Source organism: Hypanus sabinus, chromosome 3, assembly GCF_030144855.1.
Source record: "Hypanus sabinus isolate sHypSab1 chromosome 3, sHypSab1.hap1, whole genome shotgun sequence".
Taxonomy (NCBI): Eukaryota; Metazoa; Chordata; class Chondrichthyes; order Myliobatiformes; family Dasyatidae; genus Hypanus; species Hypanus sabinus.
Genome location: NC_082708.1, coordinates 171,197,410 through 171,248,468, shown reverse-complemented (window position 1 = coordinate 171,248,468; position 51,059 = coordinate 171,197,410). Strand labels below are relative to the sequence as shown.

The 51,059-nt window shown below is 43.1% G+C and overlaps 1 protein-coding gene across 1 annotated transcript; it reads right to left on the bottom strand.

Moving 5' to 3' along the window:
- Positions 1–21,426: 21,426 nt before the first annotated feature.
- On the bottom strand, positions 21,427–44,046 carry mavs (mitochondrial antiviral signaling protein). Its single transcript, XM_059965674.1, has 5 exons — positions 43,340–44,046; positions 34,288–34,422; positions 31,414–31,591; positions 26,315–27,099; positions 21,427–23,657 (listed from the first exon to the last, which is right to left on the bottom strand). Exons 2-5 carry the CDS (start codon positions 34,402–34,404, stop codon positions 22,254–22,256), a joined length of 2,484 nt encoding a protein of 827 aa, XP_059821657.1. The 5' UTR covers positions 34,405–34,422; positions 43,340–44,046; the 3' UTR covers positions 21,427–22,253.
- Positions 44,047–51,059: the final 7,013 nt, after the last annotated feature.

Sequence of the window (51,059 nt, the reverse complement as noted above, 5' to 3'; positions counted from 1 at the left end):
ATCCACTAGAAAAAGCAGGATCTTCCATGGCCAGCCATTTTAATCCATTTCCCGTTCCCATTCCATCATGTCAGTCCATGCCCTCCTCTACTGACGTGACGAGTCCACACTCAGACTGGAGGAGCAAAACTTCATATTCCGTTTGGGTAGCCTCCAACCTGACAGGCATGAACATCGATTTCTTGAACTTCCGTTAATGCCCCCCCTTCACCACTCCCCATTCGGAGTTGCCCCTCTCACCATATCTACTTAACTGCCCATCACCTCCCTCTGGTGCTCTTCCCTCTCTTCCATAGTCTTCTGTCCTCTCCTATCAGATTCCCTCTTTTCCAGGCCTTTATCTTTCACCAATCAATTTCCCAGCTCTTTACTTCATCCCTCCCCCTCTCCTGGTTCCACCTATCACCTACTACTTTGTATTTCTTTCCCCACTATCTTACTCTGACTTCTCACGTTTTTTTCCTCCAATTCTGATGAAGTGTCTTAGCCTGAAACGTCAACTGTTTACCATTTTCCAGAGATGCTGCCTGGCCTGCTGAGTTCCTCCAGCATTTTGTGAATGTTGCTTGGATTTCCAGCATCTGCAGATTTTTTAATGTTTGTGATCTGATAGTTGGTGTAGACTTGATGGGCTAGAGAGCCTATTTCAATGATGTGGCTCTCTGATCTAGCACTGCTCATCCTCTGAATCTATGAAATTATCTCCGTATATCAGGATGCAGGATCAAAGCACCAATATCTCGGCAACAAAGGGTAGATCCCATCCAGACTGGGTGACAGACTCTTAAAGTGCCAACACCATTTCTGTCTGCTTAATCTCATTCAGAAACATAGCAACCTCCTGACTCACCATAACTTTTGTGATCCTTTGTTTTGATACAGATGAATATTTGAACCAATATGCTTTTAAACAAATAGATTAAAAACCTTTGAAATTAAATAAGTTGATCAGACACAATGAACCACTAATTACCCAGCTTCAGACATAAAAAACCTGAACATCAGTAACTGAATGCCTTTTGCTTTAATGAGGAAGGATTTATCTCTTATTGTTTCAATTTGACGAACTCAGAGCTAACCTATGTGCCTGTTCTGATCCATTCCACAGAATCATAGTCATAGAACACTACAGTACAGAAACAGCCCTTCAGCCTTTCTAATCCATGTCAAATTATTAATCTGTCTTGTCCCATCGACCTGCACCTGGACTGTAGCTTCCATACCCCTCTCATCCATGTACCTATCCACATTTCTCTTAAAAGTTGAAGTTCAATCTGCATATACAACTTCCACTGGCAGCACATTCTACACTGTCACCACTCACTGAATGAAGAGCATCTTCCTCATGTTCCACTTAAACATTTCACCTTTCACCTTTAACCCAAGACCTCTCGTTCTAGTCTCACCCAACCTCAGTGGGAAAAAAGGCTTGCTTGAATTTTCTCTATCTGTACACCTCATTATTTTGTATACCTCTATCAAATCTTCCCACGTTCTCCTATACTGTAAGGAATAAAGTCCTAACCTATTCAATCTTTCCCTGTAACTCAGGTTCTCAAGTCTTCGCAATACTCTTTCGCAATTTTCTCTGCATTCTTTCAGGCTTATTGACATCTTGCCTGTAGACTGGTGACCAGAACTGCACACAATACTCCAAATTTGGTTTCATTTAATGTCTTATACAACTACAACATAATATCCCAGCTCCAGAACTCAATACTTTGGCCTATGTACCAAAGACTTTCTATTAATGTGTATCCAAATCCTCCTGAAATATTTGGTATCCAAACCCTTTATCCAGTCCTGCTGAGGAGGCTCAGCCTGAAATGTTGACTATACTCTTTTCCACAGACATTGACAGGCATCCTGAGTTCCTCTAGCATTTTGTGTGTGTTGCTCTCGATGTGTATTGCCACTGTCAAGGTATTGTGGATCTATATTTCCTGTTCCCTCTGTCCTGCCATACTAATTGTTCAAGCCCCAACATGGTTTGTCTTCCCAAAGTGCAACATTTCACAGTTCTCTGCATTAAATTCCATCCGCCATTTAATAAGCTATGTTTCCAAATGGTCCAGATCCCACTGCCAGCTTTAATAGCCTTCCTCACCCTCAATCTTGGTGCCAATGAGGGAATAAGCTCTACGGAGCCTACAATTTGGAAACATCAGTGCCCAGGAATGGAAAGCCTACAAAAAAGTACTGGATACAGCCCAGTCCATCACAGGAAAAGCCCCTTCATCTATAAGAAATGCTGCCACAAGACAGCAGCATCCATCATCAAGGACTCCCACCATCTAGGTCATGCTGTCTTCTCACTGCTGCAATCAGGAAGGAGGTTCAGGAGCCATGGATCCCACAGCACCAGGTTTGTGAACAGTTATTAGCATTCAAGCTCCTGAACCAGTGTGGATAACTTCACTCAGCACAGCCCTAAACTATTCCACAACCTATGAACTCACTTTCAAGGAATTCACAATGCATGTTCTAAGTATTATTCATGTATTTACTTACTTTTTCATTGTATTTGCACATTGGTTGTTTGTCAGTCTTTGTGTGTAGCTTTTTATTGATTCTTTTGTCTGTCTTTGTTCTATCTTGAATCCCTGTAAGAACATTAATCTCAGGGTAGTATTTGGTGACATACGTACTTTGATAATAAATTTAATTTGAACATTGAGGATTTGAATCTAATCATTTTTTTCTTCAATCTGTTAATGCTGTAACATTATTGTGAGATTACATCTTCAAATAAGAAACTATGAACAATACAAAATGAAGAAAACAAATTACTTAGGTGCAATCATCTCCATTTTACTGGAGAACTGATTGCAAAGTGAGCTCTACCTTGCTTTTGTTGAGCAATTGCGATGGTTTATGCATTTCCAGTTTCCCTGTCAAAAAAGTTGAACAGGTATAGATCAGTTTGTTTCATTTAACTCATGCCTCATGCTGCTGTCTGGCAGGAGTGCAACAAGAAAGCTGCTGTAGGCTAAAATGCTCCTTGCAGAAAGGACGCTGGAAGATGAAGCAGGGAGCTAATGGAATTTGATTGATGACCAGACAGTTTAATGCTTCTTCCAAAAGATGATTCATTGGGCTGAAAGTTACTAGAATTTTCCCGTAATGACACTCATCAGGTCAGGCAGCCACCATGGAAAGGGAAACAATGTTGTAAGGCAGAGACTCTGTTTCCCTGTAACAAAAGATGTTCTGCAGATGCTGGAACTCCCAAGTAACACAAACAAAATGGTGGAGGAATTCAGCAGGTCAGGCAGCATTTATGGCAAGGAATAAAAACATAAAGCATCTGTGGAAAAGAGTCTTAGTGAATGTCTTGGCATGAATTATCAGCTCCTTATTCCTTTCCATAGATGCTGCCCAACCAGTTGAATTCCTGTAGCATCTTGTGTGTGTTGCTGTTTCTCTTTCTACAGGAATCATCTTCTGGCCTGCTGAGAATCTTTTGTTATTATGTCAGATCTGTGGTTGTTTATACTGACTGATTATTAAAATAGTGTGATTATAGTCCGACAAGTTTACATACTTTCCATTGTATAAATCAAAATCTAATAAGCTTATTTAAAATATGGCAAACACAATGCTTGGAGACTGAAAAAGTGGGTTATAGAGTCATACAAAATTACAGCACAGAAACAGACCCTTTGGGCCATCTAGTCCATGCCGAACCATTTAAACGGCCTACTCCCTTCAACCTACACCAGGACGATAGACCTCCATTCCCCTGTATCCAGGTACCTATCCAAACTTCTCCTAAACATTGAAATCGAGCTGACATGCACAACTTGAGCTGACAGCTTGTTCCACTCTCTCACGACCCTCTGTGTGCAGAAGTTTCTCCTCATGTTCCCCTTCAACTTTTTACCTTTCTCCCTTAACCCTTAACCCCGACCTCTGGTTGTAGTCCCACCTAACCTTAGTGGAGAAAAGGCTGCTTACATTTATGCTGTCTGTACCCTTCTGTTGAGGAGTGGGAATGAATTTGAGTTTTGTATCATTGTTCAATAATCACAAATTCTTAGTAATGAAAATCATAAAGTTGCACATAAAAATTAGAAGAATGAAAGATGATCTCATTGAAAGGTGCAGATTCTTAGAGAATCAACAGGTTTGATGCAAGCACTTACCTGCTGACTGAAGAGAATAGAACTGGAGGTAATAGATTTAGAAGGAGGTGTAGGTCATTTTCGACAAATATCAAATATTTTCTTCAATAATAGGGATATGACTCTTTGGAATTCTCCACCTCAGAGGATTATGAAGATTTAAGGAATGAGCTCATTTCCAAATACTGATCAATATACATCCAGTGGCCACTTTATTAGGTACGCATGTACCTAATAACTTGCTCATTAATGTAAGTAACTAATCAGCCAATCATGTGGCAGCCACTCAGTGCATAAAAGCATACAGACATAGTCAAAAGGTTCAGTTGTTGTTCAGACCAAATATTACAATGGGGAAGAAATGTTGTTTAAATGAATTCGACCGTTGAATGATTGTTGGTGCCAGACAGCATGGTTTGATTATCTCAGAAACTGCTGAACTCCTGGGATTTACACGTACAACAATCTCTAGAGTTTACGGAGACTGGTGCAATAAAACAAAAAACATCCAGAGAGTAGCAGTTCTGTGGTAGAAACTGCCTTATTAATGAGAGAAGTCAAAGGCCAGAGTGGTTCAAGCTGACAGGATGGTGACAGTAACTCAAATAAACATGTTACAATACTCATTTGCAAAAGAACATCTCTGAATGCACAACATGTCAAACCTTGAAGATGATGTGCTGCAGCAGCAGAAGAGCACACCGGACCCCACTCCTGCACCTAATAATGTGGGCATTGTGTGTATTTCTGCCTGTAAGAGAAACAAGGTGCATGGTCATGAAGCAGGGAAATTGTGCTTGAGGCAGTTGTTCAGCCATGATCTTGTTGAATAGGGCTACTCAACTTGTTTCTTGTATCGTACAATATCATACGTATTAAATGTAAACATGACAGTAGATAGGCAGCTAAGACATTAACATGGTGCGCTTTGAACAGATATGGTCATCTGGCAAAATCATGGATTAGTGTTGTAATCCTGTTGGCAGTTAATGTGAGGTATGGACGGCCTATGTTATACTAATCATCAAATAAAAATTAAATCTTAATGAAAGGAATATGTAAGTGAAGTAAGTGAATGGTTTATTTATAAAATAATGGAAAGGATGCCTATCGAATGCATCAAGGGTTAAGGAGTATGCTGCGATTCTTGACTCCATCTTTTACTCTGGGTATCCTTTCCCCTTTTCAACACTGATGAATTCGAATACTTGGAACAATCCAAAGAGCATCAAAATACATGACAGATAACAATTGAACATTGTTATAAATTCTTATTCAGGTGAAATCTTCAAAAAAACTTAAATGGGGAATCAAAAAGCTCATTTAAAACCTTTTTAGCCTGGATCACCCCTTCTGATTTTTCTGTTGCCAAAAACACAATGAAGGTAATAGCTCTGAATAATTGTTTTGAAGATTTTTTTCCCAGATATTAAACACATTTTCAGTCAATTGACAAGATCATGTTTAACTCTAGTCAAATAATAGAGCAAGATATAGTTAATTAAATAGATCTATTATATGACGTTAAATGGATCTATTATTTGACGTGTTGTGATATTTTAATATTGCAGCTATTAGTAGACGATGATAAATATAAACAGTGCCCTCCCTTCTTCCTTACATATTACTCCTGAAGATTGCTACTGTCATTTCCATATTCAAGGTCAACTTATCCATTTGGCTTTGAGAATAATAGCATTTGATCATTAGAATTAATGGTGAGCATCAGTATTACCTGCGAGCATTAATGTAAACCATATTGTCTTCTTGTGTGCCACAATGGCTTGCCGGTTTATATAATGAAAGCTGTTGTTACTTTGCAATTCATTACTGAAAGGTTCATATCAAAGACTAAAGTTATTCAGACATTGGCATTACATTATCAGCTACATTGCGAGCAGAGACAATCAAATCGAGAGAGTTACTTACACAAATATGCACAAGGAAGCCATCTCAATCATTACTCTGCTGCGGACTCTCATACTGCCTGAGCAATGTATCCATGACAACCAGATTTGCAGCTCTTTCCACCCGGCACACAGTCTGCCTTCATTCTGATGTGCAGTTTTGGTCTCAGCTCATGTCCCCTCTCTCATATTAGCCCTCAGCCTTCCAAACCACCTCTCACTTGAAGCAAACTCCAAAATGTAGTCGGCACCTTGAACTGCACACAGCCCCCCCCCCCCCAACCCATTATACTTGAGACCATACCTAACTTTCCCTCTTGGTATTGACTACAGCTGGTCATCTGTCATGGGATTAGCTCAAGAAGGAGCAGTAACAGTGTGGAAGGAGACAATCCTGCCTGTTGTGTCCATGTAAGAAGAATCCCGATTGTCTCGGTACCCGGCTCTGCTTCAGATCCTGATGCTGAATCCGATTTATTTACCACATGAACTGTACATTGAAACATATAATGGAACATGTCAGTCACAGCCAACCGACTCAAGGATGGGCTGGAGGCAGCCTGAAGTGTCGCTGCACATTCTGGTGCCAACAGAGCATGCCCACAATGCATGGCAGAACAATACAAAACACAAAAGTCATACCAAGCATAAAATCAGCAAGAGCAAGACAAGAAGCAAGCTCAGTTTCTCTCCACCTCCCCCCCCCACCCATACACACACAGTCCTCTGACCTCCCTCCCACTCATACACACACAGTCCTCTACTCCGACCTCCCTCCCTCCCACTCATACACACACAGTCCTCTACTCTGACCTCCCACTCATACACACACAGTCCTCTACTCTGACCTCCCTCCCTCCCACTCATACACATACAGTCCTCTACTCTGACCTCCCTCCCTCCCACTCATACACACACAGTCCTCTACTCTGACCTCCCTCCCACCCACTCACACACACACACAGTCCTCTACTCTGACCTCCCTCCCTCCCACTCATACACACACAGTCCTCTACTCTGACCTCCCTCCCACCCACTCACACACACACACAGTCCTCTACTCTGACCTCCCTCCCACCCACTCATACACACACAGTCCTCTACTCTGACCTCCCTCCCACCCACTCACACACACACACACAGTCCTCTACTCTGACCTCCCTCCCACCCACTCACACACACACACACAGTCCTCTACTCTGACCTCCCTCCCACCCACTCATACACACACAGTCCTCTACTCTGACCTCCCTCCCTCCCTCCCACCCATACACACACACAGTCCTCTACTCCAGGACAGGACATCCTGTCCCACCTTTGCACATACACAGTTCTTTACTCTAATCTCAGGACAGGACGTCCTGTCCCACCCTTGCACATAAACAGTCCTCTAATGCCAGGCCAGGCCAGGTCATCTTCAGTCTTCAACCTCTTCCCATAGTCCTGCAAAGTCTATTCTTTCAAAAACACATCCAGCTCCTTTTTGAACACTACAAAGGAATCTGCTTTAATTACTACACCTGACAGTGCATTCCAGACCATAATCACTCATAGTATAAAAGCTTTTCCTCTTGTGACTTTGAGTTCTTTTGCCCATCACATTCATTTTACATTCCCTGGTCCTTAATATCTATTTACTTTGCATATATTGTTTATCAGGAGAACTGCCCTAGTGTCTCCAGTCCATTGGCATAACTAATTTTAGGAAATCTCTTCTGCATCTTCTCCAAAGCATTTACACCTTTCCTAAATTTTAGTATCTAGATCTGAGCATAATATTCCATTTGCATCTTAACTGTGTTTATTAAATTTGATCACAATTTCCATGTATTTGTATCCTGAGCTCCTCACTCTAGGCCAGCATTGCATTAGCATATAGAACTGTGCCCAAATTTCACCTGCCATCTATCTGACAATTCCATTGGCCCATCTGTGTCTCCTTGAACTGTTTTACACCTGAAGGTTATTGAATTCTCCACATTTTGTGTCACAATTTGGAAATTGGGCTCTTTTACATCCAAGTTATTAATGTATAATCAAACAGTTTTACAAATCAGTGGCCACTTTATTTGGTACACCTCTATCTAATAACTTAGTCATTAATGCAAGTATCTAATCAGCCAATCATGTGACAGCAACTCAATGCATAAAAGCATGCTGACATGTTCAAGAGTTCAGTTATTGTTCGGAGCAAACATCAGAACGGGGAAGAAATTTAATCTAAGTGACTTTGATCGTGGAATAATTGTTGGTGGCAGAGGGGGTGGTTTGAGTATCTCAGAAACTGCTGATCTCCTAGGAATTTCATGAACAACAGTCTCTAGAGTTTACAGAGAGAGGTGCAAAAACTTTGAAGTGGATGAGCTACAGCAGTAGAAGATCAGGAACATACTCTCCATGACCACTTTATTAGGTAATTTGGATGATGCTGGTATCTTCTGTTCCTACACCTTATGGTCTATGTCTTCAGATTCAGATTGCGAATCATTTATTTATCATATGTACCACAAAACATACAGTGAAAAGCATCATTTTGTGATAACAACCAGCACAGCCTAAGGATGCTCTGAGGCAGACTGCACGTGCTCCGTCACATTTTGGTGCCAACACAGCATGTCCACAATGCTCAGCAGAAAAACACAGAAAACACCAAATTAGAACACAACAAGCAACAAAATAACACCACCAAAAACAAACCCTTTTGATACCTCACACCGACCCACACGCACAGTCCTCCAATACTAGGACAAGCCTCTGGGTCTCCAGTCACCTGTCCACGTTGCTGGCCTTCAAATGCACAGCAGAGGCCTAGACTCTGGCCTGACCTCTAACTCCTCCACATCCTGTCCCTAAGCACTGATCTGATCCAAAACTCCCCCCTCTGTCCCTGTCTTAAGTTTTAAAAAGTATCACTAAAGGAAAGAGGAGAGGTGGAAAAGTTTAGAGAAGGAACAATGAGAGTTCAGGACCTTGACATCTGAAGTGTAGCAGACAATTAAGCCATGACTGAATGAAGGCATCCAGAAATGAAGAATTTCACAATTTGGAGTTGTATTGCAACACATAACTCTATCTAGGCCTTTGAACATTTGATAGGGTTCAATGAGACTGCGTCCTCATCCTTCCAAACTCCAGCAAGTACAGGCCCAGATCCATCTGCCCTGCCACTGCTGTTAAGCATCCTTCATTGTTCACGTTTGGTCTGGAATTCCCCCTTCACCCATGAGCTGTATTTCTGGAGATTGTACCTGGACCTCGTGTAACTTTCTTAATCACCAGATTTGAATGCCTCTGAACTAGCCCATAGCAGATTGTGGATCTCATGGTTCATCCAGAGCTTCTGCTCGGGGGGAGACTCTGAATGAATCGGATGACCCTTTAAGTGTGATCAGTAGTTTTAATCTCACCCAACCTCAGTGGAAAAAGCCTGTCGGTATTTACGTCTATAGCTGTCATCTTTTTATATAGCTCTATCAAATCTCCCCTCAATCTTCAACATTACAGGGAATGAAGTCCTAACCTTTTCAAACTTTCGCTATAAATCAGGTCCTCAAGACTGGCAACATCCTTGTAAAGTTGTAAAAAAAATTGTCCTAAAGCAGGGTGTTGGCCTGAAATGTCAGTTGTTTGATCATTCCATGGATGCTGCCTGACCTGCTGAGTTCCTCCAGCATTTTGTGTGTGTGTGTTTCCTTGTACTTTTCTCTGTACTCTTTTAATCTTATTTACATCTTTCCTGCAGGTACAGTAGGTGACCAAAACTGCACACAATACTTCAAATTAGACCTCAGCAATGTCTTATACAACTTCAATGTAACATCCCAACTCTTGTTCTCAGTACATTGATTTATGAAAGCCAAACACCTCATAGAGAGTGACTGGAGTTGAACCATGATCGTTGGTGCTGTGACGTGTTATGCTAACCACTGTGCTGGCATGCCAGTCACCTCAACATCTCCACATCATGTGCTCTGTTTTTTTTCATTTGCTGCAAGATGTTACTTGTCTTCCCTCTTTTAACTTCATATCACATATGTATGCACAGACACACACACACAGACACAGAGGAAATTGACTCATCTGTTAGCCACTGACCTTCTCAACTCAAATTTTCCTTCCACGAGCATTCCGTTCAGCTGAGAATATCCCGAGAAACCTTTTACAAAGCCGTTTTTTTTTTCCTGTTAATGAAATTCTAGGACAAAAGCCCTCTCAGATATTGTGAAAATAAAAGAAAATGCAGATGATGGAAGTCCGAAATAAAAACAGAAAATGCTGTGGTTTCTCGGCAGCTCAGGCCCGATGGATGGGAAGAGAAAGATGATTAATGCTTCATATCAAAGAACTGAGGGATACGGAAGACTGTTGTCCATAACACAATGGAATAGATGGGACAAAGATCCTGTATCTGCACTGTAGTGCTCTATGATTCTATGACTCATTCCTTGTGGTGTGATCTCCAATGTCCCGCAGGCACACATATTAAAAAGTTATGCTTCGGATATCTTGTCACATCCAATGAATATATTTGTTTTTGAGAACTCAAAAGTAAACCCAAAACTCAAGCCATCTTCCCATGCAGATCCAGAGAATCTGTAACGTCTACTTTCTGTGCCTGGAGTAGTGGGTTCATCAATTCACAAACAAGACAAAATCTGCAGATGTAAATCCAAGCAACACACACAAAATGCTGGAGGAACTCAGCATACCAGGCAGCATCTATGGAAAAGAGCATAGTCCAGGTTTCCGGTCAAGACCTTTCATCTGGACTGAAGAAAAAAGATGAGGAGTCAGGGTTAACAGGTGGGGGAAGCAGAGGATGAAAAACATGGTGATAGGTAAAAGTGCGAGGGGGAGGGGTGAAGTAAAGAGCTGGAAAGTTGATTGGTGAAAGAGATGGAGGGCAGGAGAAGGGGGAATCTGATAGGAGAGGGCAGAAGGTCATGGAAGAAAGAAAAGGGGGAGCAGCACCAAGGGAGGTGATGGGCAGGCAAGGAGATAAGGTGAGAGAGGGAAAAGGGAATGGGGAATGGTGAAGAGGGAGGGGGAGGGTTGCATTACCAGAAGTTGATGCCATCAGGCTGGGGGCTACCCAGACAGAATAGAAAGTTGCTCCTCCAACCTGAGTGTGGCCTCATCATGACAGTAGAGGAGGCCATGGACTGACATGTCAGAATGGGAATGAGAAGTGGAATTAAAATGGGTGGACACGAAGATCGCACTTTTTTCTGGTGGACAGAGTGTAGGTTCTTGGTAAAGTGGTCTCCCAGTCTACGTTGGGTCTCACCAATATACAGGAGGCCACACCAGGAGCACCAGATACAGTATATGACCCCAACAGATTTACAGGTGAAGTGTTGCCTCAACTGAAAGGACTGTTTGTGGCCCTGAATGGAAGTGAGAGAGGAGGTGTAGGGACAGATGTAGCACTTGTTCTGCTTACAAGGATAAGTGCTGTGAGGGAGATTAGTAGGGAGGGACAAATGAATAAGGGAGCCACGTAGGAGGCGATACATGTGGAAAGCAGAAAGTTGGCAGGGAGGGAGAAATTAGGGAGTTTAATGTAAGGGAACCCTTCAGAGGCACTGATCATAATATGATTGAATTCATACTGCATTTGAGAGGGAGAAGAATAGTCAAATGTATCAGTATCAGAATCAAATAAAGGGAATTACAGAGGCATGAGAGAGGAGCTTGCCCAGGTGGACTGGAAGAGGATACTGGTGGGGATGACAGCAGAGTAGAGATGGCTGAAGTTTCTGGGAATAATTTACAGGGCGCATGATAGATATATCCCACAGAGGAAATAGTGCTCAAATTGGAGGGTAGGCAATCATGGCTGATAAAGGAAGTTAAGGATTGCATGAAAGCCAAGGAAAGGGCATATAAGGTAGCAAAAGTGAGTGGAAAGTTGGATGATAGGAAGTTTAAAATCCAACAAGAAAAGCTGTGAGGAGGGAAAAGATGAAATATGAGGGCAGACTAGCCATTAATATAAAGCAGGATACTGAAAGCTTTTTCAGTTATATAAAGGGTAAAAGGGAGATGAGAGTTGATATTGGACCACTGGAAAATGATGCTGGTAAGGTTGTAATGGGGGACAAAGAAATGACAGATGAACTTAAAGGGACTTTGCATTCGTCTTCACTGTGGAAGACACTAGCAGTGTGCCAGAGGTCCGTGAGTGTCAGGGAGCAGGAGTGAGCGCCATTGCTATTACAAAGGAAGAAGTGCTAGGCAAACTCAAAAGTCTTAAAGTGGATAAGTCACCTGGACCAGTTGGACTACGTCCCAGAGTCCTGAGAGAGGTTGCTGAAGAGATAATGGATGCATTGGTCAGGACCTTTTAAGACTCTCTTGATTCTGGCATGGTCCCAGAGGACTAGAAAATTGCACATATTACTCCACTCTTTAAGGAAGGAAGGAAAGCAAAAGAAAGGAAATTATAAGCCAGTTAGCCTATCCTCAGATTTCAGAAGGCATTTGTTAAGGTGCCACACATGAGGCTGCTTAAGAACATTAAATCCTATGGCATTACAGGAAAGATACTGGCACAGATAGTGGAATGGCCAACAGGCAGGAGGCAGAGAGTGGAAATAAAAGGAGCCTTTTCTGGTTGGCTGTCAGTTACTAGTGGTGTTCCTCAGGGGTCAGGGCAGTGGATCAGGGATCCAAATGCAGACCCAGTACTGAGCACACAGGGATATTAATCAAGTAACAAATCCTAAGGTGCAAATAAAGTTGGCATCAAAGTTCAGGCAGAGATCAAAACATACAGAGAAATCCAAAAACCAGAACAGGGAAACAGGCAGAGTCAATATTCAGACAGAGTACATGCTGGAAAGACTCAAGAAAATTCACTGGCACAATCTGGTAACAAACAGGTGAAAACACAGGACTGAAATACACTGAACAATAAACAGAGAGGCAGATGATAGGTGGAGCATAATGAGACACAAGTAGCAGCAAAACAGGTAATAATGAGAAACAGATGAGAGGCAGAGTACTCAGTAATACAGGGGCTGGAGTAGGGCAGGGGCAGGAGCAGGAGCAGAAGCAGATGGCAATACAAAACTACAGACTGACGGCTAGGGGAAAAAAAACACACAAAAAGTCAAAGTTCAACTGGAGGTACTTTTCACAGTTTGTCAGTGATCTAGATAATGGAATTGATGGCTTTGTGACAGTTCCCAGATGATACAAAAATAGGTGGAGAGGTAGGTAGTGCTGAGGAAGAAATGCAATTGCAGTAGGGAATACACAATTTGGAAGAATGGCCAACAATGTGGCAGATGGAATGCAGTGAGGGGAAATGTATGGTTATGCATTTTGGTAAAAGGAACAATAGTATGGATATTATCTAAATGGGGAGGAGTTTCAAACATCAGACGTGTAGAGGGACTTACGAGTCCTTGTGTAAGACTCCCAGAAGGCTAGTTTACAGGTTGAGTCTGTAGTAAAGAATGCATATGTAATGTTGGCATTTATTTCAAGTGGAATAGAATCTAAAAGCAAGGAGATAATGGTGAGCCTTTCTAAGACACTAGTCAGGCCACACTTGGAGTATTATCAACAGTTTTAGTCATTTCATTTTAAAAAAAACAGGACAGAGAATCTGTTGCTTTAGTTGCCTGTACATGTCTCAGCTCACACCCTGCAGGGTTTACCATCTCCCATCAGCAAACGGATGAGCAATAAATGAGGTTCTGACATTCAGATCCGCTGTTAGAATAAAGGAATCCCATCAATCATACAGCTGAAACAGGAGCATCTTGCTTTTGTTGGCTGTTTAGTCAGCTCACTGAAATGGAAGTTATTTCAATTACTGAATCATGTCAGTGCAAGACCGTGAACAAGAAAAAAAACGAGCGGCAAATGGTAGTGCTTTTACTAGATCAGGAGTTTATTCAGCTCTATGTTTATTACAGGCAATAGCTAAGAGGTACTGTAGGTCGCAGCCCGTGGAGTTTCTTTGCCAGAGGTGACATTGTATTCACTTCTCTCTGGTTTCCATGTGGTGTTTGTGTCCTTGCAGATCCTTCTCCTGCATGTTTAGCACTTTCCCCCAAATCCTCAGTAAAATTGATATCCATATATGGTCTTAAATAGAGTCCAGTAGGTTCAATTCACTTCACTGATCAAAATAGATCTCCACTTTTAGGATCCATACAGTCTGGCATCTCATAATAGATTTACTGTTATGTACCATTATCAGAGATACTTTGTCTTCTCAAAGAGCAGGGACTCCTTGATGATCCTACTTTTACCACTTTTAGAGAAGAACTACCCTCACTGTCCCTATTCAATGGTTTCTGCTCTCCCTAAGATACAGCCACTCCAGTTCCAATCCCATTCTTCTTGCAGGCCTCCAGTCTCAGGAACAATTGCTCATATTTTTGCCAATTCAAGATCATGAGGCATAGAAACATGCAGCCAACGACTCTGCTCCACCATTCCATCATGGCTGATTCATTATCCCTCTCAACCCCATTCTCCCTGTAACCTTAGACACCCTTACTAATCATGAATCTGTCAACCTCTGCTTTATACAGTGCCTATAAAAAGTATTCAGCCCACCGCCCTGGAAGGTTTCATGTTTTATTGTTTTATAACATTGAATCACAGTGATTTAATTTTGCTTTTTTGACACTGATCAACAGAAAAAGACTCTTTAGTGTCAAAGTGAAAACAGATTTCCAAAAAGTGATCTAAATTAATTTCAAATATAGAACACAAAATAATTGATTGTATAAATATTCGCCCCCTTTAATATGACACACCAAATTATCACTGGTGCAGCCAATTGGTTTAGAAGTCATTGGTTAATTGGAGATCATCCTGTGCAGTCAAGGTTTTACAATTGATTGTCATTAAAATTCACCCATATCTGGAAGGTCTAACTATTGGTGAATGGGTATCCTGGCAAAAACTACTCCATGAAGACAAAATGACACTTAAAGCAGCTCTGTGAAAAGGGTATTGAAAAGCACAAGTTAGGAGATGGATCCAAGAAAATTTCAAGTCACTGAATATCCCTTGGAGTACAGTTCAGTCAATCAAGAAATGGAAAGAATATGGCACAGCTGTAAATCTCACTAAAGCAGGCTGTCCTCTAAAACTGAATGACAGCGGAAGAAGGAGATTAGTTAGGGAGGTTACCAACTGACCTATGACAACTCCAGAGGGTTTACAGGCTTCAGTGGCTGAGATGGGAGAGACTGTTGCCCAGGTGCTTCAATGGTCTCAGCTTTATGGGAGAGTGACAAAGAGAATGCCACTGTTGAAAAGAAACTCACGTAAATTCTCGGCTAGTTTGCCAAAAGGTATATGAAGTCAGGCGGAAGATGGTTCTAAGGTCTGATGAAACCAAAATTGAGCTTTTTTGCCATCAGACTAAACACTATGTTTGGCGTAAGCCGAACACCGCACTTCATCAAAAGCACACTGTCCTTACTGTGAAGCACGGTGGTAGCTACATCACACTGTGGGGATGCTTCACTGCAGCAGGCCCTGGAAGGCTTCTGAAGGTAGAAGGTAAAATGAATGCAACAAAATAAAGGGAAATCCTGGAGGAAAACCTGATGCAGTCTGCAAGAAAACTGCAAGTTGGGAGAAGATTTGTTTTCCAGCAAGACAATGAACTCAAGCATAAAGCCAAAGTACACAGAAAGGACTTAAAAACAACAGTTAATGTCCTGGAGTGGCTAAGTCAGAGTCCAGAACTCAATCCAATTGAGACTTTGTGGCTGCACATGAAAAGGGCTGTTCCCTCACGATCCCCATGCAACCTGACAGAGCATGAGTGGTTTTGAAAAAGAAGAATGAGGAAAAATTACAGTGTCCAGATGTGCAAAGCTGAATCAGACCTATCCACACAAACTCAAAGCTGTAAGTGCTGCCAAAGGTGCATCTACTAAAATGCTGACTTCAAGGGAGCATCATTAATTTAAATCATTTGTAGAGATCTGCTTTCACTTTGACACAAAAATTAAAAAGCCAAAATTAAATCCACTGTGATTCAAAGTTGTAAAACAATAAAACATGAAAACTTCTGTGGGGGGGGGGGGTGATACCTTTTATTGGCACAATATATACCCAATAACCTGGCCTCCAAACAGCAATGAATTCCACAGATTCACAACCCTCTGGCTAAATAAATTCCTCCTCGTATGTTCTAAATGGGCATCTCTGTATTTTGATGCTGTGCCATCTGGTCCTAGATTCCCCCCTTGACAGGGAACATCCTCTCTAGATCCACTCTATCTAGGCCTTTTAATATTCAAGGTGTTTTTTTCAATGAGATCCACCATTATTCATTTAGTTTGCCTTTATGTTTCTGTATTTTAAAATATGCATCTGATTGAATATTAATCGTTACTTCATAGAAAGGCTACTTATCCCAGAGCTATAGTCTTTTTCCAGGTAATTATAAAACCCATGATCCTTATGACATGACCAGCATTCGTGGACCTTCTACCCAGGAAGAATTCATTGCTTTTCGAAAGCGATAGAAGAAAGCTGAAGTGCAAAATAAACCTGAATTGTTCAGCAAACTATATTAAAATTGATTGCAAAAGAGAACATTGAAAATATTTGATCTCTTCCAAAAAACCTTTAACTTTGTAAAAGTAACTGCTGACTTTAAGTAATGGGCTGAAGGGGAGCACCATTCCCTGGTGAGTTAGGGGGTCAATCCACCGCAGGTTACAGCACTTCACTGAAGAAGCCTCTGTTTAAACAGTTCTACATTTCACATTAGATTAAATATAGAACATAGAATAGTATATACCCTTCAGGAAGTGGCAGATGGAATTCAAAGAAAAGTGTGAGGTGATTCCGTTTGGAAGGTTGAGTGTGAAGGCAGAACATAGGGTAAGTGGCAAGATTCTTAACAGTGTGGATGAACTGAGGGATCTTGGGGTCCACATCCATAGGTCACACAAGTTGAAAGGGCAGTTGAAAAGGCATCTGGTGTGTTGACCTTCATTAGTTAAGGGATTGAGTTCAAGGGATTACAACTATAAAAATCTGGTTCAACTACATGGAGTATTGTGTTCAGTTCTGGTCACCTCATTACAGGAAGGATGTTGAAACTTCAGTGAGAGATTTACCAGGATGCTGCCTTAATTAGAGAGCATGTATTATGAGGATAGGTTGAGTGAGCTAGGGATTTTCTCTTCAGAGTGCAAGAGGTTGAGAGGTGACTGAATAGAGGCATACAAGATGATAGAGATATAGAACATGTGAACAGCCGGAGACTTTTTCCCCAGGGCAGAACTGGCAGGGGGCATAATTTTAAAGTGATTGGAGAAAAGTATAGACAAGGTGTCAGAGATAGTTTTTTTTTAAACACTGTGTAGTCGTAAGGTGCATGGAACATGCTGCCAGTATGATGGTGGAGGAAGATAGATTAGGGACATTTAAGAGATTCTTGCATAGGGACATGAATGATGGAAAAATGAAGGGCTATGTGGGAAGGAAGGGTTGGATTGATCTTAGAGTAGGTTAAGAGGTCATGACAGCATCATGGGTCAAAGGGCCGGTGCTGTGCTAAAATGCTCCATGTACTATGATATTCTGCTGACTTTTTAAACCTACTCCAAGATCAATATAACGCTTCCCTCTTACTTAGCCCTCCATTTTGCTTTCATCCACATGCCTAACTAAGAATCACAAAAGTGTCCCTAATGTATCTGCCCCTACCACTACCCCTAGCAGGGCATTCCATGCACACACCCCTCTCTATGTAAAAAAAAATCTACCTCTAACATCTCCTCTGTACATTCCTCAAATCACCTTAAAAGTATGTCCTCTTGTATTAGTTACTGCTGCCCTTGGAAAAAAGGTGCTGGCTGTCCACTCTGTCTATGCTTCTTACCATCGTATACATCTCTATCAAGTCACCTTTATTCTTTAGTAGCTGGTTAAAGAACATGTTATGGAAATACTTTGCAGCTTCTGAAATCCTCCCTCACTCCACCATCCCCAGTCCAACGTTAAACAGAATGGTTTCACCGCCTTTATAAATTATCAGAAAATGCTGACAGATCCTGTTTACCGAAGGAATGCTTAAATTAGGGTGATTATCCTAATGTTTCATCTTCCTAGCTCACCCCAGAGTACAAAGTTATAATTTGTCTAGTGTAAAGTGGGTGGTTTGGTTAGCTGCCTGTTGTGGGGTGTACAGTTCCACTGCAGTGAAAGGAAATGATTTTCAAGCACTATGTACAATGTTTAACCCGAGAGATTCTGCAGTTGCTGGAAATCCAGAGGAACATAGCCGAACAAAGCTGCAGGAGCTCATCTACAGAGAGGAATGAACATTGGGGGCTGAGACCCTTCATCGGGACTGGGCAGGAATACGAAGGTGGAGGAAGGGAAGGATTACAACCTGGCACAGATGATAAGTGAAACAAGGTGAGAGGAAAAGCAGATGGGTGGCGGAAGGGGGAACGAAGTGAGAAGCTGATACGTGGAAGAGGAAGGAAGCTGATAGGACAAGCTTGGACTGTGTACAACAGGCAGTCCATCCAATCCACGAACTTTGTGTCAATGCCAGATATTAGGACCTGCCTATTTCCATCGCTGAAGATCAAGAGGAGAGAGACAAAGTTTCAGTCAGTTTCAGCTACCCCTCAGGAAGCACTTCCTGTGGAAGGAAGTTTATAATATTTTGGTTCTTCTCCCTATGGTTAGGCACAATGGAGAGGTCCACACATTTTTTCTAATTGCAGTAACTAGGGATACCTATAGATGCCAATGATATAAACCACCTTTGCGCACATCTAAAAGCAGCGCTGCCAGAAGAAAGCGGTATCAATCATCGAGGACCCCCACCACCCAGGCCATGATCTGTTCTTGCTGCTGCCATTGGGAAGGAGGTTCAGAAGCCTGAGGCCCCACACCACTGAACCATAAGGCTCCTAAAGAACCAGCCATCATCATGTATACGCACTTTGATAATAAATTTATTTTGAACCTTTATCTTTCAATTTCTCTAGAAGGTAATTCAGCAGGTATCTACAATAACTCCTGCCTAATATTCCATTGCTTGAAGATACTGGTGCTTAGGAATACAGTATTAAAGAAAACTGTAAAGAAAACTGTAGTGAAACTACAATGTAGTCTGCTGTAGTGAAAACTGGGCTCAGACACTAGATCTCCTATGGTTGTACAAAAGAGTTATTTCCAAGCAATTAGACATCAAATGGGAAGGAGTGAGGCGAGGTGAGCTCCCTCTTACTCAACAGATGAAGGGCTTGAGACCACATACAGGCAGATGGGGCGAGTTTAAATTGGCATCATGGTCGGCACAAACACCGCGGGTCAAAGAGCCTATTCCCCTGCTGTACTGTCTAACATTCTTCTTCAGGGTCACTTGTTCTGCAATGCAACAGCAGCCAAACTTTGGGAAGTGAATCACTGTCTGTGAAATGCTAACAAATATCCTGGAAGTCAGGAAGGTCTTTCTTTCTGTTTCTTATTAAAATAATTCAACAAGGGGATAATTCTCCACAACATTTGCAGCATTGTAGAAAGAAAAAATGTGGCTAACCTCTGGGAAGACAGTTATTATTCAAAACAACAACTCTACCAACATCCGGACTACTGCACGCAGATTCTGATGCATTTATTTATCACATGTACATGGAAACATGCAGTAAAATGCATTGTTTGTGTTAATGACCAACACAACCTAAGGATGTGCTGGGGGCAGCCTGTAAGAGTTGCCACACATTCCAGGGCCAACATAGCATGCCCATAATGCTTAGCAGAACAACACAGACCACAACAGGCATCGGAACAACATCAAACCAAGCCCAGTTTCTTCTTCCCTGGGCAAATTTTTGAGCCTCCAGAGGGCTGGACAAAGGCCTCCAACTTCCCCAGTGCTCTTCAGGCTCATAGATCCAGGATTTTAGCCCTAGGACTTCGACCTCTGGACTTACGATATACATTTGGGCTTTGAACTTCAGTGTCACCGATGACAGAACCCCGACTCCAGGTCTTAAACTGTAGACTTGCAAACTTATGTACCCAGAGGTCACCAACATTCATGCCCTCTTTCGCATGGATATCTGACCCAAGGGCCCAATGACCACCAGCCCCTGCTCTCACTAGTTGTCATCCACAGCACTTGCTAGCCTGCCATACATGGATATTCTTTGTCACCACTGCTGTCACTAGTTTTCCGGTGCCGAGCAGAAGCCAAAACTCCAGATTCTTTTGCCCCCACTGTCCACTTCATTGGTCTTCGCGTGCAGAATAGAGACCCAGACTCCCGATGTTCAACTTCATGTCCACATTGCTGAACGTGGAGGCTGGATCAGAGGCCCAGACTCCGGCCTGATCTCTAACTCCCCCACGTTCCTGTCACTAAATCGTAGTCTGACCCTTAGTTCCCCTCCCTGTCCCCAAAACCATCCCTCTGAACTGAAAAAAAAAACACCTAAACGTGAGCCACGACCTGAATGGAAAAGGGAGCTCAACGCCATCTCGACTGGAAGTTGGATGATCACTCAACTCAAGCAATTCTAAAAATAAACACGAGGAAATCTGCAGATGCTGGAAATTCAAACAACACGCTCAAAGTGCTGGTGGAACACAGCAGGCCAGGCAGCATCTATAAGGAGAAGCACTGTCAACGTTTCAGGCCGAGACCCTTCGTCAGGACTAACTGAAAGGAAAGATACTAAGAGATTTGAAAGTAGTGGGGGGGAGGGGGAAATGTGAAATGATAGGAGAAGACCGGAGGGGGTGGGATGAAGCTAAGAGCTGGAAAGATGATTCGTGATAGTGATACAGAGCTGGAGAAGGGAAAGGATCATGGGACGGGAGAAAGAGGGGGGGGGGGAAGCACCAGAGGGAGATGGAGAGCAGGCAAAATATGTCAGGGATGGGGTAAGAAGGGGAGGAGGGGCATTAACGGAAGTTAGAGAAGTCAATGTTCATGCCATCAGGTTGGAGGCTACCCAGCCAGTTGGAGGAAAAAATGAATCCAAACTCAGGTTGGAGAAACAACACCTTATATACCGGCTGGGTAGCCTCCAACCTAATGGCATGAACATTGACTTCTCTAACTTCCATTAATGCCCCTCCTCCCCTTCCTACCCCATCCCTGACATATTTTGCCTGTTCTCCACCTCCCTCTGGTGCTTTCCCCCCACTCTTTCTTTCTCCCGGGGCCTGCTGTCCCATGATCCTTTCCCTTCTCCAGCTCGGTATCACTTTCACCAATCACCTTTCCAGCTCTTAGCTTCATCTCACCCCCTCCGGTCTTCTCCTATCATTTCACATTTCCCCCTCCTCCTACTACTTCCAAATCTCTCAGTATATTTCCTTTCAGTTAGTCCTGACGAAGGGTCTCGGCCCGAAACGTCGACAGCGCTTCTCCCTATAGATGCTGCCTGACCTGCTGTGTTCCACCAGCATTTTGTGTGTGTAATTCTAAAAGTAAGTCAGCGGGCTCAAGCCTCGCAGAGTGGCTGTGCTGAAAGAACCAGGCTGGATTCAGAAGGACGAAGCACCACAGGAAAACTTCAACTTCAAGGTTTTGGTGAAACAAACTGTGATTATCCCCAAGCCCTTCACCAAAGGGTGGCATGGTAGCATTGCGCTAATACTGTTACGTTGCCAACAACCAGGGCTCGATTCCGCTGCTGACTATAACTTGTTCTCTCTGTGACCAGGTGGGCCTCTTCAGGTTCTGCAGTTTCCTCTCACTTTCCGAAGAGTTAGTAAGCTGTGGGCATGCTATATTGGTGACACTTGCGGGCTGCCCCCAGCACGTCCTGGAACTGTGCTGGCCATTGACACGAATGATGCATTTCACAGTATGTTTTCAAGTACATGCGACAAATAAAGCTAATCTTTAACTTTATAGATTCAAGCAATTTAAATGGGATTTGGAGAAAGGATGTATACCAGTTTGAATTCTAATATCTAACAAGGTAAGATTTTTGTTTTATTGCTGTACATAGAGTAGCCTTTGCTTTTATGAAGGGCTGGTTGTGAAACACAACACAGGCACTTGCTTAACTATTTTGAAGTCAATCAAACCCAGTTATCTTGAAAGAGTTTCAACAGTAGTTTACAGTGAATATGCAACAAGTTACAAAATATGCCCAAGCAATTTCAGCAGAGAAGAAAGCAACTTATTTTCATTACTTAAACTGAAATCCTATTTTAAACAGATGATTTTTTTAAAGCAATCTTTCAAGCATCACTTTCGACAGTATTTCCATACAAACCCAGCAACAATGGTAAAAACCAGAACTAATGAGGAAACAAGAATATAATCTGGCTGTCTTAAATCCCTAGTTGGCTTTTCTGGCAACTTGGTCTGCGACCTCTGTTGAGAGGGTAAAGGAACGTGCTCGTCGGACAAAGCATTAATCATGTCTTTTTCCAAACAACGCCCAATACATCCTCCCAAGTTCCCTGCTTCAGATCCATGATCATTGCCTGCTTCATTTTCATGTTCAGGTTCCTGATAAATGTGCCCACTATATTCCCTGACATCTTCATTATAAGGAAGAGTGTAGTTTCCATTAGTATTAGAGTAAGGCTTATCATGGCCCACTTCACAATGTGTATGGAATGAATCTCCTCCCTTTGCAACCTCAACTTTTTGGCTTGACCCTTTACTGGATACTACATCTGTAAATCTGACTTCACCACGTTCTACTTTGTACTCCTGCTGAAGTGCTTGATTCTGCGCGAGTACATCTGCATCATCACTCCACGCTGGGACATGCACACTTGACTCACTGTCGGTTATTCCAAGACTGTTCTCAAAAGAGCCATCACTGGATTCAGAACTTATCATTAGCTCACTTTCGGATATCGAAACACAACTGCTATCAGGCACGTTTCCCTCGAAATCAAGTTTACAGTCATCCGCACCATCAACAGGGTGTGAGACTGTAAGTACAGGGCTTTGTATAACTTCAGTGCTACTTACTGGATTAGGCTTATTCTGAAGAGGGACTTTAGCATTGTAGGTATGGTTCAAAATGCCTTCTTCATCAAGGCTTGCACCCTCATTCAAGGCAGCTATTTTTTTCTGAGCATCAAAGTTCATCTGTATATTTAAGGGATTGTTAATGTCATAAAAATTCTCCAACAGTTGGTCATTCTGGTAACCTTGCAGTGCCTGAATCTTTTGCTCCTTGATGGAGTTTTTATCACCGAAGTCGTCGGAAATGCCGCCATGTTCGGGCGTGGACACTGGATAACTGTTAGGTGATGCAGGTCTGTCCAAACCATTGTTCTCTGTGTCGCTTGTTGTGCTTTCACTGTACTGCAAATCACTACTTGTTATTGTACAACTGGTTTCAGGGAAATCACAGCTCGATTCAGCTGTTGATTCCATGTTCCAGACATCGCTCCTCAATACGCCGGGTTTATCGACGACTGGCTCCGCTGATGGTCTGGACGGATGCACTTGTATGCATGGTGGAGGGACAATGACGTTGGTTTCATCGGATATTGTTCCTCCTTTGGCTCGGTTAGCAGCATATCCGTGGCATTTTTCACCCAGGTTACCTTGAGGGTACTGTTTGGTCTGATTCTGTTGACTCTGGGGAAAATCACTTTGTTTTGATCTGTCAAGAACTGACCTATCCTTTAAAAGTAAAAAAAAACACAGAAGAATATAATGAGGTTGTTGCAGGAGATTAAGAAGGAATTATCTAAGACTGGCAAGGAAATGGTTGTGGAAGATTCCAAGGCAAGCAAGCAATTATCAAAGAGACTAAACTGAATGATCAGTCAAATTCGGCACCACAGAAGCACTGCAGTTAGCGCGATGCTATTACAGCTCGGGGCATTATGGAGTTCGGAGTTCAGTTCCAAAGGAGTTTGTATGTTCTCCTCATGAGCCACATGAGTTTCCTCCGGGTGCTCTGGTTTCCTCCCACAGTCCAAAGATGTATTGGTTAGTGAGTTAAGTGGTCACTGTATGATGCTGTATTACAACTTTCCTAGGCTGGCTCCTCACCATGTTTAATTCTGGCGGCATTGCTCCTGGCAGGCATAGTAATGATGGAGTAAGGCTTAATGTGAAAATACAAATATTACTTAATTTATTGATTTTCATAAATGGAATGTATCAATACATAGGTAGATTTTACCACAGGAGTAGAATTAGGAACTCAGCCCATCAAGTCTGCTGTTAGATGGGCACATGGATGAGGCAATGTAAGGGGGAGGGTTTAGATTGATCTTAGAGTAGGTCAAAAGGTTGGCACAACATCCATAAGACCACAAGACCATAAGATATAGGAGCATAATTAGGCCATTTGGCCCATTGAGTCTGCTCCATCATTTCATCTTGTCTGATCTATTTCCTTCTCAGCCCCAGTCTCCTGCCTTCATAACCCTTCATGCCCTTAACCAGATTGTGGTGTTGTACTGTGCTTGAGTGTTCTCTGATCGTTGGTGATGCGAGATTGTAAAAATTAATTTACAAAATAAAACAAGTTACGTTTAAACACCAAAGCATGAAATATCAAAGAACTATGCTCAAAAGCATAGTGATAATTTCTAGATGGTACTTCTATCCTATAGAATGCAATGTATTCTATTTACTTTGAAATTGATGGGTATTTTCAACATACCTGACAAGAATTATTATTGTAATATTTCTTGGCACAATGTAGGATGATCAGGCAGATGTCAAGCAGTGTTTAAAAACAAGCTGGATTTATATGCAACACATACAAAATCCACTGCCTTGCTTTCATCAACTTTCCTGGTAAGTTTCGTGAAAAACTCTGTAAGATTGTTTGGACATAACTTACCACACACACGCCATATTGCTGATCCCTAATCAGCCCCTGTCTATTCATATACTTATATATTCAGTCCCTTACAATACTTTCAAGTAACTTACCCACTACTGATGTCAGGGTCACCAACCTATGATTTCCAGCTTATTTTCAGAGCCTTTCTTAAACAACTGAAAAGACATTTTAAATATCTCTGCTAGGGACCCTGTAATTTCTGTACTTGCCTCTCACAGGGTCCAAGAAAACACATAGTTAGGCCCTGGGGATTTGCCTCAGGACAGCAAACACTTGCTCCTCTGTATACGGTCGATGACCTCACTGCTGTTTTGCCCCACTTTCATAGACTCTGTGTCTGTCTTCCGAGTAAATATAGATGCAAACAATCCATTTAGTATCTTTGCTATCTCTTTTGGCTCTATGCATAGGTGATAGGTGACCATTCTGATTTTCCAGAGGACCAATTTTGTATCTTGCTATTTTTTAATATAACTGTAGATGCCCTTGGCATTTCCCTTCATCTTGTCTGCTAGGTCCACCTCATCTTTCCTTTTAGCTTTTTGATATCCTTCGTAAGTGCTCTCTTGCATTTGTTATACTCCTCAAGTACCTCATTTGTTCCTTCCTGCCCATACCTGCTATGTACCTCCTTCTGCTTCTTAATCAGGACCTCAATATCTCTTGAAAACCAAAGTTCCCTAAACTTGTTATCCTTGCCTTTTATTCTGACTGGAACATATAAACTCCTACTCTCGAGATTTCACATTTGAAGGCCTCTCACTTACCAAATACACCTCTGCCTGAAAGTGTCCCACAGCACACTTGCCACATCCTTTCTGATACCATCAAAACTGGCCCTTCTCCAATTTAAAATCCCAACCCATTTTAGCATTTTTCCCATTTGATGGGCCAAATGGCCTAATTCTGGTCCTTTGTCTAATGGTCTTATGATGTGCACTTGAATTGCCGAGGCATAGAATTGCTGGAAGAAGGGTCTGGTACAATGTCTAGCATGAACAGTATGGGCCAAATGGACTCTGAATGGAGTGGTACTGCAAGTGCCATTTTAGGACTTTAACATTCACAGAATGGGCTGTGATGATCCTAACTGCTGCCGACCAAAATCTGTAAGAGTAGGTCGCACGATGGCTCTTTTGTGTCCCTGCTCTCCAATGGGTCCCATTGTTCCATCCCACCCAAACTGCTCTTAAAGAGGCGATGAGAAGGGGCAATAAAAAGAATTCCCTCCGCCACCCAGTGTTCAAGCTGCATTCTGCATGATAGAGTACTGCAAGATTACCAGGAAAACCCGGAGGTTAATGGGAGCTTGCCTGGCAACTGCTGCCCTTGAACTTCCTGGTGATAGGTACTAGTACTGCTGCCAAAGAACCTTAAAGAGTTACTGCAGGCCATTTTGAGATGGTGCCCTCCACAACTACAGTGTGCCAATGCTGGAGAATAAGATGTTACATCTACAGATAGGCCCATTCATTACCTGTACGGGTAGCCTGTGATCTTTGCTTTCTTCTCCGTCCAATGGGTTTCCGATTTCTTGGACTGGTACTTTACACTCTATGGAATTACCTTGAAGGGATGTATCAGAAGGGACCAAGGGGGGAGAGGAAGATTCACCAGAGCTGCTTGAAATGGCAGCTGGTAAATCAGTGAGGCATGGCACATGAGGGCCTGGTGCTGTGGTACTGGACATGGATTGCTCCACAGGTAGGATGGGGCTGGATGTGCCGGGCACAATGTGTGGCATGGATGTGCCCTGTGCTGGCGTGTGAGGTGCCTGAGTGTCAAGTGCAGATTGTGGCACAGTTGGGGGTTGCATGGAATCCTTAACCATGGGTGTGCCAAGCCCGGACTGTGGCACAGGGGTGGAATAAACTGAAGCTGGGTTACTGTTGGGTGTGCCTGGCGCAGGGGTGGAATAAACTGAAGGTATATCACTAAGGGGTGTGCAAGGGACAGGCTGTGTCACAGGGGTGGAATAAGCTGCAGGTACATTACTGATGGGTGTGCCAGGCACAGACTGTGGCACCAGTGCACTTGGCACAGGTGTGTCAGACGCTAAGTGCCGATCATGCACAGCGGGCTGCAGCTGGATGGCCGTTTGAGCAATGCTGGAAGTGGACTGCTGATTGTCACCAACAAAAACTGCTGGGAGTGAGGCAGAGGACTGAGGTCTGGGAGGAGAGACAAAATCTGTCGATGAAGAGTCGTAAGGTGTAGCCGGTGCAGGAAAAGGTGCAGATGTGCCTCCAGATGCTGACCTCCCTGCAAAACCAAACACAGATGGTTAACTACAGCTTTTTTTTAAAGAAATGGACGATCTTGATTGCACATTGAAGATGTATTACCTGAAATAATTGCAGTATTGGTCTAATCTGTCTAATTAATAAACTTGTTCCACCAACTCACATACCACTAGTGTAAATGGGAGGAAAACTGGTATTTTACAGTGAGTTTTAGGTTTGGCCAAATTTGTTCACAGACTCCATCTCTGCAAGTGTTCAACAATTGCAGTTTGATCAGCTAGCCGAGAGTTCTTCAGGCCCCCTCAAGGCTCTGGCCTGAGCGAAATATCCCTGATGTCAGCCTGGACAAATTTGCTCTTCATTGCAGCAACCATATAGGATTTGTCCTCAATCATAAGGGCAAACTCTGGGGATAGCCTATCACCCACAGATGAGTCATCATTTTTCCATAGGTGAAGCAACTTAACTTTATTTGTCACATGTACACTGAAATATTGAAACAAACAGTGAAATAGGTCATTTGCATCAACGACCAACACAGTGTGAGGATGTGCTGGGGGCCGCCACAAGTGTCACCGTGCATCTTGCACCGGCACGTCGGCAACTTACTAACCCTGACTGACACGCATGCCTTTGGAACGTGGGAGGAAAACAGACCACCAGGAGGAAACCCACGTAGTCATGTGGAGAATATATATGTCCTCGTTGTCCACAGGAATGGTACCGGAAGATTAGAGGGAGGCGTATGTTGTCCCCTTGTTCAAAAAGATAGTAGGGATAGTCCGGGTAATTATAGACCAGTGAGCCTTACGTCTGTGGTGGGAAAGCTGTTGGAAAAGATTCTTAGAGATAGGGTCTATGGGCATTGGAGAATCGTGGTCTGATCAGGGACAGTCAGCATGGCTTTGTGAAGGGCAGATCGTGTCTAACAAGCCTGATAGAGTTCTTTAAGGAGGTGACCAGGCATATAGATGCTGGTAGTGCAGTGGATGTGATCTACATGGATTTTAGAAAGGCATTTGACAAGGTACTACACAGTAGGCTTATTCAGAAAGTCAGAAGGCATGGGATCCAGGGAGGTTTGGCCAGGTGGATTCAGAATTGGCTTGCCTGCAGAAAGCAGACGGTCGTGGTGGAGGGAGTACTTTCAGATTGGAGGGTTGTAACTAGTGGTGTCCCACAAGGATCTGTTCTGGGACCGCTACTTTTCATGATTTTTATTAACGACCTGGATGTGGGGGTAGAAGGGTGGGTTGGCAAGTTTGCAGATGACACAAGGGTTGGTGGTGTTGTGGATAGTGTTGAGGATTGTCAAAGATTGCAGAGAGACACTGATAGGATGCAGGAGTGGGCTGAGAAGTAGCAGATGGAGTTCAACCCGGAGAAGTGTGAGGTGGTACACTTTGGAAGGACAAACTCCAAGGCAGAGTACAAAGTAAATGGCAGGATACTTAGCAATGTGGAGGACCAGAGGGATCTGAGGGTACATGTCCACAGATCACTGAAAGTTGCCTCACAGGTAGATAGGGTAGTTAAGAAAGCTTATGGGGTGTTAGCTTTCATAAGTCGGGAGACAGAATTTAAGAGTTGCGAGGTAATGATGCGGATCTATAAAACTCTGGTTAGGCCACACTTGAAGTAATGTGCCCAGTTCTGGTCGGCTCACTATAGGAAGAATGTGGAAGCATTGGAAAAGGTACAGAGGAGATTTACCAGGATGCTGCCTGGTTTAGAGAGTTTGCATTATGATCAGAGATTAAGGGAGCTAGGGCTTTACTCTTTGGAGAGAAGGAGGATGAGAGGAGACATGATAGAGGTATACAAGATATTAAGAGGAATAGATAGAGTGGACAGCCAACGTCTCTTCCCCAGGCCACCACTGCTCAATATGAGAGGACATGGCTTTAAGGTAAGGGGAGGGAAGTTCAAGGGGGATATTAGAGGAAGGTTTTTAACTCAGAGAGTGGTTGGTGCGTGGAATGCACTGCCTGAGTCAGTGGTGGAGACAGATACACTAGTGAATTTTAAGAGACTACTAGACAGGTATATGGAGGAATTTAAGGTGGGGATTATATGGGAGGCAGCATTTAAGGATCGGCACAACATTGTGGGTCGAAGGGCCTGTACTGTTCTGTACTATTCTATGTTCAAACACTTTTCAGACAGCGGTGGGAATTGAACTTCAAACCACTGGCCCTGTTGTGTTTCATAAGCCTCTACAAGACTGTGTCACCTCCTTAGCTACCTTACCATCGCCATACTTGACCTATGCGTGAATTTGTGTTTATTCAGCATATAGTGGGTAAATGACTGGCCTTTAATGTCACCACTGGTTTGTTGGGACCAACTGCCTGGAGCAGAGCAGCGATGTGACCATAAGACCCATCTGGCCCATCTGGTCTGTTCCATCATTCCATCATGGCTGAGTTATTATCCTTCTCGACCCCATCCTGCTACGTCCCCCTCTCCCCAGAACTTTTGATGCCCTGGCTAATCAAGAATCTATCAGCTTCGGCTTTAAATACACCCAATGACTCAGCCTCTACAGCTGTCTGTAGCAATGATTAGCCAGCCTCTGATTTCTCAAATACCCTGCTGCATTTACCTGATAGTATCATTGAAATAAAACAATTGTAGAATAACTCTTGGAATGTGCCTCACTGACCTCCTGACAAAGAATAAATGAAACCTCAAGGTCGAGGAGGGGAAACAATTTTGATGTGGTAGATGAAGACCAAATGGCTTGGGGAAAAAGAACAGAAAATAGAAGTAACAACACACACAAACTGCTGGTGGAACACAGCAGGCTAGGCAGCATCTTAGGGAGAAGCACTGTCGATGTTTCGGGCCGAGACCCTTCAGAAAATAGAAGTAGGCCATTTGGCTCTTCAATCCTGTTCTACTATTCAGCATGATCATCCAAATGCAGTTCGATGCCCCTCCCATCCACACTGCTGGATCTTTTCAGGTTAAGTCCTTCCTAATCAACAATTTGGTTTCCACTTCTTTCTGTGGCAGAGAATTCCACAGGGTCACCACAATGTGAGGAGAAGTTTTGCCTCCTCTCAGTCTTAAAAAAGAGATTTCTCCTCAACCCGATCTCAAGAAGAAATTCCTTACCAATTCAGTTTTAGGGACAGCAAAGCAAGGGTGATCAAGAGTAGTCATAAAAGGACATACTCAGAAGACAATGCATGAGTCAGTAGGAAGTACAAGACTGGAGACAGAGTTTAAAATACAGAGAGCACCTGTACAATTGAAGAAGAGTGCTCAAGAAAACAGAGAGCAGATCATTGGCAAGAGACAGGGTCTTATGTGAGAGAAATGAAAAACAAGCAAGACAGAATGTGATGCAGTGAGTCTATGTAAGCAGGAGGATATGCTTCTAAACAAGGCGTCTAAACTCTAAACAATATGTGTTTAGTCATTTGGAAGTGACTCTGAAGTGTGGACTAAAAATCATATAGTCGTAGCATTAATACCTCAGGTTGAGGTCAGAGACTAATGTGGTGTCATTTACTCGAAGAGCTTGAATTGTCCCAGGTAACAAACAAGCATTATCAACAGAAGGCAGAATGGGTCAGGTGAAACCAAACACAGCTCAGGATAGCTGAATGAACAAAACACACAAAATGCTGGAGGAATCAGCAGGTCAGGCAGCATCTATGGAGAGAAATAAAGAAAGAACCAATGTTTCGGGCCTAGACCCTTCAACAGTCCTGCATAGGCTTTTCATTCCTCTCCATAGGTGCAGCCTGACCTGGTGAGCTCCTCCAGCATTTTGTATGTGTGTCACTTTATTTTAGCATCTGCAGAACCTCTTGCGTTTATAGCTGAATGAATTTTTTGTTTTGTGTAGTTGCTCATTGATGTATGAGACCATTTTTTTCTCCGTTGAGTATTGCTGTGCAGTGGTTTCTCCTTTGCAATTTTTGCACATATTTATATAGTCTAGAACACAAGAGATTCTCCAGAGTAGATCATGAACTAAGATTCATGGCCTGAACCCCTATCTAACTGAGGAATAGCTGGCTGTGAATCACAACCCAGGCCATGTGTACTAACCATGTCCGGACTTGCATTTTATTGAGCTCTGTTCCTGCAACATCTTAGAACGATAACAGTGGGAGCCAAATCTTGATGCTTTGTGCTTTATTTAAAATTAATACTGTTGTGCTGCCCTGGGGCTTTTAAACAGAGTGTTCAACTTGGTGATGTGTACTCAGGTGAACGAAAATACTGCTTCTTAATCCTTTCAACTTCAAAATTTTATAACGAGGTAGCTGCAAGGAAGTAGAAATTTTGATGTGACATTTGAATTCACATTACTTACTCCGCGGAGCTAGAGATTCAAGTTTAGTTTCCAAACCATCTGCAAGCTCATGATAGTCACACATGCGTAGGGCATTTATCAGCTGCCTTTCCCAGTTCCGCCTTCGTCTCACAGAATCCAGAAATATGGGCACAGCAGACTCATTGCCTTCCAATCTGACTTGTGCTCTGATTCTCTCCTACATTGATAAGAAAAGAGCATTATTGTGTACTCAGTGGCCACTTAATTAGGTATGACGAAAGATATTTGCTCATCAGTGCAAATATCTAATCAGCCAATCATGTGGCAGTAGCTCAATGCGTAAGAGCATGCACACATAGTCAAGAGGTTCAGTCGTTGCTTAGACCAAACATCAGAATGTGGAAGAAATATGATACAAGTCTCTTTGACCATGGAATGATTGTTGGTGCCAGACGTGATGGTTTCAGTATCTCAAACTGCTGGCCTCCCTGGAGCACAACAGTCTCTATAGTTTACAAAGAATAGTTTAAAAAAACAAAAAAAAAATCTAGTGAGCAGCCGTCCTGTGGACGAAAATACCTTGTTAATGAGGGAGGTCAGAGAGGAATGGCCAGAATAGTTCAAGCTGACAGGAGGCCCCAGTGACTCAAATAACAACACAACAGTGGTGTGCTGAAGAGCATCTCTGAACGCACAATACATTGAACCTTAAAGTGGATGGGCAACAGAAGACCATATATATACACTCAGTGGAATATATTAGGTACAGGAGGGTCCTAATAAAGTGAACACTGAGTGTACTTCCTTCCACAAAAGGATCAGAATTGTTTACTTCCCATTTCAGCTGGGAAATGCCACCTCAATTTCAATCTAATTTCACCAATCTTTCCATTTTTTCCACTTGATCAATATTTTGAACATATTTTCACCTATATCTAATGACTAACAGCCTTAAGATTCAAAATTTGAAGATATCATGATGCTGGCAAAGTTAAACTCAAACAATTAAATAAATATAATCTTTGTTAAAAATAAATGTTTTACAAGCAGTGACTGCAAAATTGCCGGACATTTTTAAAAACATTCTGGTTAAATGACATCTGATTCTTCTGACCTGACTGGTCTTTAAATGACCCCAACCTACAACAAGGTGGTGGAGTCTTAGCTTCCTCTAAAACTATGAGAGGATCAGGGGTTATTAAGAATGCGCGACCAAAGTCAAATTGACTTCCTGTGAATCAACATATTTTATATAAATAGTTGCAATAAACTCATCAAAACAAAATATTTTCCTGTAACTATCAATTATATATCTGCATGAAATTCCCAAAAAAATGAAAACCTTAATTTGCATTAGACCACAAGACATAGAAGCAGAAATGGGCCACTCGGCCCTTCGATTCTGCTCTACCATACGATCATGTCTGATTTATTTTCCCTCTGAATTCTATTCTCCTGCCTTCTCCCTGTGACCTTTGACACCCTGACCTATCAAGAGCCTATTAAATATACCCAATGACTTTGCTTCCTTAGCTGACTGTTGCAATGGATTCCACAGATTCACCATGCACTGGCTAATTAAATCCTTCTTCACGCCTGTTCTAAAAGGAAGTCCTTGCATTCTGAGGCTGTGCCCTCTTGTCCTAGACTCTCCCACCTCCACTCTATTGAGGCCTTTCAATATTAGATAGGTTTCAGTAAGATTCCCCTCATTCTTCTAAACTCAAGCACGTGCAGGTCTAGAGCCATCAGACGCTCCTCAAACATTTTCATTGCTGGAATCATTCTTGTAAAACTCCTTTGAGCTCTCCCCAATGCCAGCCCATCATTTCTTAAATAAAGGGCCCATAATTGCTTACAATACTCCAAGTGCGGTCTGACCAGTCTCAGCATTACATTCTTGTTTTTATATTCTAATCTTCAGGAAATAAATGCTGATATTACATTTGCCTTCCTTACCACTGACTCAACCTGCAAATTAACCTTTCGAGAATCCTGCATGAGGACTCCCAAGTCCCTTTGCACCTCTGATTTCTGAATTTGCTCCCCATTTACAAAATATTCTATGCTTTTATTCCTTCTATCAATGTACATGACCATGCGCTTCTCTACACTGTATTGTATCTGCCACATCTTTGCCTGTTCTCTTAATCTGTCCAATTCCTTCTGCAGACTCCCTATTTCCTCAACAGTACCTGGCTCTCCACTTGTCTTTGTACCATCCACAAACTTGCCACAAAGCAATAAATTTTGTCATTTAAATCATTGATAGATAATGTAAATGCCAAGTTTGCAGAAAGAAGGAACTGGCCACCCCTTCCCTCATACCATTGAGCACATCTGCAAGGAGCGCTGCCAAGAGATAGCAGCATCCATCATCAAGAATGCCAATAATCCAGGCCTTGCCCTCGTCTTGCTGCTGCCAGCGGGCAGGTGGTAGACAACCCTCAGGTCCCACACCAAAAGGTTCTGGTATAGTTAGTAACCTTCAGCAATCCAGCCCCTGAACCAGGTCAGACAATTTCACTACCTAAACACTGAACCGATTCCACAAACTACAATCTCACATTTGAGGACTTTACAACTCATGCTCTTAGAATTATTTATTTATTATTCTTTTTTTTATCTCGTATTTCCTCAGTTTGTCTTCTTTTGCATGCGGGTTGTTCGTTAGTCTTTGTGTACAGTTTTTCACTGATTATTTTGTATTTCTTTATTCTACTGTGAATGCCTGCAAAAAATGAATCTCAGGGATTATCATATATGATAACATATATGTACCTTGTTAGCAAATTTACTTTGAACGTGAAAAGCATTCTAAAACCAACTTGTGCCTTACACCACCAGTCACTGGCAGCCAATCAGAAATACTGATTTTGAACTTACTATGGACTATGATAGAAATACAATTACCTGATCCATCTGAGTTAGGCAGGACAGATATGGTAGCAACTCAGTTACATTCACCGGCAGGAAACTTGGCATTCTCTCCTTTACATACTTGTATAACTCAGCACTCGCGTATGACATTGTGCTTTGTCTTTAAACCTTTGAAAAGAAGTGTTAGACATTTTTTTCTGAATGCAGTAGCCAAAAATAAAACATGATTTATTACAGAACTCACTGGTAAGACAAAACATCCTTAAAGTAAAGCAAACAAAATGGCATTTATCAATGGCAAGTGTGATGTGTGTGCCTGTTAGTCAGGTCAGGCTGGACTAACTCACCAAAGAAATTTAAATTCTCATAACTGAATAAGATGGAATTAAAATGTTAGCATAGTTAATTGTGACCGTGTTGTAAACACCAATGGTTTTCTAGATGTTGTTGATACACTGGAGGAATTCTGTCCGAGAGAGCTGTGCTACATGTGAATGAACTCCACGGTGCTGCAGAGAACAAGCAAAAGCTGCAAAAGGAGAGACACAACAACCAAAAGACCCAATCACTAACCACTGCCACCACTTACTCTTGCCCACACTGCACCAGATTATGTAGATCTCATACTGTCCTCTATAGGCACCTGAGGGTCCACTAATAGACAACCCCTTAGGAGAATATCATACTTGGACTCAAGTGATCGAGACAAAATCACCATTCTCTTCAGATTTAGTCATTCAGAATTGACAAAGACTTACTTTCACTTACAGAGTCGTGAAGCACTACAGGAAAGAAGCAGGCTTTTCAGCCCATCTAGTCCATGCCGAAGTTCCAAGTTGAGAGGATTCAAATATGTCTGATGATGGACCCACTGCTTCTGCCAGAGGTACATGAGTCTTCCTCACCATTTACTTTGAGCTTCTGTATGCTCACAAAGAATAGGTCCCAAGTAAGTTCATAATGGCACTCAGAACACTCCCCCATTCTGAGACTTCATGGACTAGGGCTTCCCAGGAATTAGTGAGGATGTCACTGTTTCCACAGGAGAACTTTGAGAATATCTTTTTATCTGTCCGCCTGGTAATCTCTTAGCATGATAGAGTTCAGAATCGTGTCTGCTTTGAGAAACAAGAAGAGCTTCATTTGCAGAAGTGGAGGCCTAGAAGAGGATGCTACCATTGCCAGTGGATTAGGAGGATTTTGCAGAGGCAACAGTGTTGTTTTGAGACGTATTCTGTAAGTAGACACAACTTAGAAGCATACACTAGGCCAGGGGTCGGCAACGTTTACCACTGAAAGAGCCAATATGGACCCATTTCCCACAGAAAAGAAAACACTGGGAGCCACAAAATGAAATAACACTGCATACAATGGGTTTTTTTTGCCTTTATGCTATGTATAAACAAACTATAATGTGTTGCATTTATGAAATTGATGAACTCCTGCAGAGAAAACGAAATTACATTTCTGCATGCAACAAAAACATTTTGAACTCCGAAAAAAAGACGTTGGGTTGAAGGTTACTCCATAAGTAGCCTACCTTGGATCGAAGAATTAAAAGAAAGCGCGCATTGGCGGGTGTCAGGCATTGGCAGTGGTGATGTATAGTAATAGCGATAAAAAACACGTTGTAGCGGTGTAGCGCTACACGCAGCGCTAAAATAAAGACACTGCAGTCAAAGGTAACTTTATTCGAACTAAACAGCCTTGCTTTAAAGCCTCCCTCAACCCGTCCCCGTGGGCGCGGATGCTCCAAAAGACACGTACTCACAAACCCCCGTAGGCTATCTCCCTTAGTCGGAACGGTGGCTAATTGTGAGCCAGTTCGGATGTGCCAGGAAACGGTGTCTCCGCAAAGTTTTCATATTGTACAAGATCACCATAATCTTCAAATTTCGAATTACATTTCAAAAGCTAACAAACCACGGGGAGCCGCATCACAGAGATCAAAGAGCCGCATGTGGCTCTGGAGCCGCAGGTTGCCGACCTCTGCACTAGGCCAAAGGCAACTTCTGTTAGGCTTGTGGTCTGGATCTTCAAAACTTGTTTACCTGAAGGCTCTGCAGGCACAGGAAAGGTTAATCTCATCATTGATGTTTGCATTCGTTAAGGATACGGGAAGTAGTCCGCATTATCCACCCTTTTGTCATGGATTTCCACAGCCAGAGAATGTAGGTCGGTAGAGGACCTTTGTTTCATGGTTGTGAACCATAAAGTCCCGTGTCTCAATTGTTTCATGGAAGGACTCAACAGTGACCTGGAGTTTGGTGTATTCACCAGTGTCATAGTCATAGAAAACTACAGAACAGAAACAGGACTTCAGCCCATCTAGACTATGCTTAAACTATTAAACATAGCCTTGATACCCCTCCCATCCATGTACCTATTCAAATTTCTCTTAAATGTTGAAACTGAACCCAAATTCACCATTTCTCCTTTGAGTCCCCTCACATTCTCCTTAAACAGTATACCTTTCACCATTAACCCATGACCTTTAGTTCCATTCTCACCTAACCTCAGTGGAAAAAGCCTACTTGCATTTACCCTATCTACTATACCCTTCATAATTTTTTATACCCCTATCATTCTCCCCATCATTCTTCTACACTAGGGAATAAAGTCCTAACCTATTCAACCTTTCCCTATAATTCAAGTCCTCAAGTCCTGGCAACAACCATATCTTTCCTGTAGGTAAGTCAGCAAATAATCCAAGTTAGACCTCACCAATTTTTCTTTTCAACTTCAACATAATATCTCAACTCCCGTACTCAGTAATTTGATTTATGAAGGCCAATGTGCCAAAAGTTCTCTTTACCACCCGATGTACTTCTGACACCACTTTCAAGGAATTATGAATCTGTATTTCCAGATCCCTTTGTTCTACCACACTCCTTGGTGCCCTACAGCTCACCGTGTAAGTTCTACCCTAGTTTGTCCTCTCAAAGAGTAATACCTCATATTTACCTGCAATAAAACACATCTGCAAATTTTCAGCTGATTTTTCCAGTTGGTCCAGATCCTGCTGCAAGTTTTGATAGCCTTCTTCGCTATCTATTGTGCCACTAATCTTGATGGTCATCCACAAATTTGCTGATCTACTATCAACCAGATCATTGATACAGATGACAAACAGCAACAGACCGAGCACCGGCCCCTGCGACACTCTAGTCCCAGGTCACCAGTCACAGAGGCAAACCTCTACTACCACTCTCTGCCTTCTTCCATGAAACCAATTTCTTATCCAATTTACTGTTTCATCCTGAACACCAAGCGACTGACCTTCTTGACCAAAATCACGTATGGGACCTTGTCGGCAACCTTGCTAAAGTCCATATAGACAACTTCCACTGCATCAATTTTCCTGGTAACTTCCTCAAAAAACTCTACAAAAGGTTGATTAGACACAACTTAACACACACAAAGCCATGTTGACCATCTCTAATCAGTCCCTATCTATTCAAATACTTATATATCCAGTCCTCTACAATACCTTCTAGTAACTTACCCACTACTGATGTCAGGCACACTGGCCTATAATTCCTGGCTTATTTTCACAGCCTTTCTTAAACAATGGAATAAAATTAACTATCCTCCAATATTCTGGCATTACACCCATTCCTAAAGACATTTCTCCCATAAGGTATGAGGGAACACCTTGTCAGGCGCTGGGAAGTTATAGTATCCACCCTAATTTACATCAACACAGCAAGCACCTCCTCTTCTGTAACCTGGATGCAGCCCATGACCTCACTGCCGTTTTGCCTCACTTCTATAGACTCTGCGTCTGTCTCCGGAGTAAATACAGATGTAAAAATATCCATTTAAGATCTCCCCCATCTATACTGGGTCCATGCATAAATGACCACTCTGATATTCAGGAGGACCAATTTTGTTCCTTGATATCCTTTCACTCTTAATATATCTATAGAAATCCTTGGGATTCTCCTTCACTTTGTCTGCTAGAGCAAGCTCATGCCTTTTTTTTCACACTCCTGATTTCCTTCTTCAGTGTTGTCTTGCATTTGTTATACTCCTCAAGTACCTGATTTGATCCTTCCTGCCCATACCTGCTATGTAGCTCCTTATCATGGCCTCAATATCTCTCAACATTGTCTGTCATCAGCACATGACTGCTCGATTACTGAAGATACAGAGAAAACTCTTCAGAGAAGTTAACAATGTCGGACAGGCACCTGCTGGTCCTGTAGATGAACTCCCATCCAGTAGAACTTTAGTTGGAGGTGAGGCAGCGTGCTCATATTCCTCAAAACCTTTCTTATCCATGAACCTGTCCAAATATCTTTTAAATGGTGCAATTACATCCACCACACATAAAATGCTGGAGGTACACAACAGGTCATGTAGCATCTACAGTGAGGAACAAACAGTTGGCATTTCGAGCTGAGACCCTTCATCAAGGCTGAAGAGGAAGGGGAAAGAAGCCAAGCTAATCAAGTGGGAGAGGTGCCCTCTGTCATCCCTTCTCCTTCCTTTTCTCCTATGGTCCACTCTCCTCTCCTATCAGATTCTTTCTTCTTTAGCCCTTTACTTTTTCCACTTATCACCTCCCAGCCTCTCATTTTATCCCCTCTCCCCCATCAATCTATGTTCCCTCTCACCTGGCTTCACCTAACACCTGCCAGCTTGTACTCCTTCCCCTCCCTCCACCTTCTTACATAATCCTACTAGAGGTTATACTAGATATAGTTCCAGATAGGTTGCATCACAGCCTGGTACAAAAACTCCAATCCTCGGGAAGGCAAAAGACTACAGAGAGTAGTGGACGCTAGAGTAGTATTTTGGAAACAGCAAACAAAATTCTTTTTGGTAGTCATAGATGAGAATCATCATGAAATTAAGATTCTGAATTGGAGGAAAGTCAGTTTCAATATCCTGGCAGAGGTAGCCAGAATGTAGATATGTCTGGTTTAATTTACCTCTGTCAAGTGGGAAGGTTAAAGCAAAGGGCTTTCAGAGGCAACATGTCCCTGGAAGTGTGGAAAGAGAAGGACATCATGTCCAAGGAACCCAAATGTCAAACGAAATTGCGGGATGATCAAAGCTGAAAAAAGCATAGAGTAGGTTTAAAAAACTGAAAACCGTAGAGAGATATATAAAGTGCAGGAGGGCCCTTAGGAAAACAATTGGGAGAGCAAAGAGGGAGCCTGAAAAGGCAGACACAATTAAGGAAAATTCAAAAGCATATTAAGCACAAGATGATAACACGGGCAATGGAGGGCCCATTCCGAACCAAGTCAGTAATCTATACATGAAGGCAGAAAATGTAGCATTGTCCTAAAAGAATATTTTTAACCTTTAATCATGAAGAAGACAAACTTCAGAGGTGAAGAATCCAAGGGGAAGGGCAGTAAAATTTTAGAAAATGCTATTACTATAAAAGAGGAGGCATTAGATGTCTTGGTAAAAGGTGGATACATCCTGATGAGATGTATCCTCGAAGTAAAGATCCAAATATCCAGACACATTTTTAGATCTTCGTTGCACAGAGGTGAGGTGCCTTTTGCCTACAGCAAAGTAAATATTATTCCTTTGTTCAGGAAAGGTAATAGGATAAACCAGAAATTCTAGTCTAATGTCATTGGTCAGGGGCTTACTAGAAAGAATTGACAGACAGGATGAATCTACACTTGGAAAGGCAATGATTAATCAACAATACTGAGTAAGAGTTTGTTTGTGCAGATTCTGTTTGACCTAATTTTTCAGCGAGGTCAAGAAATTTCAATTGGAAAGTATCCTATCTGGATGCATAAAAGCTTAGTATGGCAACTGCTCTGCACGTGACCTGAAGAAACTGCAGAGTGTGGTCACCGCTCAGCAGATCATGGAAAGAAGGCTCACCTCCATTGACTCTACCTATACTTCTCATTGCAACAATAAATTAGCCAGCAAAATCAAAGACCCCACCTACCCCAGGCATCCTCTCTTCTCTCTCACATCAGACAAGTGATACAAAAACCTGATAGTATTTAACACCAGGGCAAGAACAGTTTCTACCTCACTGTTATAAGATCATTAAATAGTTCTCTGGTACAATAAATTGGATTTTGACCTCACAATCTATCTCATTATGATCTTGCATTTTATTATTTATCTCCACTGCACTTTCCCTGCAGCTTTATTCTGCATTGTTATTGTGGTACCTTGTTCTGTCTCAATGCACTGTGTCATGATTTGAACTGCAGTAAGCAAGAAAAGTTTTTCACTATACCTTGGTAAATGTTACAATAATAAACCAATTCCAATTCCAAAAGCAATTCAAAATGTATTATTGAGGGCAGTGTGGCAACCATCAGTAAGGGATGCAAATTTGGTCCAAAGGGTCAAAATCCATGGAATACAGGGCAAATTTATATTTAATATTTAAAGCAAATATTGATTAGTAAGGCTGTTGAAAGTTAAGGGGAGAAGGCAGGATAATGGAGTTGAGAGGAAAAATAAAGCAACACGATCAAATGGTGGAGAGACTTGATGGGCCAAATAGCCTAATCCTGCTCCTATGGTCTAAATTAGAAAACTGGCTTGGTAATAGAGGCAGAAGGTAATGGTGGAATCTTGATGAGGGGTCTATGTCTTATGGGATCTGCAGGAAGTAGTGCTGGGACCCTTACATTTTAGAACATAGACCATTACAGCACAGGAATAGGTGCTTCGGCCACAACGTTGTGAGAAACCAATTCAATTAGTAATCAAATGGCCAACAAAACTAATCCCTTCTGCCTACAGATTAGCAATTCAGATGTTTATGATATACACTAGCAATTCAGATGAGAATTTAAAAGGAGTTAGATGACACTGGCTCGTTAGTAAAATGGACAAAGCAATTTCAGATAGAATTTAATCTTGCTGAATGTGAGGTGATGTATTTTGGGGAGGACTAACACAGTGTACATTATAAATGGAAGAATCCTAGGGAGTACTGAGGAACAGAAGCTACTTAGTGCTCAGTGGATCCCTGATGGTGAGGAATGGGGTGTGTTTCAATGTTGCTCTGTTGCTTGTTGTGTTCTGTGTTCTTCTGCTGAGCAATGGAGAAATGCTATGCTGATGCTGGAATGTGTGGCAACATTTATGGGCTGCTCCCCAACACACCCTATGGTTTAGTTGGTTGTTAACACAAGCAACGCATTTCACAGTACTGTACATCTTGATGATAAATAAAATTAATCTGAATCTGAAGGCCTTCATTGGCTGGTTTGCAGGCTTCCATAATACTCAGGAGATTAGGGGAAAATACATAAAACTGGTTAGGCTACAGCTGGAGTACTGCTTATGAAGGATGTAATGCACTTGGAGAGAGTGCACAGGAGATTCACTGCAAAGGAACAGCTTAGGTATGTGGAAAGACTGGATAGGCTTCATTTCTTTCCCCCAGGGATGGAGGAGGCTGAGGGGGAGCTTGATAATTATGAGGGGCACAGACAGCTGTTATCCTTAGCCTTTCGTGGAGGTGTCTAAAGCAAGGGAGCAGGACCCTTCATCAGGACTGGAAAGAAAGGGGATAGAAGCCAGAATATGACAGTGGGGGATGGGGAAGGAGTACAAGAGGGCAGGTGATAGGTGGTAGCAAGTCTGGATGAGCACATGGTTGAGGAGTCAGAGAGCAGCAGAGATCTCAGTGGGGGAGCAGTGAGAGAGGGTCCCACTGAACTCAAGTTGAAGAGAAGATTTAAACCATGTTGACTCCTTCCCTTCAACTGACCATCTTATTCTGGCTTCCTTATACTTCCTTTCCAGGACTGAAAAAAGGCCAACAAAGACCTGACTCCACAACATACTCACTGGAATTTAAAAGAATAAGGGGGGATCTCATTGAAATAGTTCAAGTGTTGAAAGGCTTCAACAGAGTTGACGTTGAAAGGATGTTTCCCATGGTGGGGAAGTCTAGAGAAGAGAGCACAACCTCAGGATAGAGGGGTGTCCATTTAAAACAGAGAGGCGGAATTTCTTTAGCCAGAAGGTGTTGAGACTGTTGAATATATCAGCACAGGCAGAGGTGGAGGCCAAGTCATTGGGTCTATTTAAGGCAGAGCCTGACAGGTTCTTGATTGGACACTGCATCAAAGGTTACAAAGAAAACAGCGGGGAGTGTGGCTGAAGAGGGGAGAAAAAAAGGATCAGCCATGATTGAATGGCGGAGTAGAACTGATGAGCCAAAAGGCCTAATTCTGTTCATATGTCTTATCGTCATATCTGGTGTTCCATCATGGAGTCTCCTCAAGGTATGCCTACCCTGAAGAAGTTTAAATATTCACATTGTAAACACACAGTGGTGATGTGAACTCTTTATAAACATGTACTACCAGCCAAGAGAGACACGATGCAGTAACGCAGCCTTTCCAATAACATGCCCAACCTCTGCCTAGAGGCATAAATGTGCAGCTCAAAAGAACAACTGACCAGAAAGTAGAGACACAAGAGATTCTGGAATCTTGAGCAACAGCCACAAAATGTTCTAGGAACTCAGCAAGTCAGGCAGCATCTATGGAGGGAAATAAAATAATCAACTGTTTATTCCCCCCCACCCACCCCCCATAGATGCTGCTTGACCTGCTGAGTTCCTCCAGCATTTTGTGTGTGTTGACCAGGATGTAGACTCGGCTTCACTGTGACACCACGTATTGGTACCTCACCGCGGGAAATGCTCACAAATATATTTAGACACTGTAACAATTTTCCCTTTCAGAAACTATCATTTGTTTTCATAATCCACGTTTGCTGCATTGGATGCCGGTTTTCCACAGCTCATGAGGCGCGCACACCCTCATTCCTTTCATCAGAGATCAGAAAGCTGATCATCAAACAGGAACCATGTGATTCCAATCCAGGAAGTTGCTGTCGGACTGTCAACCCAAAAACTATTTTCGATTTCTTCCCAGACCGAATCGGAAATAACCTTCCGGTGTTTCTTTAAATTGTATTAAGTAAATTTAAATATAACACTACATCCAAATAGTTGGCAGAGTGCAGCAGGAGACACGTCGGGGCTCATTTCTGGTGGAAGGAACAATGTCTGCCGGATGTAAACAGGCCGATGTCTGACACAGGTAATATTTACTGAGCTCACCTGATGCTTTAAGACGTTTCTCATCCAAATTGGTGGTGCATGGGAAGATCCCGCTTAGCCGCTCGATCCCGGCGCGTTGGAACAAGAATGCTGTTTAAGAAGCAAGCCTTCGACTGCCAGCCCTTGCACCTCTGCCCACTCACCCTTTGAGTCCGCCCACTCACCCTTTGACCCCCAGATGCCCTTAAAGCCTGCGCTAACCTTGCCGACAAAGACCCGAATCCGCCCCCGCGCCACCCCTGGGTGTTGTTCCGAGTCTCCGGTTCGCTCCCTCTCCTGCCCCGGGTCGTCGAGTAGCAGACAACTCCCCCGTTCGCTGCTCGTCTCACCACTCGCAGACCGGCAGCACTTCGCTGCAAGTCACGATGCGAAGTGTTCGAGCAGCCGGAAAGCCTTGAACCATTTATGGTGCATGAGAGCAAGCGAGCCGATCAACTGCGGCAGGGCTAATCTGCGCAGCCTAACTTTCGGGCAGAATGCACTCCATCCTTCCGCCCCATTCAGCCCCTCAACTCTCTGATCCTTCACGCCGTGATGACACAACTATTTGTTGGCAGAATTTCAGGTGGTGACGAGGAGGCGTAAGGGAGTGAGCTAGATTAACGCAAACAAAATGCTGGAGGATCTCAGCAGGTCAGATGCTCTGAGAAATGATTGAACGCCGAGGTTTCAGAGCGGGGTAGTAAGGGGGGGAAACGCAAGAATACAACGGTGGGGGCGGGGAAGGAGGACTAGCTAGACGAAGCCAGGTGGGTGGGAAAGTAAAAGGACTGGAGAAGAAGGAGAGGGTATTGGAGTGTGGGAGAAAGGGAGGATGAGGGGTACCAGGAGGAGGCAATAGGCAGGTGTAGAGAAGAGTTAAGAGATCAGAGTGGGGAAAAGAAGAAGAGGGAAGGGGGTGGGAGCAAAAAAAAAATTACCAGAAGGAGATAACGATGTTCATGCCATCAGGTTGGAGTGTACCCAGACAGAATATGAGGTGTTGCTCCTCCACCCTGAGGATGGCCTCATCATGACAAAAGAGGAAGACTGTGTTGCAATGGAGCGTAGGGAGTGGACCCAAGTGCAGGATACAGGCAAGGAGACTTGACGCAGAGAAGGACTTGGACACAGAGCCAGGACCTGAACTGAACTGGGACTCAGATCCGGGACCTGGACTCGGAGCCAGGACCTGGACTGAAATGGGACTTGGATCCGGGACCTGTATTGAACTGGGACTCAACAAAACAAAACAACAACAGACCACTCGCATCCCAGCTCGGAGCAGCGGCAAAACGGCCGGCAACACTCAACTGGACACGAGATGACAAAAACAAACAATGGCAGACAATTCATATTGCGGCTCAGAGCAGCAGCAAATGGCCAGCTCTACTCAGCCAGACACGATGACAGAAACAAACAACGACAGAAGATTTGTATCGCGGCTTGGAGCAGCAGCCAAATGACCAGCAATACTCAGCCGGACACAAGACGACAAAAACAAACAGGAGGGATCTTGACACGGAGAAGCTCATGAAGACGGTCCCTTATTCTTGGCGGCTGAGAAGGAGCATAGCCGCACTGGCTACGGTGACAAACCAGCAGAGAGTAGATGTAAGCCGGAGGTTTTATGCTGCCAGTTCAAATGAGGATCGGGTGCCCTAATCAAGAAGCCCAGTGGAACACGAGGAAAAGGAAATTAACTGAAATGAGTAGTTAACGGACGGGACCATGACAGCCTGACGTGTTGGAATGGGAATGGGCATAGAAATTGAAATAGTTTGCCACTGTGAAATTACACATTTGCCAGATGGAGCAGAGGTACTTGACAAAGCAGTTCCCTGAACTCACGTCGGGTCTCACCAGTGTAGAGGAGGCCACATCAGGAGCACCAGTTACGATAAACGACCCCAACAAATCCTCAGGTGAAGTTTTGTCTCAGCCGAAGGACTGTTTGGGCCCTGAATGGAGGTGAGGGAGGAGGTAAATGGGGACGAGTAGCATCACTGTCACTTGCTGGGATATATGCCAGGGGGGAGATTAATTAGATTAATGGGAGAGGGACAAATGGACAAGTGAATCACTGAGGGAGTGAACCCAGGGGAAGGTGGAGAGTGTGGGGGGGAGGGGTGAAGACCTGTTTGGGGGTAGGATATCGTTGAAGATGGCAGAAGTTGTGGCAAATGATGTGTTGGATGCAAAGACTTATGGGGTGGTCGGTGAGCACAAGAGGAATTCTGTTCCTGTTAAGGCAGCAGGAAAATGGGTGAACGCGGATGTCCAGGAAAAGATGCGATGTGAGTGAGGGCAGCTTCAATGGCGGAGGAAGGGAAACTCCCTTCTTTGCAGAAGGACTCTCTGATGTCCAGGAAAGGGAAGCTACATCCTGAGAATGGATGTGGCGGCGATGAAGGAACTAAGAAAAGGGAATACCATTTTTACAGGAGACAGGGTGGGAAGAGGTGTAGTCAAAATAACTGTGGGAACCAGGTGGTTTATAAAAGATAGCAGTGGACAGTTTGTCTCCGGAGATTGAGGCAGAGTGATTGAGAAAGGGGAGTGAGGTATCAGAAGCAGACCAAGTGAATTTAAGGACAGGATGGAAATTGAAGGCAATGTTGATGAAATTAACGAGCTCAGCATGGGTGCATGAATCAGCACCAGTGCAGTTGTTAAGTGTAGCATAGAAAGCATTGGGAAACATTACCAGGAAAGGATTGGAACATGGACTGTGCTATGTAGTCAAAGAAAAGGCAGGTGTAGCTGGGGCCCATGCAGATGCCCATGTGAGTTTGCAGGAAGTGGGAGGAACTGAAGGAGAAATAGTTGAGGGTAAGGACCAGTTCTGCCAGATGGAGGAGGGTGGTGGTGGAGGGGAACTAGTTGGGTATCTTGATGAGAATGAAAGTGTATAGGGACTGGACATCAAAAGTATTTGAAGGAGATCAAAAGTATTTGAAATATCATGGATACAGGCGGGAAGGGGCTGAACCAAGGGGTATAGAATGGGGTTCAGGTATAGAGACATGAGTTCATTGGGGTAGGAACAGACAGAGACTATGGGTTTAGGTCTTGGGTGGGAGGTAGAAATGAGTAGGGAGGGGTAAGGGAACTGTGAGTTTTCCAGAGTTCATGAGATTAGAGATCGTGTTGGATCCTGAGTGGGGTCCTTTTCAAGGAGTCAGTGGGAGGTATCTGAGGCTTGCCACGTGTTCTCAACAAGGTAGGGGTCAGTCAAACACACTATACCAGCGTCTCTTTCGTCTGTGGATTTGATGGTTATATTCAGGTTGGTGCAGACAGCGCTGAAGGAAAGTTCATTCGGAGGGGGAGAGTTCGAGGTGGAGTGGGGAGTACTGAAGTCTTGTTGATGTCTTGTTGGCAATTAGAGAAGAAAAGATCCAGAGCAGGTGGAGAACTAGTGTGGGGTGTCGAAGAAGAGGAAGAGGGTTGGAGATGGGAGAAGGGGTCATCAGTGCAGGGTAGGGAATTCTTGCCAAAGAAATGGGCTCAGAAGCAGATGTGATGGAAGAAGAGCTGGCCATCATGACAAGCATGGAACTCACTGGGCTGCTGATGAAGGAGAACAAAGGTAATGCCCTTGTTGAAGACAGAAAATTCTGCCTCAGAGAGGGGAAGCTTGGAGGGAATGATAAAGACATGGCAGGGATTAAAGCTGGGATCAGAGGGGAGAGGGGAGTTGGTGGCATCAGAGGAGGGTTGATCAGCTGGTTGAGTCATGTTGCAACATAACCTTGCACTCAGCATCAGTGAGACTCAGCTGGTTTAAAATCCGGTTTAGGATGGTGCAACCAAACGCATGCAACAGCTCACTGGTGGTTCAAGAGGCAAGGAATTTGACTAAGAACGTTACCAATAACATCTTTTCTGAAGTAAATTGTGGTCAACTATCTCCACAAACAATGAAGAAGGAAGCAGTGAAGCTGATTTGAAGGAAGGGCCATGCGGGTACATTGCAAAACATAGGTGTGTTACGAATGTGCCACAACTCTGAGGGGCCGAAGGGTACAAAGTAGCCCCTCCTTTTTAAGAATCGCAAGATCGCTATTAATGTGGGTCTGGGACCCAGGAAATGAGAAAGATACACATCATGGCAATAATGAGAGAGCAAGACGCCGGATCACAGCCTCGGCAGTTGCCATAGACAATGCAGAATATAGGGGGAATGCCTCCTAACAAAAACGGGATAGAACCATTGATTATTGCCATTATCTCTTGGAGACAGAATTGTGTATTGAGTACTGTACTATTCATTGAAGCCCTCGGGACGACCAGAGTGGGCTGGTTGAAAGATTGCATCATCCCAACCTGATTGACATCTGAGACCCCGTGAGTGAGGGTAAAAGAGGGTCTGAGGAAACACCCCTCAGACGCACCAGGAGAAACGCTAGAAATCCCGTGACAGTGTTTAATAGTGACAGCCGGTGGAGGGCTCGCGTGTGTCCTTTCCCTTTGCCTGGGATTGGCGGCCTCACCACGGAAGAACGGCTTTAGCTAAAGGAGAGGCCACGAGTGAACGACCACACCAACGGGACTCCCGAAGGATCGAAATCATAAAGGTTGGAAAACCCGTAGCGGTACCTGTTCCCATTCTATTCCTATCTCTCTCTCTCTCCAACAAAGTGCAACACAGCGACAACCAAAAGGCTCCAGTCTGAACGAACTGAGTGACTTTTATATTTCCATCGGACAATACATTATCCCCTAGACAACGATAGAGCTATTCCTTATTGATTATTATTATACCCGCACTTTTAGATTTAGTATTGACGACGTATATTATCTGTATGTTTGCATTGATATTATTTTTGTGTATTTTTACTAATAAATACTGTTAAAAATAGTACCATCAGACTTCAACAGACCTCTCTATCTTTGATGGTAAGTGACCCAGTTACGGGGTTCGTAACAGGTGCAATATGTTCAAAATGTGGTTTGCAGACGGAGTTGGTATGACTGTTGGAGTTGGAGTGGGCATTTGGAGAGGAGTCGATGTGCGAGATTTTCAGTGCTCATCCACTTAACCTGGATGCGAGGTTGGATCACTCCAAATGCCAAGCCGATTGCTGATATCGAGAATGGCTTTAGACTGTGCAGCCCAAGCATGTCGCTGTGCCAGGATCTGGGTCCTGGACTGAGACACTACCTGGGGCTTGGACAATTTAAATGCCAATTCAGATAGACTGGAAACGCCTAGGCTGTAAGCTGCTTCTCAACTTTTGTCTCTGCGAGTTTCACAACATTTTTGCCTGCTAATGTGTTGAATGGAGATCAAGACTTGGGCCTACTCCAGCTGCTCTGGAGAGCAGATCTAAGGACTCAGTCTGGTTCAGAATGCTGCTGTTTGCCCCTTGTGTTTGCATGATGTGCGTGTCTTTTTTTGCCCCCTGTTTCTCAATGCAAGTTCCATCTCCGTCATAAGCACTAGCCTTCCCAGCATCAATGACATCTTCAAGGAGCGATGGCTCAGAAAGGCGGTATCCATCATTAACAGCCCCGATCACCCAGGACATGACCTCTTCTCATTGCTACCATCAAGGAGAAGGTATTGTACAGGACTCCGAAGGCACACACACAATGTTTTAGGAACAGCTTCTTCCCCTCTGCCATCAGATTTCTGATTGGTCAATTTTGCATCACTTAGTTAATTTATTTATATATATATATATATATTTGTAATTTTTTTGCTTTTTGATAATGTAGTACAATATTCTGCTGTCACAAAACAACAAATTTCATGACATACAATACTGTGCAAAATTATTAGGTACATATCTGTGAGGAGATTACAAGTAAGATAGATAAAGGGGATGCAGTGGATGTTGTATATTTGGACTTTAAGAAGGCCTTTGACAAGGTACCGCACATCAAATCAAAAGCCCATGGTATTTCAGGAAAGTTACTAACATGGTTAGAGCATTAGCTGATTGGTAGGAGGTAGCAAGTGGGAATAAAAGGATCCTTTTCTGGTTGGCTGCCAGTAACTAGTGGTGTTCCATAAGGGTCAGTGTTGGGACCACTTCTTTTTATGCTGTATATAAATGATTTAGATGATGGAATGGATGTTCTTTTTTTTTTGCCAAGTTTGTAGATGATAGGAAGATTGGTGGAGAAAACAGGATGCAGAAGGACTTAGACAGATTAAGAGTATGGGCAAGGAAGTGGCAAATGAAATACAATGTTGGGAAATGCATGGTCATGCACTTTGGTAATAGAAATAAATGGGCGGACAATTTTTTAAAACGAGAAGAAAATCCAGGAATCTGAGGTGCAGAGGGACTTAGGAGGCCTTGTGCAGAACAGCCTGAAGGTTAATTTGCAGGTTGAGTCGGTGCTGAGGGCATTCATTTCAAAAGTTCTAGAATACAAGAGCAAGGATATAATGCTGAGGCCTTATAACGCACTGGTGAGGCCTCACCTTGAATATTGTGAACAGTTTTGGATCCCTCATCTTAGAAAAGATATGCTGGCATTGGAGAGGGTCCAGAGGAGGTTCACAATAGAATCATAGAACATTACAGCACAGTACAGGCCCTTCAGTCCTCCATGTTGTGCCGACCCATATAATGCTTAAAAAAAAGTACTAAACCCACACTACCCCATAACCCTCTATTTTTCTTTCATCCATGTGCCTGTCCAAGAGGCTCTTAAATACCTCTAATGTTTTAGCCTCCACCACCATCCCTGGCAAGTCATTCCAGGCACTCACAACCCTCTGTGTAAAAAAACTTACCCCTGATGTCTCCCCTAAACTTCCCTCCCTTAATTTTGCACATATGCCATACTGTAGTGATTTTATGTATTGCACTGTACTGCTGCTGCAGAAGAAACCAAATTTCATGATGAATGTAAGTGATAATAAACCTGATTCTGATATGTCTCTCTATTGTGGACTGAGATTGGGAAGGAGGCAGGGAGAGGGGAACCATGGTTGGGAAAAGGGGAAGAGGGAGAGGATGGAGCGGGATGCACCTGAGGGACATTGTGCAATGATCAATAAACCAATTGTCTGGAATCAAATTACCTTTGCCTAGTGTCTCAAGGCTGGATGTGTCTGCACCCTCACCACATACCACCCCCCTCCACCGTGGCACTCTTTCTCTGCCACCTGTCCCACACTCCTTTCACGATGCTCCACCTTCGCCGTTCACAGCATCCTTTGCTCCTGCCAGATCTATAAACTCATTTCCCACTCCATATATACATACGGTGCAAAAGTCTTAGCCACCCTAGCTATATTTACATGTCAAAGAGTTTTGCACGGGACTGTATGTCAGTGATGTTGAATTAGATTCTTATTCTGATTCTGGGTGGCCCAGGGACGTTCAAATCTCCCACTAATAAAACCTGTAATTTGTACAGTTAAGGGTAATTCTTTATATACCTGCCCTTTAAGTGACTGCTGCATGTTGCTGGGTCTATAATATAATACCACTATCATACCCTGTATATTTCACAGACATACTATTCATACTACTGATATTCATATCCAAGTATAGTAAATTATGTTTCTATATATCTATATCAATCTATAAGGTCAGTGCTAATCCCCATGGTACACCACTTGTTACAGATTTCCAGTCAGAAAAACACCTATCCACCATTACCCTCTAGCTCCTCTCACACAGCCAATTTTGGATCCAATTTCCCAATTCTCCATGGATTGCTTGTGCCTTAACCTTCTGAGTGAGCCTATCATGTGAGATTGTCCAAAGCCTTG

Excerpts from the sequence above, each read along its gene's own strand:
- mavs (XM_059965674.1), bottom strand. The coding sequence starts at position 34,404 with ATGTCATACGCGAGTGCTGAGTTATACAAGTATGTAAAGGAGAGAATG. Across the intron at positions 27,100-31,413 it reads TGAATCTCTAGCTCCGCGGA|GGAGGTCAGCATCTGGAGGC; the intron begins GTAAGTAATGTG and ends TTGGTTTTGCAG. Across the intron at positions 23,658-26,314 it reads ATCACAGGCTACCCGTACAG|GATAGGTCAGTTCTTGACAG; the intron begins GTAATGAATGGG and ends TTACTTTTAAAG.